Source organism: Thalassophryne amazonica, chromosome 10, assembly GCF_902500255.1.
Source record: "Thalassophryne amazonica chromosome 10, fThaAma1.1, whole genome shotgun sequence".
Classification (NCBI taxonomy): Eukaryota; Metazoa; Chordata; class Actinopteri; order Batrachoidiformes; family Batrachoididae; genus Thalassophryne; species Thalassophryne amazonica.
Genome location: NC_047112.1, coordinates 85,274,206 through 85,346,294, shown reverse-complemented (window position 1 = coordinate 85,346,294; position 72,089 = coordinate 85,274,206). Strand labels below are relative to the sequence as shown.

At 43.4% G+C, this 72,089-nt stretch overlaps 1 long non-coding RNA gene across 1 annotated transcript; it reads right to left on the bottom strand.

Moving 5' to 3' along the window:
* Positions 1–33,739: 33,739 nt before the first annotated feature.
* On the bottom strand, positions 33,740–56,976 carry LOC117519572. The gene is made up of 4 exons (XR_004563352.1): positions 56,965–56,976; positions 56,884–56,889; positions 48,372–48,380; positions 33,740–33,861 (listed from the first exon to the last, which is right to left on the bottom strand). It is a non-coding gene; the product is annotated as an uncharacterized LOC117519572 (long non-coding RNA).
* Positions 56,977–72,089: the final 15,113 nt, after the last annotated feature.

The following is a 72,089-nucleotide window of genomic DNA, read 5'->3' as shown; positions in this document are numbered from 1 at the left end:
TGGCTCTCAAAATGCCTGTATTGATGTTTAAAGGTTAAGACCATTATTGCTGGTGAAAGTAGCTCAGTTAAATTTGTCATGAAAATTCAGTAAGGTATATCTTCTATTATACATTCCAAATCTAAGGTGGAACTCTCCTAGTGTATACTAAGGTACACCTAAACATCTTATGCATAAAAAAGAAAGAGATTAGAGCCACTTAGGTGCCTGGTCTTGAGAACCAAGAATGGTAGGTTGAAAAGCTTTTTTTTTTATCCCATGGGAACTCTCCCTACCCACCTAAGCGGCTCAAGAATATGGACAGCATGTACATAAGTGACATTTACACAATCAGGGCAGTAAACAACATGTACAAGAAATATAGTTACTACATAATATTGTAGGAGTTAGCTCCTGAATCCTAAGTGTTCATACAGGAGAAGATTGTAGTATACATCTACCTAGTTTGTAGACTTGTTGTAAAAGTAAACTATAGCCAGTAGGCTAAGATATTGTAGAAACAGAAGCTATGATGTAATATGTTTTAGATTTCTATCTAAAGTTCATCCTGCTAGCTAGGTTATGGATTGCTACTATAGGAAGACAAATTCCATACTCTACACGTTTTCTAATGGAAACCCCAAACATACTATCTATTGAAATACAGTATATTAAAGAGCACTTTAAACTGAAGAACCATTAAAAATCTACACCATGTAAAATAAATGTGCAAATCCCGAAGGCAGGCTAATGAGCTACCATTAATTTAGCCGTTAACTAGCCTAGCGCACCTTGCTAACCAACAAAGCTGTGCAAAGCCGGTAACTGGTGTATAAAGCACAATAGCGTCACTTCACTCTACAATAACGGTCGTAACAACAAATACATATAACAGCAGATACAAACAAAAGTGTGCATTAACGCTAGCTTCCCAAACAGAACTGACTATGTTGTTAGCTATGACAAACGGTGCTGGAGCCGGCTTGATAAGCTAACTTTTTTTTTTCCAGAAACCATGTAATTGGACATCAACATTGTTCAAATCAGACAACCTTAAAGATTTAACCCTTGACCAAAAGTGCACTGACCTTTACACATTTCTCATCAGTGACTTAAGGGAAAACTATACATTCTTGGATTCTGTATGAGTATATGTGTAATGTGCACCACACTTTTCAAAAACACTGAGGCATTTTTACCACTGACTCCAGTGGTAAGCTTCGATGGCCTACATCAAGGCACCACAGGAAGAAGACAAAGTTGCACTTTCTTGACTGGCCTCTTGAGGCTCGCTCCAAAAGTGAACAGATTCTCACAGAAGCCCATGTTAAAATGTCCAACATTAGAGCAGAAATAAACATACTTACAGTCTGGTACAAAATAAATGGTTTTGGTCTTTATGGATAGCTTCACCCTCCATGACATCTGCAGAAATGGGGAGAGTATTTTTTTCTAACTTCTTAGTTTAAGGTGTTTGAAGCAATACAATTATGCATAAGTACAGCTGTGGCCTGCTTTGAGTGACAGCTTGTGTGTTGTTGCTGTTGCTGAGACTAGCTGTTGTGGAGGACCATGTCTGTCTTTTAAACATTCTTTTTTACCAAATATCTGTGTCAATATGATGTCCTGTGTGATTAATTCTCTCTGCGGATCATCTAAGACAGTGATTTTCAACCTTTTTTGAGCCGCGGCACCCTTTTTATATTTACAAAATCCACCAACCAAAATAATATTATAATTCTATTACCTCTGGTTTTGTGCAAAACCCAATTATTGCAATAGAAAATCGATACAGAAAATACCGCATTTCGAAAATCCTCAAGCATTTTGCACTCTGATCTCAAGTAGGGCTGTCACGATTAGGAATTTCTGGAGACGATTAATTGTCAGACAAATAATTGTGATTGACGAATATATTGTATATTTTTTTTTTCTTTTTTCCCCCCTTCTTTATATTCTACTATTGTAGTATAATTACACAACTCTGGAAGAACGTTTGGCTTCTGTGAGTGGAGAAACTGGGAATGGTGCAACATTTTTATTTTTATCTTCATTTTACATACAGTCCCAACTTTTTCTGAATTGTGGTTGTTTCTGTTGCATTTCTGAAACTGTTTCTCCTCATCAGTCACGTTTTGTGCTTAAACACTGCATTAAGCCCATATTGAACAAATAAATACCTTTGGAAAGTAACAACTGTTAAAGTTCAGAGTTCTCACCTGCTTTTTGTGATCTGTGCATCTGAACATCACCACAGCTTCTATATGTCAGGGTTTTTTTTTTGTGGCTCAGTTCATTCATATATTCTCATTTTTTAAATATGTTTTTAAAGCTATTTGACCGTTTATTTCATCTCATGATCTCATAAATTCAGCATACGATGCGCACATGGTGTGAACAGGACAGTAATGGCAGAATCACACCTTTAGAGAAAGTTCAGAGAGAAGTAAAAGCTTCATGTTTTGGTTTTGTTTTGTTAGCATGTTCACTCGGGTTAAAATCCTCTCTCTGCTCCGCGCTCACTGCGCACTGATGGTTCTCAGACTGTAACGTGTCGCGCCTGCATTCAGGAATCTCCCTCACGCACCCCCTCCCTCCCAGTCTGCAGCCTGTCGACTCCACGTGCGCACGCGCGCACACACACACACACACACACACACACCGACAGCTCCGCATTTTAGACAGCTTTTGAAGAAGACGGCCACTGTTTTAATCGGCCGTCTTATCCAAACGGCAGGACGGATCGCTCTTTAGCCTCCATGTTATTGTCCCGCCTTAAGATGAGAGCGAGGCTGCAGCACAATGATGTCAGATTCTGAGTCGTTTTATGCTTTGTGGATAAAATAAATAATTCACGGTAATCGCGAATATGAAAAATAATCGCCAATATGAAAAATAATCGCGAATATGAAAAATAATCGTGATTGACGAATATTGTAATAATTGTGACAGCCCTAATCTCAAGTGTTTTTTTTAGACGTGTCGACACTTTTATTCACAATAATCTGCCACTCTAATATTCACGGAGCGCAGAGGCTGCCTTCAGCAAACCCAGTTGTGATCGAGAAGGCCCAAGTCTGACCACGGTGACATCAACGGAGGTCAGGCCGCCTTCCCCGCACACCTCCACAGCCAACGCGGTTTCTCCTTCCCCAGAGGAGCCATGCTCCGTGAACAGCTGAGATTCACGCTGTAGTCAGCAACCCGTAACCATGGAGACACACAACGCTATGTGAAGTATGTCTATTATACTACAGTACAGTGCTTTGCTGCCATCTACTGGAATAAAAGAGCATTACATCATCTGCCACACTATTACAGCACATACACCCGATAATGGTGATATTTGCTAATTACCCACAGCACCCCTGACGATCGATCATGGCACCCTAGGGTGCCGCGGCACCCCGGTTGAGAATCACTGATCTAAGACATCTGTGCTGCAGTATATGTGTCAAGTGAAATTTTTGTCTTATTTAATGTTGTATGCTAATGGAATTAGCACTTTTAGCAGCTATTGGAAGTTTGATCTGTTAGGTCCAGTAATGCATGGTTACTGAGAAAATAAGTGGGTCATAATTTTTTAGCCTACACCAAAGTAAGCCGTCATGAGAACCACTGTGCACTCCCCAAAAATATGACTGCAGCAACACCTGAACCAAGGTTAGCTTGTTAGCTTAACTTGTTGTTAACTCATAGATTGGGGGGGGACATGTTTGAGCTTCATTTGTCCAACCCAGATCATGCATGTGTCACTCACGCTCCACCTCTTTACCCAAATATGGGTTGTTTGTGACATAGGTTGAGTAAGTGCTGCCAACATGGCGACGCCCGGAGCAGCAATTTTTGGCTTCAAAACTGCTGTTTCGGGTTTCTATAGAAAACCTTTAGGTCACGTCATGCAGGCTTTGTCCATTATATATACAGTCCATGTTTTGGCCCCCACCAAAAGTTGCTGGACATGTGGCAAGGCATACCCAAGTGAAATGTTTCAGTCTCCCTTAGATATCACTTAGAAAGCCTTCAGCTTTCAGGCTCCTCTCCTGTGGAACCAGCTCCCAATTCCGATTAGGGACACAGACACCCTCTCTACTTTTAAGATTAAGGTTAAAACTTTCCTTTTTGAAAAAGCTTATAGTTAGGACTGGATCAGGTGACCCTGAACCATCCCTTAGTTATGCTGCTAAAGACTTAGACTGCTGGGGGGTTCCCATGATGCACCCAATGTTTCTTTTTATTCACCTCTTTTTGCTCTGTATGCACCACTCTGCTTTTAATCATTGGTGATTGATCTCTGCTCTCTTCCACAGCATGTCTTTTTCCTGATTCTCTCCCTCAGCCCCAACCAGTCCCAGCAGAAGACTGCCCCTCCCTGAGCCTGGTTCTGCTGGAGGTTTCTTCCTGTTAAAAGGGAGTTTTTCCTTCCCATTGTCGCCAAGTGCTTGCTCATAGGGGGTCGTTTTGACCGTTGGAGTTTTTCTGTAATTATTGTATGGCTTTTGTCTTACAATATAAAGCGCCTTGAGGCAACTGTTTGTTGTGATTTGGCGCTATATAAATAAAATTGATTTGATTTGATAACACAAGATCACTGTCAACCCTTTTTTCCCTGTGAAAATGTCATGGGATCTTAATATTGATCCTCTACCAGGAAGTACAGTCATAGAGATGAACAACATAAAACAAGAAGTGGAGAAAGAAACCAGGATTGTGACCCACCACAATTTTTGGTCACAACATCAATACACTATCAGGTTAGCCAAAGGGGCATTACCCCCTAGCCAAGCTAGTGGGAATATATTTAACTTTGCTGCATACCCCCCCCCCCCCCCCCCCCCCCCCTAGTCAATTGAATGGGAAAGTGTGTCCAAATTTGGACTGGTACTATACTTCTCCTGTACCATTTCACAGTGTTTTACTAGGACTATGACATATTATTTTAACGTGTGTCCAACCTTGTCTTCAGCACCATCACTAATAGACCCTAGTGCCTGTAAAGGACCACAGACTGTATATATACTGGGCAAGAAGTGGGTTATGACTTTGCATTTAAACCGTCAAGGGTAGGTGCACCAAGCTTGTGGCATCATATTCAAGAAGACATGAGGCGGTAATTGCAAAAAAAGTGGATCAACAAAGTATTGAGGAAAGGGTGTGAATACTTATGTACATGTGATTTCTTAGATTTTTATTTTTAATAAATTTGCAAAAATGAAAAAAAAACTTTTTTCATGTTGTCATTATGGGGTGTTGTGAGTAGAATTTTGAGGGGAAAAATTTTTATTTACTCTATTTTGGAATAAGGCTGAAACATAATAAAATGTGGAAAAAGTGAAGCGCTGTGAATACTTTCTGGATGCACCATCCTTTGTTCACACACGGGTGGACATGTAGCGCCATTAAGGACCAAAAAGCAACAGCTCCTACATCTGGACAGATGAGCAGCAGATGATAGAAATGAAACACCCCTGCATGCACTACTGCTCTGCACATGTGTAAAAATACAGTGCATTCAGGTTGAGAGCGTAAAGGTGATCTAAGGCCAAAAGCAGTAACGTCAGATTTGAGGAAAGACGTGTGAAAGGAAATTGAGAACACCAGACAGAAAACAAATGTCAAGTCATGCATGTAAAAAGGGAAGAATGTGTCTGATTTTGCATATGAGAAACTGTTCACTGTGCACAGTGAGGAAAAGCATGTTTCAGGTTTTTGCTGTTACCACCTTTGTTTTATGATCTCCAGTCTTTAACTGGACTCAAAGGAGCAATCTCAACAGGGAGAGCCTTTCGAGAGAGAGGAGATAATACCGCCTGGTTCTGTAAAAACACAGAACCAGGCGATTATGGTGACACCTGCACGGCCTCTTTTCATAAATATCTGCAAACATGAGTTTGCATTTGGCCTCAAAATCATCTCACACCAATCAAAGGCTTTTTCATTTTCTATGAATCGTTTCTGGTATGAGCTGTGCAAAGACCACATTTTACACCAACTGCAGCGACAGCTGTGCAAAATGTCAAAACGTTTATCCCGTCAGCTGGGTGATGAACATGCAGTGCCTGGTGTACTGAGAGCTGACCAGTTTAATGCTGCAAATTCTGCAAGAAGATTTACGGACTGCTCACAGCAACGCAAACTCCGTCACAATACGACACGTCAGAACCCTAAGCAGAGCTAAGCTGCCTGCATTTCTGGGATATTTTGAACCAAATTTAGTGCAAATTCTCGCTGACAAGATGTTTGTTCAGTCTATTTTTGCTGACACTGAGGGACTGATGTTTATTTACGTCACACTGTATAATCCTGTGCTTGAGGGTCCTTTGGTGTGGCCAGACTTTCAGAGCCGTAATTGTTGTTTTAAAAGCTCCTCTTTAACAAGCTGTTACAAAAGCTGCTACAGATATAATACTCAATTCTCTGTCATTTGAGTCACATCAATCAAAAGTATTTACAGTCAGGTCCATAAATAGTTGGAAAGTGGCAATTTGTGTAATTTTGTTTTTGTACACCAACACAATGGAGCATAAATGATACAATCAAAATATGGTTGTAGTGTATTTTTATTTAAATTTAATTCAATTCAATTTATTTTATTTACGATGCATCCAGAAAGTGTTTACAGCGCTTCACTTTTGCCATATTTTGTTATGTTACAGCCTTATTCCAAAATGAATGAAATTCATTTTTTTCCTCAAAAGTCTACACACAGTACCCCATAATGACAATGTGGAAAAATGTTTTTTTTTTTTAGATTTTTGGAAGTAAGTGTGTGTGCGTATACAGTGAGGAAAATAAGTATTTGAACACTCTGTGGTTTTGCAAGTTCTCCCACTTAGAAATCACGGAGGGGTCTGAAATTTTCATCTTAGGTGCATGTCCACTGTGAGAGACATAATCTAAAAAAAAAGAAATTCCAGAAATCACAATGTATGATTTTTTTAATAATTTATTTGTATGTTACTGCTGCAAATAAGTATTTGAACACCTGTGAAAATCAATGTTAATATTTGGTACAGTAGCATTTGTTTGCAATTACAGAGGTCAAACATTTCCTGTAGTTCTTGACCACGTTTTCACACACTGCAGCATGGATTTTGGTCCACTCCTCCATACAGATCTTCTCCAAATCTTTCAGGTTTGGCGTTTCAGTTCTCTCCAAAGATATTTTTTTATTGAGTTCAGGTCTGGAGACTGGCCAGGCCACTCCAGGACCTTGAAATGCTTCTTACGGAGCCCCTCCTTAGTTGCCCTGGCTGTGTGTTTGGGGTCATTGTCATGCTGGAAGACCCAGCCATGACCCATCTTCAATGCTCTACTGAGGGAAGGAGGTTCTTTGCCAAAATCTCGCAATACATGACCCCATCCATCCTCCCTTCAATACGGTGCAGTCGTCCTGTCCCCTTTGCAGAAGAGCACCCACAGAGTATGATGTTTCCACCCCCATGCTTCAGAGTTGGGATGGTTTTCTTGGGGTTGTTCTCACCCTCTAAACATGGTAAGTGGAGTTGATTCCAAAAAGCTCTAAGACATGTGCTGGCTTGAGCAGGGGGACCTTGCTGCCCTGCAGGATTTTAAACCATGACAGCATCATGTGTTACTAATGTAATCTTTGTGACTGTGGTCCCAGCTCTCTTCAGGTCATTGATCACGTCCTCCTGTGTAGTTCTGAGCTTTCTCAGAATCATCCTTACCCCACAAAGTGAGATCTTGCATGGAATCCCAGACCGAGGGAGATTGACAGTCATCTTGTGTTTCTTCCACTTTCTAATAAATAATCACAACAGTTGTTGTCTTCTACCAAGCTGCTTGCCTGATGTCCTGTAGTCCATCCCAGCCTTGTGCAGGTCTACAGTTTTGTCCCTGGTGTCCTTAGACAGCTCTGTGATCTTGGCTATGGTGGACAGGTTGGAGTGTGATTGACTGAGTGTGTGAACAGGTGTCTTTTATACAGGTAACAAGTTCAAACAGGTGCAATTAATACAGGTAAAGAGTGCAGAATAAGAGGGCTTCTTAAAGAAGAACTAACAGGTCTGTGAGAGCCAGAATTCTTGCTGGTTGGTAGATGTTCAAATACTTATTTGCAGCAGTAACATACAAATAAATTATTAAAAAAAATCATACATTGTGCTTTTCGGATTTTTTCTTTTTTTTGATTATGTCTCTCATAGTGGAAATGCACCTAAGATGAAAATTTCGGACCCCTCCATTCTGTCTAAGTGGGAAAACTTGCAAAACCGCAGAGTGTTCAAATACTTATTTTCCTCACTGTATGTATATATATATATATATATATATATTAGGGGTGTCGGAAGAAATTGATTCACGTCCGAATCTCGATTCTTATTTATTACGATTCTGAATCGATCCAAAATGTCCAAGAATCGATTTTTTAAAAGCATTTTTTAAACATAACCTGCGTGTACTGTTTGTCAGGCAACGGCTTCCGTACTACAGCGTCCCCGCGAGGGTGGGTGGTCCGGCGTGCTTCAAACACTCGTACGCTGCAGAGTTCAGTGGCTGTAGCTTAGCATGGCGGACGAAGAGCTAATTCAGCCAGCACCGTCTTTCCTGAAGGCAAATGTTTGGGCGCATTTTGGATTTTATTATTTGCTGCATAAGAAGGAGCTTGACATGACTTATGTAGTGTGCAGAATCGGCAAAATGAAAGTCAAGTACTTCAGAAACACTTCAAATCCACAAGCCCACATGCTACGCCATCACCCGGAGCTAAAAGAGGGGAGCAGTGGTCTCTGCCGACTACTGACCAGCGCTTTGCTAAACTGCCAGCCAACTCCGAACGAGCAAAGCAGATAAGTAAACTTACATCTAGAATCACTTGATTAATCTTGTAAAGCTGCATTTTCTTAAACGTAAACATTTTTTAAGTAATATAACTATTTCTCAGAGCTCTTTGAATCGAAAATCAATTCTGAATCGAATCGTCACCCAAAGAATCGGAATCGAATTAAATTGTGAGTTGTTGTACGATTCACATCCCTAATATATATAAACTAAGAAATCACATGTACATAAGTATTCACAGCCTTTGCCATGAAGCTCAAAAATTCAGGTGCATCCTGTTTCCACTGATTGTCCTTGAGATGTTTCTATAGCTTAACTGGAGTCCATCTGGCGTAAATTCAGTTGCTTGGACATGATTTGAAAAGACACACACCTGTCTATATATATAGAGTATATATAGAGCTTTTCATCAGCTACGACTCGTCCTCACCTCTTAAAGCGCGGTGAAAACAGCACACCTGCACTGAGCTTTACAAAGTCATTTTTATGCTTTATTTTCCTCCTTTATTTAGAATTCTGAGCTGAGCTGCTCTGTATCGTCTCGTTAAAAACAGCTGATCCTCCGCGACACGTCAACAACTAACACTATTTTCCACTCAAATGCACCTAAACTCTCTTTCTGAGGACCACATGATGTGAAAACTCAACAAAACTTTCTTACCTGTAAATCTGGTCATGTTTTCTGCATAAATAAATGTTATCCATTCTTTGTGCTCAAACGCCAAAGCAGGGGCGAATCTAGATGGAATGGGGGCGTGGGGGAGGGATGTGCCCCCCTCCCCCACAACACCCCTAGATTAAAGGCCCAGTTTTGAAGCCGTTTTTTTACTACAACTATTAATACTACTTAAAATAACAATAATTTTGACAAGTAAAATGTTTATAGAGAATTTAAATGTTAGAAAAATGTTAGAATTTAATAGTTACATTTATAAACAATGTAGGTTAGAAATTGCAAGTTTTACTGTTACAGTGCTGTCAACAGTTAAATCTGAGGTCAAGGAGATTATTTGACTTTTTATAAAACAAGTATTTATTTTCATTGAAGTCAAGAAAGGGTGACTATAAAGTGAGTTTTGGCAAAACAGGTATCATTGTCATGTTGAGGTGGCAGAGGGTTGTTGTCGGCAGCTGGGAAAAGTAACTAAAAAAGTAACTAGTAATCTAACTTAGTTACTTTTACAATTGAGTAATCAGTAAAGTAACTAAGTTACTTTTTCAAGGAGTAATCAGTAATCAGTAATTGGATTACTTTTTCAAAGTAACTGTGGCAACACTGCATACATGTTTCATCACATGACTTCTGTTGTTCTGTTCTCTTATAAAGTTATTCAATCCAATAAACCAAAAATATTTTGCTGATCAAAATATGCTTTAGATCACCTATCTAGGCTTCTTGGTTGTTTTTGGACCATGTTGTCCTTGATCTTGAGCTTTGAAATAAGTACTCCAAAATCTAATCACCTCTACATCTCTATCCAAGTAATTATTTCATGAAGGTTGATCAATGTAGGTTTGTTTTTTGTTGCGATATACAATAAAAGTGTTTTGGACCACATTTTCCTTGACCTGTGACTTTTGACCAAACTTCTCCAAAATCTAATCACCTCAATCTAAAATGCAAAACTTCACCTTACTGTTGCTTCACCTCAGGGAGCTTTGGTGGCCATTGTCCACTCGTTAGAGGTAGAGGTTCTTATTTAATGTGGGTAGCCAATGAAAGTCCAAAGCTTGTTTCCAGAAGGGCCCTTGGCACATGTCTCTCACTCCTCCCTAGCACTCCTGTTGGGAGCGTGGCTGTAATAGATAATCGAACCCGGATCGCTGGCATCTCAGTCCAACGTGTAAACCATTACGCCACCACCTCACAGTTTGGCACATATCTGCTCACTCACTAGAAAACCTCTCACTTGAGCTTCAAGGCAATTTTTTATGCGCATAACACACCCCTGACTATTCAAATGAGTTTATCCAACCATTTTTTGACCATGATCCTAGTTTATGCTCTGATTTTGCATCATGCAAATCGTGTGCTCATACATGTCCATATAGGTTTGCACCATGAGTTTCAGACTATGCGCTACACATCATCAAGATAGACAGAATGCTATAGGCGGAACGCTCAGTCTGTGTCGGCTGCACCAGATACTTTGAAGAAATACTGCATGCTCAGAATGCAAGTTTGGAATACTTGACTTATCTTGTCGCAATATAGCTTCAAATAAACTGAACCTCCAAAAAAGAGTCCCCAGATGAAAATGGGAGATATGAGCTGAACGAGTCCAGATGTAAACTACATTCCAGTCAGCACAGCACATCGTCCAAATACAATCCCAAAATGAGACGTGCACAAAGTATATCCAAAGTAGATTAGTTTGCTACACAATTAAGATGACTGAGATAGTCCAAACAGCCATATACAGCTCTGTTCGGTTAAGCCTTTTAGGCTTTATTATGGGTCAAACAAAAATACCGGAGAGTTTGGTGGAGTGTCGTCATTCATCACGCACAGGATCATGTTCGCCACTGCAGTCGCAGCGCCCTAATTTACTCCTAAAACCTTTATTTGTTTATAATAATCCCTCCATGTGATATATTCAGGTGGCCGGACCTTTCAGTTACGTGTCTTTTGGGCTAAATGGAGTAATTTGTTATGTTTTAATAAAGCAGGTGTTTTTCTTGGGTTAGATTGTCAGGGAGCAAATTGCTTTCTAATCACATGACGCATGGAAAATCCAGATGACGGCACACAGAGTGCAGCGCTGTGTATCACTGGTGACCCAGTGTGCCGTATGCAACCCCCCCCCCCCCCCCCCGCTTCACCAATCCAACACCATGTGCACATATTAACACAAAAATATTTTCATTGCAAAGCCAAACATGTCACTTCGTTTGCCTCACTTTACCCCCAATCACAGTCACGTCTGATGGCAAATTGAACTGCACGCCCAGAGGTCCACGCCGTTTGTGTGGAGTCAAATGTAGAAGTGCGCCATGCCAAAGTAAAGCCAGCTGATGACGTGAAAATTGAACAGTTTGTGCCCGTTGTGTGGAACAATGTGCCACAAAAGTGTGTGTTGCATACTGTGGCAGCACAAACAGTAAAAGCAGTGTCCAGGAAAGAGGCGGGCAGGAGGGGGCCAGTGCGGCCGTTCACACCCGCAGTGTGTGTGCGTGTGTGTGTGTGGCTGTGGGCCTAGAACAGCCAGTGGGACATTTCCATAACAGGAAAGGTCAGTGTTGTGACTCCACAGACACTCAGACAATCCATTCTGGGAGCACTGCGCGCTCTCTGCCTCTCTACCTGTCTGCTGCACTCCAACTGCTGCTCTGTAGGCCACCTATGCTGCATCACATAATCATATGTCACTTCTACAGGGAAAGAGTAAGAGTCAGAGAGATGACTGAAAAATATTGAAAATCTTCTAACTATATAAATACATATACATACTCTAAGGGCCCTATCTTCCTGGCATTACTATGGGTGTAACAATTAACTAATATGAATTGAAAAATCATTTTTAAAGTAATACATATGACCACATGGATACACAGACCCCTGATTGCACGAATGTACGCTGAACTGATTGATGGCTTTTTTTTTTTTTTGCATTATAGCATTAATCTTGTAAACGTTCCAACGTCAGCAAAAGACTATTGCAATGTTTGTTACAGGAACTATAACTACTTTTTGCGGTAAGAACAAAATCAGTGTCAAATAGTGGTAGGTGGTGTAATAAATAAATGTACCCACTTGAACTTCACAATTTTTCAGTTTCTTCATACTATCATCCTAGTTCAGACCAGGAGAGTTGTGCTATGCTAACAACAGCTGGTTTCTTCTATGTTATGAGTTTTGCTCCTATATGTGGTGCTCCCCCCCAGTGGTGAGCAAAAGGCAAGCAGATACCAAAGCACGCAGCAGCACAGTAGTAAAAACCAGAAGAACGGTCTTGGTGTTTTATGAATTATATATGTGAAGGTAAGCAGTGCCATGGTTTGGTTTATTTATCCTTTAAAATGAGTGTCTGCATTAAGCAAAAAGCCAAACTCCATCATATTGCACAGAATTGAATTGTATGGAATCACATCATTCCATAATAATTGTGTCATAGTACATGTATCTAGATAAAGTACGTGTGTCAAAATCCAACCCGTTGTCTGCATTGTGCACTCACAGAAATAGTTAACCCTAACTTTTAAGATTTATGTAATTTTATTACATGACAAATTCCCATTTACTTTTTTTTTTTTTTTAGATAATTTTAATATAAACCTACCAAATAAACCTTACATGATGCATATTCATTACTGTAATAAATCCTATTCATTTGAAATGCATAATCCTCAGCTTTATGTATTTAGTATTAATAAAATATAATTACTCTAAATCAATAATAATGACAGTATTTATTTAAAATACTATCAGTTATCAAGTTGTTCACCAAATGAATATGGATACACCCTGAAGAAAACCATACACCCTGAGGCTGAAGGTTTGTATTAAAATTATCTAAAAAAGTAAATGGCAATTTGTCATGTAATAAAAATACATAAATCTTAAAGGCTAGGGTTAAATATTTCTGTGAATATGATGCTTGAGTAAAGGATCAAGTAAGGGATTGCTTGTTGAGGTGAAATGCAGTGTGGGCCTTGTGTGTCCAGTGACTGCTACAGTAACCATGAAGGCCCAACAGGAACCCTGAACATGAGACAGCTAACGGGGCTCTGGTGAAACAAGAAGTCCTCAACGACGGCTCAGGCAGAGGAGGTGATGGCTTGTACTCCAACGGCTGTGAAGGCTGGATATAGATTTTCTACGTGTCCACCATACCGTCTATAGGAATTAATCAAGAGACAATCCTCCTCAATCCACAATCCATTGTGGGTTGGCCACAATGATGAGATACAGTATGTATTGTATTATAAGGCAGCGATGCACACCCCTACTAAATTCCAACCAGCACAGTTTTCATTTTAACGCACAGAGCCCACTTTCTTTCCCACTGCAAATGCAAATGTATGAATTTGTGTGAGCCTGTGGGCATGTTGATCTTAAAATCAGGTGTGGCAAGTGCAGTGTTTTCTGCTCCACTCCACCATGAAGCTCTTATGGGAGCACTGTTTCTTCAATCACAACTACAGAAACCTATAACTCCTTCAGAGTTGTCAAATGTCACAGGTGTTCTACTGGCTGGCTTCTTTCACTCATCTCCTTCTTGCATGATCACTCAGTTTTAAGACTGCCTACTCCCAACAGACTTACCGTACAGCATCATACTGTCTGTATTTCTTAATACAGTCTACGAAACATTCAATGACTTTAGAACATTCGTATCCATCCCCTGACTAGAGAAAACTGGCTGTGAAAGTGATAATTTGTTGACAATAATCCTAACATTTAGCTTGTTTGATTACTTATAGTGTCTGAAAATGGAGGGAAAGTGTGTAAAAATGGTTGTCAGTCCTGAATGTTTGAGATATTTTTGTTAAACCCCTTGAATTAAGATAAAAGTTTGCAAGCACATCGTGAGTTTCATTTCACCTCCATGGCGGTGGCATACAGGGGCAATATTAGCAAAAATGTATCACCGTCCAACTACTTATAGACTTGACTGTCACTCAGTTAACTCCTGTTGCCACATATATGAATCTTGACCACATACTGTCAACCACCATGATTTTGCTTGACAGCATCAAGACTCTATTGAGATTCTTGCAAGACTCTGTCGGTACAGTCTTGTATAGTCTTTTTGCATGATTTGACACAAATATCCAAAAGGGCCCATGATTGCTTTCAAGATCATAGCAAAACAAAGCAAGAGGATTTATAAATGTTCTATGACAGTTTAAAACCATTGTGGCAGCATGTTGGGCCATCAGGACTTATCAAGAGTCTCCAAGAGTTCCCAAGACTATACCCAGGAGCCGATTTGATAGTCACAGTGGCATCATGGTAAAAAACAAAAGCTCCATGTTCTGTTTGATTTATATCCAGTTATTTTTGTGTTTAGTTAAGCCCCTTTCACACCGGGCCAACGCAGAGTTGCGTAATGCACCGTACCTACTATGCTGAGCTTATGCAGCCCTACGCCGAGTTTATGCAGTCCTACGTGGCAATACGCTGAGGGATGCAAAGGGGTCCACAAAATGGATGCAAAAAATTAAAGATGTTTAATTTTTTCTTGGATTTTCAGCATAGAGTACCAGACACTGTGTTCCACGCAAATCTACACAACTCTCCGCTACTGTATGTAAGTCTATGCAACACTGTGCTACTGTACACCATGCCTCCACAATTGTACACAACCCTACGCCAGTCCATTGAAAAATCCTTTTAGGCTTTTTATCAGTACATACCTGCATTGCTAAATTTTATTCATCCCGCTGCTTTTTGCTGGCAGTGAAGCTTCAAAACCACAGAGGAACTTACCGCCTCAAGTTTTCTCACAATTGTGGCGTGTTTAAATAAAGTCCATTAACTCCTGGAAAAAATGTATTGTGACTTTTTCCAAGGTATCAAATTAAGCTGAGTGTCCAGGCAGTCTGCAAAAACAGCGTCATGGTGCCAAGCTTCTCCTGCACGTAACTTACGCAGCCACTCCTGCCTACTATACGGAGCACAATCCAACTCTATCCGGGCCTGGTGTGAAAGGGGCTTTAGCGTGATTTTGATGAGCCAAATGAACATAAAAACTAAACCTGAAAGTATGTCATCATAAATCTATTAGAATGTAAAACTAAGTGAATGTAAATTTAACTAAACAGAAAATTAAATGAATGTAGTAGACATAAATTCATATAAAACTAAATAAAAAAAAAATAAATCTAAAACAAACTGAATCTAGAGTTGAGTGAACACAAAAGAACAAACTGAATATAAAGATGAAAGTGAGATGAATTTAATACATGTTTAACTGATATACCCGATCCCTGTCATAGGCCTCACTCAGTATTTTCCCATGAGACCACACTGCTCTCAGGACTGAAACTGAAATAATATTGACACTGGAAAGGCTAAAAGACACAACACAGTTAATAGATATAATTATCTGATATAATTATCTCCAATGATAACAACAGATAATTCCCCTCTGTCTGAGCGTGTGTTTGTTGTGTCTGAAACGATCCTCCCTGGAAAAACAGGCGGCGTCTCATCCCCGCAACCACCAAAGCTTCGGTGAATGTGATACAGTCGGGTTCGAGCCTGTTTGGACCAGGTACAGCTGAAGTCTACAGCAGTGTGGGCGAATTCACCTTTGGTACGAACATCTGTCGACTGCAACTATGAAGCACTCACACTGTCTCTGGAATAAAGCCTCAGAGAAAATACAAGAAAGCCACAGCAGAGAGCCAAAGGAGGCACAGCGTGCTGCACGGCAAGACTAATAACTTTTAGTTAAAGTCATCAATTTAGGAATTCATTATGACAGTGCTGCTGTCCAAAGAGTGATTTCTCTGTCTGATCCGGCAGACCCAAGTCCATTTACCTAATTAAAAACCAAACTGAATGTCTCTGTGGCTCGTGTGTTTACCGCTGTATCACAGAGGACATAAAACCCGAGCCGCGGCACAAATGCAAATATGAGACAGCACCAAAGCAAAAGTAGAGGCAGAGGACAAAGAAAGGAGAAATGTCCCGCCAGGAGCAAGGGTGACCAAATCAAACAAATATCCCAAATTCAATGCTATTTCAAAGGAGGACCGATAACATTTTGTGCCTTATCTTCCACCCGCACACAAACAAGAACGCAGTGCAACACAAGCTGCATTTGTAGCTTCCATCTGACACAGTCGTGGTTTTCACAAGTACCCATGTTGTTAAACTGCAAGTAGGTTTGTGCTCAGCTGTACGTCCATAGATGTGTCGTGAGATAGGACCAGGCCTGGTTTCTCACTGAATAGTAATAAACCACCAAAGGTGACTGTTAACATTCAAAAATTCATTGATTCAGCAAGAACACAGGTGTCTCAGTTTGGAACCAACCAACTGGCTTGGTTGGACAACCCAGCTTGAGTCAACTGTTCCTTCAAAATGTGGTGGTCAACATTGCCATAGGCCTTTCATAGATCAATGAGCAGCACAGGTTTTGTTGTTGTTGTCATCCAGTTATCTGGGTTATATCATTCACAACCTTTCAGGATATAGTGATGGTGCTATGATGTTTCCTGGAGCCAGACTGTTATGAAGAAAGAACATCATTATAACAATATGGTTTTATTGTTTTTGTTTTGTGTGTGTGTGTGTGTATTCTATTGTTTGTTCTGTTGTGTTGAGATATTTTAGTTTGCTGATTAATCTGTATTGTCTGTGCTTGTTTTTTCTTTTTTGGAAGTTGTTAGGAGTGTGTGTGTATATATATATATATATATAAAATGGTAAAAGGGGTCGGTGTTTATAAGCTTTTGCGTCTGCCTACACCCTTTTGGCTGCACAAAAATGGGAAATTATTTCCGAGTTTTTTTGTTTTTGTTTCACGAGATTTTTGTTCAGTATGTGTGCGTGCACAATAAATTTAAAGATATTTTCATTACAGATAATGATTACACTGGTCAACACAATATTTTTTGGAGTTTTTCAACAGATTGCGGTTGAAGATGAGTGTGTGTGTGTGTGTGTGTGTGTGTGTGTGTGTGTGTGTGTGTGTGTGTGTGTGTGTGTGTGTGTGTGTGTGTGTGTGTGTAAAACTTTAGAGGACTGCCTTGTTTCAGTGAAAAGCTGCATGTCTAGCAACTTCTTGCTTTTGAATTCATACAAGACTGAAATGATGGTCCTTGGTCCTGTGAGACATAGACAACAGCTAACACTTAACTTAGACTCGGGTGTTATACATCACAGTGATAAAGTGAGGAACCTTGTGTGATTTTCAATCCCACACTGTCCGTTGAAGATATATTAGAGAAATCACTAACATTGCTTTCTTACGTCTTCATAATATACTAAGGATTCATCCCATCCTGTCTATGGCTGACCCAGACACTGCTCCATGCATTTGTCTCTTCTAGACTGGACTATTGCAACGTCCTATCTTCAGGCTTACCACAGTCCAGCATTACAAGTCACCAACAGGTTCAAAATACTGCTGCTGCAGCTTTGACAAGAAGCATAAAGTTTTACCCCAATTTTGGCCTCTCAAATTCAAAATTCTAATTCAAAATTCAAATTTATTAATTTATATAGCACCAATTCATGATGAAATCATCTCAAGGCGCTTCACACAACATAAAACAAACAAACAAAAAAACTGAATTAAAAATTTAAAACACAATTAAAAAGACAACCATAAAAGAATACAAGAATAAAAACACATCATAACACTAATGATAAAACAGGGAAAACAAATGAGTCTTTAAACGTGACTTAAAAGTCTCCACAGTATCCGACTGCCGAATGAGTGCCGGGAGATCGTTCCACAGAGCTGGGGCACGATAGGAGAAAGCTCTGTGACCGGCAGACTTTTTATTCACCCTGGGAACACGCAGAAGTCCTGCACCCTGAGAACGCAGGGCCCGAAGCCAGTGGAAGCCAGTGCAGGGACGCCAAAATGGGCGTAATGCGGTCAAACTTTCTGCTTTGTGTCAAAAGTCTGGCAGCAGCATTTTGAACCAATTGAAGACCCCTAATCCTGGACTGCGGCAAGCCAGAAAATAGAGCATTACAATAGTCCAATCTAGAAGAGCCAAATGCATGAATCAAAGTCTCAGCATCAGCCATAGACAGGATGGGACGAATCTTCGCTATACTTCGTAAATGGAAGAAAGCAGTCCTCATAATGGGCCTCATGCGCACCTGCCCATTTCTAGTGTACGCCTGACGTGATCTTGATAAATGGGGCGGATGGAAACGATCGTAATTATAATAAACACGCCCATAAATATTCAGACTCCGCTTCAGACACACCCTCATTTTACGACATGGAAGTCGGGAAGACGGCAATGAAAAAGAACTCCACCAATCACGACGCGTGCCAATAGAGCATCAAAAGCAGCCGTCGTATCAATTGTTTTGTAGTATATAATCAATAAAGTGTTACAGTGGTCCCTCATTAATCGCTAGAGTTACGTTCTAAAAAATAGCCCGTAATACGCGAAACCGCGACGTAGTCAGCGTTATTTTTTACAATTATTATAGACGTTTTAAGGCTGTAAAACCCCTCACTACACAGTTTATACACTTTCTCAATCAGGCATGAACATTTTCTCACTTTTCTCTCAAACACTCTCAAAGTTCAAACCTTAGTAGGAAAATAATACCAAACTGTTTTCAGGCCCAAACATTTGTTTGAGAAATAAAAATAGAACGTTTTCCTATAAATAATTATGATGGCATTTAGAACTAACAAATTAATTTTAACGATCAACGAACGAGGTCAGACACATAAGAAATTATTAATAGTGACTCACCAGTATGTCACAGATCGGGCCTGTGCGTCCTGACGCCGCGCCTTTTTCCACTCACATCTCGCTGCAGCAGGTGTTTGTTTCCGTGTGACAAACACAGTTATGAGTAGTTGTTGGCGCGCTTTTCTCTTCTGGGCAACAAGATTCTTATAAACAGATACGCAGAACACAGAACACTGTAAAAAAAAAAAAGGCATGCAAAATTGGACTAAATACTCCGCGAGACTCCGAGGCCACGACAGGTGAACGGCGTTATAGCGAGGGACCACTGTATTCTCTTTTCACATGTCAATAATTCTTGACGTGGATATTTGCTTGCTCAATTAATAAGACACGCCTAATCTGTCAGATTTCTTTATTTTTTAAATGTATTTCTGTATTTATTTTATTGTGACAACCGAATGGAGAGGACAAAACCTGGCTGCAGTACGGGCAAATTAAGGGAATGACGAAACTACAGCTGTTATTATCAATTTCATAGTCTAAAACGATCACACCACATGAAGTTAAGCTCAGCGCTGCTCTGGCTCCAGGCTCGAAGTCTGGAGAAAAAGGCGTGCAGCGCTTTCCTTCCCGTCAGCACTGTGGCCACGGATCGTGCTCCATAACAATCCCGCAAAGGCGGGATTTGTATTGATTATTATGTAGTATAATCAGGAAAGTGTTATTTATGTAACATATGCATTGATTTGTATAATGGCACTGTTTATCATGTTGATCATCTTCATTTTTATGTGGATTCCAGCGCTGGTTCATTTTGGTGTATAATTTATGCCACCTTTCGACCTGGTGTATATTTTCAGTGCAGCGTAGGCCAACGACCACATTGATAAATGCCAAGTAGCGCAGCCGTTTTGGCGTACACCCCATATACGCTCAAATATCGCCGTACGCACTTGTGGCGTAAAATTACGGCGTAAACTTGAAATACACCAAAGTTGCCGTGACATGTATCAAGCAGTGCGCACCTGCCCATTTCTGGCGTACGCCTGACGTGATCTTGATAAATGCGGCGGGTGGAAATGACTGTAATTATAATAAACACGCCCATAAATATTCAGACTCCGCTTCAGACACACCCTCGTTTTACGACATGGAAGCCAGGAAGACGGCAATGAAAAAGAACTCCACCAATCAGGATGCGTGCCAATAGAGCGCCGAAAATGGCCGTCGTATCAATTGTTTTGTAGTATATAATCAATAAAGTGTTACAGTGGTCCCTCGTTTATCGCGGGAGTTACGTTCTAATACGCGAAACTGCGACGTAGTCAGCGTTATTTTTTACAATTATTATAGACGTTTCAAAGCTGCAAAACCCCTGTAAACCCACATTATACACTTTCACAATCAGGCACGAACATTTTCTCACTTTTCTCTCGTGTGTAAACACTCTCAAAGTTCAAACCTTAGTAGGAAAATAATACCAAACTGTTTTCAGGCCCAAACAAACATTTGTTTGAGAAATAAAAATAGAATGTTTTCCTATAAATAATTATGATGGCATTTAGAACTAACGAATTTAATTATAACGATCAACGAACGAGGTTGGACACATAAGAAATTATTAATAGTGACTGACCAGTATTCCACAGATCGGGCCTGCGTCCTGGCACCGCGTCCTTTCCACTCACATCTCGCTGCAGCAGGTACTGTTTCCATGTGAGAAATACAGTTATGAGTAGGCCTAGTTGTTGGCGCTCTTTCTTCGTCTGGGTGAGAGAATTCTTATAAACAGACACGCAGAACACAGAACACTGTAAAAAAAATAATAGCATGCAAAATTGGACTAAATACTCTGCGGGAGTTATAGCGAGGGACCACTGTATTCTCTTTTCACATGTCAATAATTCTTGACATGTGGATATTTGCTCGCTCAATTAATAAGACACGCCTAATTTGTCAGATTTCTTTATTTTTAAAATGTACCTCTTTATTTATTGTATTGTGACAAACGAATGGAGACGACGAAACCTGATTGCAGCACGGGTGAATTAAGGGAATGACATCAGTACAGTTGTAATTATCAATTTCAGTCTAAAACGATCACACCACATAAAGTTAAGCTCAGCGCTGCTCTGGCTCCAGGCTCAAAGTCTGGAGAAAAAGGTGAGCAGCGCTTTCTTTGCAGTCAGTGCTGTGGCCACGGATCGTGCTCCATAACAATCCCGCAACAGCAGGATTTGTATTGATTATTATGTAGTATAATCAGGAAAGTGTTATTTATGTAACATATGCATTGATTTGTATAATGGCACTGTTTATCATGTTGATCATCTTAATTTCTATGTGGATTCCAGCGCTGGTTCATTTTGGTGTATAATTTACGCCACCTCTCGACCTGGTGTATATTTTCAGCGCAGTGTACACCAACAACCATATTGATAAATGCCAAGTAGCGCAGCCGTTTTGGCATACACCCCATATACGCTCAAATATCGCCGTACGCAACGTTGATACATGAGGCCCAATGTCTCTAATGTGGAGATCAAAGGACAACGTAGGATCAAAAATTACTCCAAGGTTCCTCACTTTGTCATTGTGATGTATAACACACGAACCTAAGCTAAGTGCTAGCTGATCAAATTGATGCCTATACCTCGCTGGACCAAGAACCATAACTTCAGTTTTATCAGAATTTAAAAGTAGGAAGTTACTAGACATCCAACTTCTTACTGATGCAAGGCAATCTTCCAAAGATTTTATGTGAATGAGATTACCAGCAGTTATTGGCATGTACAATTGAGTGTCATCAGCATAGCAATGAAAGGGAATCCCAAAGTGCCGCAGTATATTCCCAAGGGGTGCTACATAAATGAAAAAAGCAGGGGGCCTAAAACTTCATGTCCCTACGATCAGAGGAGGTGCCATTACACAATACACAGTAAGAACGACTGGACAGATATGACGTCAACCATGCAAGAGCAGTTCCAGTAATCCCAAAGTGACTCTCCAGCCTATTGAGTAAAATATGATGATTCACAGTATCAAACGCAGCACTAAGATCCAGCAGCACCAAGACTGTAGTGGTATCTGAGTCCATTGATCGCAAAAGGTCATTCACTACTTTAGTAAGTGCTGTCTCTGTGGAGTGATATTTTAGAAAAGCAGACTGCAGTGGCTCAAAAAGATTATTCTCAGTGAGGTAGTCCACGAGCTGTCGCGAAACCACTATTTCCAGGATTTTAGAACAAAATGATAGATTTGATATCGGTCTATAATTTTTCAATACACTAGGGTTGAGATTGGATTTCTTAAGTAATGGTTTAATCACTGCAGACTTGAAACATTTAGGAGCAGATCCAGAAGTTAATGAGAGATTTATAATTTCCAGCCCAGTTGGCCCAAGAGTGGGCCACAGGTCCTTAAACAGTTTTGTTGGTATAGGATCAAATAAACAGGTTGTGCTTTTAGTAGATGTCACGAGCTTCGTCAGCGCGCCTAGCGAGATACCATCAAAATCTGTAAATCTGGGTAACACCTCAGTGGGCACATCCACCTCCATAGCAGTATGTGGTGGCTGGACCAAAGCCTGCTGAGATATGTTCAACCTAATATCCTCAATTTTCTTCTTAAAATAGTCCAAGAAGTCCTGTGCTGAAAAGGGAGAGTGAATAACAGGTGGCTGTCCATGAATGAGAAATGCTACAGTTTCAAACAAAAACTTTGAGTTATGCTTGTTTTGATTGATCAAATCAGAATAATAGGCACGCTTTGTAGCCAGTAGTGCCTGCTTATAATCTAAGACAGCATCACGCCATGCAAGGTGGAACACCTCTAATTTAGAACTACGCCATTTCCGTTCCAAACCTCGAGCCTTCTGCCAAAGGTCACGCAAGTAACCATTGAACCAAAGCAACTGTGCTTTGGGAAGGCGTGACCTTAAAAGAGGAGGCGCAACCTTATTCAGTGTAGCCTTGAGCGCTGAATTCAAGCCATCTGCAAGACTATCCACTGATTGAATATTCTCCAACCCTGAAGCCAAAATTTCCGGCAGTCTGGCTTCAAGTTCAGTCATAGTTGAAGGATTAATGTGTCGCCACAGAGATAGACAAGGCTTTCGGTCCACTAAACGCGGCATGACGACGTGATGTTCAGATTGCCTGCTGCGTGTCCACATAAACTGATTCTCTGGTCCAGCTGGACCTGTCAGTGTACGCTCTCCAGCCCTTTTCGCAAGCGATGTATGTTTTTATGTTTTCTATGTGTGTACAGCAAGCGAGCACACATGCGTGTGTCCGTCAACACACGGTGCGTGTTCTGCAGCTCTGATGTCCAGGTCCAGAGATGTCAACAACTGCCACGCCCCCGTCCGTTCAGCGCACAGACCAAAGTGTCCCTCTGTGATCAGATGAGATGCCCCTCGCCTGTGTGTGTGTGTGTGGGGGGGCACATGCATGCACGTGTTCGGGGGGTTCGGGGGAGCGCACGACACACACACATGTTGTGGGGGGAGCTGATGGCACACCACATCTCGGCAACTCCACAGTCGTGTGGAATTTAGTCAAATTTCACTGCCAGCTTGACAGTGATTGTCTGCAGTCTCATGTCGTGCCAAGAGCGCGACTGGCCACACATTTTCTAAGTGCCATGCGAGCGGTGCTAAGTGTTCGTGCGTGTCACCTGGAATTTGGCCCGCACCTGCCGCGAGAGGATGCAATGGGTTCGCACAGCACACACTTTGTCTTTCAGGCGCTTGTGTGCGCAAATAGTTGTAGCAACAGGTGTACGAGGCGTTGGCGACAGGGACGACATTACACGGTTTGCACACAATTCCTGCGTCATGTGCACTAAGTGTGTACTTCGTCCAAACTTCGCACTATGTGTGAAGGGGCCCTTACCACTGTCGCCTGTGTGCTTGCTCTAGGGTTTGGCAAGGTTAGACCTTATACACGTGTGAAGCACCTTGAAGCAGCATTGTTGTGATTTGGTATTATATAGATAAAACAAATTGATTTAAGTTGAATGTTTAGCTCTTCTAAAGTTAACAACTTGTGGAAACAAGATAAAACAAGTTCAATCAACTGTAATTTTGAACATATAGAATATTTACTGATTCAAATGTTGATTATTCTCTTTTTAAGAGGCTCCTGTATCAGTGTTATGGAGCAACACTGTCGGCTGCAGAGCCTGATAAAATATCCCAGAACAAAGTGGGCAGTGATGAGAAAGAAATGGAGAAACATTAACAAATGAACTAAAAAGAGATGTGAAATGGGGAGGAGGAAGGATGAGAGGCTTCAATCTGACAGTGTAGCAAGAGCTGGAGGAGGAAAAGAGAGACAAGCTTTTGCAATGAGGTGCGGGAAGAGGGCGAACAGGGAGATGATGCAGCAGTAAGTTGAGGAGCAGAGGGGAATGATCTGAGTGTGTTTACATTCCAGGAAGAGACCAAAATCAATGCCTGATGACTCACCTGCTGTAAGACTGCATCATTATGAGATCATCAGCTGAAAGTCAACATGCTGACACACAGAGAAAGTTGATTTAAAGGTTCTGTTCACCTTTTACAAGCCTAGTCATATTGTTCTGAATTTAAGATGGCCCTGGTTATAAGAGGACTCACCTTTTTCAACAAAGAAAATGTTTTTAATTTGTGAATAATACTAATAAAAGCACATTTTATGCCCCCATTTCTTATTTCAACCACGTATCAACACAGTCAGTTGTCATTCTCTTAGTGATGACATTTAGGACCATGGTAAGCTTTTCTGACTTCACCATCTTCAAAAATTACAATGTGTTCCAGTGTTTTTCATGGCTGCTTGACAGTTGTTTGATGAGTTTGCTGCATTTGTCACCATGACCTTGCGTTGTTTTCCTGGCAACAAAGCACTGGGGGAGCACTGGGGATACGTCATCCTAGCATTTTCATTTTTAAAAAGCACAGTGACAATAATACACAGCTAAGAACAAACTTACAATGCATATGGCGATAGAAAACACAACACTGAGCAGCACTGCGTTTAGATGTGGTCACTTCTGTCTTGTGGAAGACATTTTTTACATGGGTATGTGGCGTCACCCATGGTTGCGGATGTATTGGCATATAAAAGTAAGTAAAGTCCCTTAGACTTCTCCCTTGTTTCACTTGGGGTCACCACAGTAGATCTGAGTTGGATCTGCATGTTGATTTGGCACAAGTTTTACACTTGATGGCCTTCGTGACGCAACTCCACATTGCATATAGAATGGGCAGGGGTGGCCTTGAACTGGGAATCTTCCACACTGGAAACAAGTACACTTAACTAGTTGCTAGCAACCTACTTTATAATCAGTAATCATCAACATGTTGGTGGTACAATTGTATCTGAGGTCTAGCTGAGAGCTTCATAGGGCTAGCAAGGTGTATTTTTGAAATGTACAGATCAGTATAAAAAATGTATCCAAACTAGCTAACATGCAGTTTTGTTTTTGCTTTGTTTGTTTTTTAAGATAGATAGATGTATTTTTTGTAACATACAGCTATAGCAACCCTGTATCAATCTTAGATGCTAACTTGGATCCGTTTATTTATTGCTGACAACAATTCATAGATTATCCTATGCAAGTGATTCAAAAAACTTTAACATATTGAACAAACAATAGAATTAATCGAAAATCAGGAAATAAAAATAGCACAGGTATACCATAAAATGTATGGGAAGCCCCTCTGGTAAGGTAGCCAAAGTGGAACTATATATATATATATATATATATATATATATATATATATATATATATATATATATAAACTGTTATCCAAACCAGCCAACATATGGCTGGATTTTTTCTTTCTTTTTCATCTAGCACATGTAAGAGAGGTGTGACAGAGAAAGATGTGGAGGACAGGGTGAGATGGAGATGGATGAAGACTGAAGAACAAGATTGAACAATGAACAAAAAGGCTGATATTGTCTTTTCATTAGTGGTTTCCAGTATGAATACCACCAGAATACCAAAACAGTCCTAAGAAAAAGTTAATGTTATCACCAGCAGTATATGTTGCAAGTAATAATAAAATGCAATAATTTGATAATGACTACACTATGCAGTTATAAGGTTTAGAAATATGTGGTTTGAGTTCATTAGAGCATGTTGATATGTCCCATGTCCCACTGATATCAATGTATTTCCTTTTCAGAAATGTGTGGAAAAATGGGTTTCTGTCATACAAAACAATCTCTAAAGCTCAGAGGCTTGATTGGTAAGACTGTTTTAATATGACTAAGGTTGGAAAAAAAAGAAAGAAATGTGCACTTGTCCTTTAAGCACTTGGGCATCATCAAACCAGGAACTGAAAGTAAAAGAACCTCATAAAATGAACCACAAACTGCATTTAAGGCAATAAGATGAATTATTCATCCTTCTAATCTGGATTTCTGCTGACCTGCTGGAGTTGGAGCTCAGCACAGAGCTGGCAGAGTGCTTCATCAGCGGCCCAAACAACACTTTAGCGTCGTGGGACGAGCATCAGGTTACGGAGGAGAGAACCAACATGCTGGAGCTACGATAGTGAGACAGATAAAGTAGAAAAAGAAACCCAGATAGAAGCAGGGAACAGGCATAAAACTACAGGTTAACAAATATAGAAACAAGCAGTTCAACACAGTGATTATGTTGATCGCAGGACCGACCATTTTTACCAAGCACCAAAGAATTCAACAAGCCTATTCTTATTTATTTACCTCACCTTCACATTCCTCTTTTTTGTTCCATAACATGAGAGATGAGAGCAACAACCGCTGAGCTTCCTTCTGCAAACACAGAATTCCACTTTGCAGCGTTGGTCCTGGCTGGATCCGCTCTGGTGTCACTGGGCTGAAAACCCAAAGTGTAACCCATCCGGAACTAAAGCAAACACCAGATTACCACAGGGGGCACATAAACTAGTGTCAGACATCCTCCAGGGACCACAAACCGATGTGTGCGTGTGGAAAGTATTTCACATCTTTTCATGCCAAGTGCATTTTTCATTGCACTTTGCAGAGGCTGAGGCACTGTGCAGTGAGAAGGTCCATAAACTCCACCAGCCATCTGTGCAATTATAGTTACAATATGTTTATTTAGTCACTCTCTCTCCTGAGAGATTTCAATGCTGATTGATCTGAACAATGCTGAGGTTCAGAAAAAGCAATAATGGAAATTCTGTAACATTTTACAATCAGAGATGAATAGTAACACATTACGTAATAAGGATTATGTAATCAGATTACAAAACGCAACTATAATCAAAGTAGATTACAATAAAAGCAGCTGCAGAGTCTGATAAAATATCCCAGAACGAAGTGGGCAGTGATGAGAAAGAAAGGGAGAAACATCAACAAATGAACTGAAAAGAGATGTGAAATGGAGTTGCAGTTACATTGTTATTAATTAATTGCAGTTACATTGTTAAGAATTATTTGTTTGCTTTCACCCTGTCAGGCATGGTACAAACCGGGTGGACACAAATGCAAAGACTCTCACTTGCAGAATGGGGTAAGAAAAACGGTCTCATATAATAAATCAAGCAGGGATTCGGTACACAGGTGGTCCACCAGTGAAGCAAAGGTACAAATAGGAGTAAGGCTGAGGCTTGGTCGAACAAACAGGCTGAGGTCAAAATACACGGCGTGGTGGCAATCAAAGGCAAAGACAAAAACGTGGTCGAGGACAAAACAAGGTCTAATACCGGCAGGCTGAATACAAGACAAAATGAGGCAATGTGTGAGGGTTGGAAAGTGAAATACATTCAACAAACTGGCAGTGAGCTGTGAGACTGTGAGCGCATAAATAACTGGTGGTGTAATTAGTATAACAAGATGCTGGAAGGGGGGCATGACTAGTGAACAAAGATTATGCATGGTGAAAGATAGTGAAGGCAGGAAAACACAGGGTGGAGTGATGAAAGAAAAAGTGATGTGAGCAGGTGCAAGAGCGGAAGTGGATGAAAACACAGAGCAGAAAGAGTTATAGTGAGAGACAAAGACACAAGTGCTGGTGCAATCAAAGAAGATGACTCAATAATAGAAACCATGGACAGAATACAATAGAACTATGACCAACAATGAACTAAGCATGAACATATGAACTGAAAAGTGAAGCATCAAAATAAAAACAAAACTAGAATAGAAACTAATCATGGCTGAAGGAAGAAATGAAAGATAACCAGGTGGCAAAACAAACTATTGGTTAAACAGCACATAAGCAAAACCAGTGACTACAGAATAGTGCAATAAATAAAAAGAACTAACTCATGAGCAATAAGTGACAAACGGAACATAATCAGAAGAAACACCTGAAGATAAATAATAACCAAAATCTGTGACTAAGGCATAATACGATTAATGTGATAAATAGAATAAGACTAAGACTAAAGCAACATAAGGGACCAAGAGTAAAAGCAGACAATGAATAATAAAGCAAAACTATATATGTGAGCAGCAAATAATACACAGATGATAAATGAAACAAAGCCAATAATAACCTGAGCACGGTAACCTGACATGACATGAAAAAACCAAGACTGAAGTTCAAAGCACGGAGGAAATGAGTCCAGACTAAAGACAGATGACCCTAAAGGGCCGAACCATGACACACCCAATATATAGCACCCCTTGGGTAATACTGCGACATTATGGGATTACTTTTTGCTGCTACGCTGATTATACATGCCAATAACTGCTGGTAATCTCACACAGATCAAGATTTTAGAGGATTGCTTTGCTTCAGTGAAAAGCTGGATGTCAAGCAGTTTCATACTTTTAAATGGGCAGCATGGTGGCTTAGTGATTAGCAATGCTGCCTCACAGCAAGAATATCATGGGATCAATTCCCACCTGTGGCCTTTCTGTGTGGAGTATGCATGTTCTCCCCGTGTTTGCATGAGTTCCCTTCGGGTGCTCCGGCTTCTTCGCACAACTAAAGACATGCAGGTTAGATGAACTGTAAACTTTTGAAAAATTGTACAAGTCTCCCTTTTAAAACAAATCTCGATCTCGATGGGACTAACCTGGTTAAATGCAAAAAATTTAATTCGGAGAATTTGGAGAATCTGACACATGACAGTCCTTAGTCCAGTGACTAAGGACTAAGACATAGGCACCAGTTTGACCAGCTAATGCTTAACCTGGACTCATGCATCATACATCACAAAAAAAAAAAAAAAAAAAAAAAAGTGAGAGTGGGCTGGCATTTCATGCTAAATAGCCAAAAAAGATTCCAATTTAGCCACCCCCTTAAAATAAAGCTCATTTACCATTTGTAAAAATCAAGCTCAACAGCAAAGTCAAAGGCTAGATGCCGTTCTAACTTCCATAGATATGCAGTCCACAAGCTCATGGCCTATAAATGTGACAAACCAGCATGTGAAGCTCAGGGTTGCCCACAAATGTGATCCAGATTACGTACAGTGTCAGTGTGCAGTGTTATGACATAATAATGAACTGGGCACCTACAGGAAACCTTCCAATAATCTTACAGTGTGTACAACAAAGTTACAGGCTCCATAGAAATGTTGGCACTTACTAAAGTATGTCAAAGGTGGTGACCAGTTGGGGGGAGAGGTGGGGGGGGGGGGGGGGGGGAATGAATGGAGTTAAATAAGACCATGGCCTGATGATGGATGCGTGAGAAGTGGACTTCAGCCTTTGACTTTGCACTTGACCTTTAAATACAGCAAATAAGCAATTAAAGGTCAAGGTGGGGGGGGGGGGGGGCAAAATGGAGTCTTTGTGGGCTAAAAGTTAGACTATTTTAATAACGACCTACATAGAAAAAAAGAGAATAGTTGAACAAATGTAAATAAATTGTTTCAATTGGTAACATCGAAATGAATTAAGTTAGAGTTGATCTAACTTACTAACTTAAGTTCAAACAACTTAATTGTTTCAGGTGTTACCAATTGAAAGAACTATTTAAGGTGATTCTGTTTTTACTGTATTAAGTCTTAAAGATAAGGTTTTGTTCCAAACATTCAAGCATCTGCCTTTTGTCTCTGTGCTGATGATGATGTTTTCTAAATTTGACCTTCATTTTGACCCCAGAGGTGAAGGTCATGTAGTCAGAGGATTTTTTTTTTCCCTTTGGGTACACAATATCAATTAGGCCACAAGTTATGGCTGCAAAAGGGAATTTTTGGAACTCAAAGTCAAAGATCACATTTGCATTTTGGAGTCGTGAACCTACAGTATAAACCTCTGTGCTTTATGTTGGTGAATTCAGTTTTTCTTTTTTTTTTTTTTTTTTTTTTGATATGTTGGTGGAAAGAAAAATAAACAGAACAATTCTGATGTTGTTTTTGCCCCTATGGTGGTAAAATTCCAACTTACAGAGTAAGTTGAAATAAATAAAGTGAAGTCATCAACCCCTCTACAGGACAGTGGTCTTTAACTCTGACACATATGCAAACCAAAAGAGAAACCATAACCCCCACATTTAGGAGGGGCTACAAACGCTGCACGGAGAATTACGTTTCAGTTCAGTAATGATTTATTTTCAAGAAATAATGATTTTCCAGGAAAGACAACTGCTTCAATTTTCTCATAACGTCCTGAAATAAAGTGCACTGAACTGTCTGTGAGACTCTTTGAAAGTGATGCGCAGCTGACTGTGAATGAGTAGGCGAGAGACAGATGGGCCAAAAGTCCAGCAGCAGGAGAATTACCCCGATACATACTGTCAGTATTCAACAGCCCCTTTCAGAGTAAAAGGTTTCAGATCTGCATAGTCAGAATCCTCCTTTAATCACACATATAAACACTTACACCCAGACCAACATTTCAAATGCAAAGTCTTGATTTGATATCGAATTTTAAAATTCAATTTTGAATTTTAACACATTTAAGAAATGTATGTTTGATTATTTTGTGTGTGTGTGTATGTGTGTGTGTGTGTAAGCCTTAAGCAAAATTGACAGCAATCACTTCAACTCTGTTCACGCTAAGGACAGGGGGTGTGGTTTCAGATGCAGACGTGTGTGCTGGGAATCGTCCGCTGGCATCAGAGTCCGTTTCCCATCAGTCAGGTGATCAGCTCTGCTGACGGATCTCCCGATGGTCACATGGTGCACTGCTGATTGGCCGGCTCCTCCCCTTCACTTTCATTTCAGACATCGTTCTGTTCTTCTTCACTGACTGCTAATAATGTACTCCTGCCTCGGGAGTGGATTTCACCCTGGCTTCTTAAGCCTAATAGGGGAAAAGCCCCCTTTCCCTCCCCTTTATCCTTTTATCTCCTTCTCCTCTTCCAAGGGGACTTAATCCGCCGTGTGTCCCATTTGATTATTTAAATCATTCAGTGCAATGCAGCCGCATGCACGCAGACAGAAAGAGAAAACAGCAGATACCGTAGATAGACTGGGGATGGGGGCGGTGGGGGTGCACGGATGTTGATGGAGTGATGGCAGCAAATGCCTGGCAGCAAAGTTGTCAGGAAACCCCACACTCATCTCTCTCATCCTCCTCCACTCTGGCAGCCCTAATCACATAACCCGGGTATATAACGAGCTGTCATGGTAGGTCAACTGGAAATAGATGGCGTTCTTGACCTGAAGTAGAATCCAGCAGTAGCCGGGATCGTGTGTCCCAAGCCGCCATTATGACAAAGCAAATCTGCCCACAGTGCTGAGCTAACCTCGGCCTCACCGTGAATTAGCAGGAACAGAGAAACACCGCTCATTTGATTCAAACTGTCGACACAATCTAGGATGAGCCTGTCAATGATGTGGATATAACAAGTTGCCAGAAGCTCACAATCAAAGCTTCTTGTATCCTGAATTGCACTTTTGCTCTTCAGAAATAAAAAGTGAAACAGAGCCGTATTTCCTAAAAGCATCAAGTTGTATAGGCTGGAACTGACCTACTTTTATGTTTCTGTTATTTTTAATTTCTGTGTTCTTGCTTCTTATGTGAAACACTTTGTGATTTTTATCTGGAAAGGTTGCTATATAAATAAATTTTACTTACTTACTTACACAAGAACACAGCCCTCAGACTTTCACATCATAAGGTGAGAACATTAAAGACATAAATGGAATACCGGCTATACTAAAATATGAAATGGAGCAAAATGGGGACTGATAATTCCAAAATGGGGTAATGAAATAAAGCAAAATGGAACCTGATAATTTCAAAATGAGGTAAAATGTAACAAAATGGAGTAAAATGGGGTGTGCCGATTTACCCAGACTTACTCCAACTGACAAATATGAATAAATTAAGTACTTTTATTTATTGTTTGGTGGGTTTTTTGTGGCATTTTGGAAATAGTAAAATGCGCTCCTTTCCCAAAACGGTACATATATAAAACAACTTACATCTGATGTTCCAAAGATGAAACTTGAGCCACTGACCCAACAATGGCATCGTTTGACATTTCACTCCATTTTGCTCCATTTCGTTACATTTTACCCCCATTTCATAATTATCAGGCTCCATTTCACCCATTTAAATGATCCGTTAGGACAATTAACCACACAACAAGCCATATTATTACAGATATTTGTTATATCATTACAGATATTTTTGTAATAATTTGGCCACAAAGGAGTAATTTGGTCATGCTAATGTTAGCTGTTACCATCATGCTATGTGACGCTAGCATCATTTTCAAGACATGTGAATGACTAAATCCACTAAGGCGCGGTCGCCTTATAGCTTTGGCCAGGTTGTCAGCCATAGTTTGAAAATAAACTTAAAACTTATACATAAATAATAAATAAATAAACTGCTTCATCTTGGCAGCTTTAGAGGTGCATGCTGCCTCCTACTGTATTAGTGTGTGGAATAATAGCATTTATTATTCTAAGTCAATACAATACAGAACATGTATCAATAAAATGAAAAATACAATAATCAAAATGTACAATCAATATCGTGACAGTATTAGAAACCAGCACGTTTGATAATTTTAGCACATTCATACAGCAATTTTAACAGACTGAACAAAAGCACCCTGAGTGCTGTATTTTATTTGTTGCCTAAAATCACTGCAGTGATGCACTGATTCCACAAGGTCCTTTTTTTTTTTTTTTTTTTTTTTTTTTTTTTACAAAGATGCTTAAAGTTAACAGGGACCATCTCTCCACAAATTTTTGTCAAAATCAATTTTTAAGCTGTTATGCATTTTGTCACACAAGCAAAGAGACAAAATCAACCACACTGCCTCCATGCACTGCCATTTGGTAATAGTAATAATCATAGATTAATGAATAAATACCTTTTGTCTGCTGGTGAATCTTGCAACTGCACAACAGGTACACTGCATTTGATTTGGACGTTTGTACTCAAACCAACAGTTGAAGCTACATAACTTAAATATATACATATTTGTCATGCTTTCAGTGGCCGATTGTTCAAGGTCACCACAGTAGAGCTGGTGAATTTGTGAAGGAATTGTCAAACTATTGACATTTCAAGCATTTCATGAGTAGGGCTTCATCACAAATGCAACAAGACGATACAGTCCTCAGTCAAGGGGAGGAGGAGGAGGAGTAACAGGAAGACAGGGGACGGGAAGGAGTAGTAGCCAGTAAGCCAGTAGCAAGCAGTATTTCTGGTATTTATATTTGTGTTTACATTTTGCATATTGTTTTTTTTTTTACTTCTACTTTTGATACTCTGTGTGCTTCTCACCCTGTGTGCTGCTATACAATGCTGCTGGAACCACATTTTCCCTGATGGAGTTTTCCCAAGGAATGAATAAAGTTCTGTCTAATCTCATCTACAGGTTTATACCATAACAGAGTCTTGATGGCGTTGTGCTATATCATGGTGATTCTTGATGCACTTGTGATGAATTGTCTTCTGCATCATAATAAGGTCATGGTGTTGTCATAGAGTAGTCTGGACAGGATGCAATCAAGATTCATCATGAGAACTTTGATGTGCATTTGTGGAGAGTTGTGCTCAAACATTGGGAACCATTGGAACATTTCTTAAGAGGGTTGGTGCAGGGGGCATACACTAGTAAAAATAGCCACCACAGATAAAAGAAGACAGAAACAACTCAGGAAAACAATGGTTTGTATTTAGGAACCCTTTATAGCATATTCCAACAGTGATAAGCATCCACGAACATCAAATTTTTTGTGTTTTCAATCACTAACAGCTGCTCCAGGAAGTTGCTCAGTGGCAGAAACCATTGACTCATTATCATCAGGGGTTGCTTTACTTTGTTTCAGGGGTATGAGGAAATTTACCACGACATGAAGCAAAACTACTAGTACATATTCAGAATCAACCAGTGACCACAAAGTCACTTTCAGGTTTTGGCTCTGCAAGCGACAAGTTAAGTTCCATGTCAGCTTGATTGTCATTAACCGGGACCTGACTTGGGTTTTTCAATTCTATGAACTAATATGAACATTGACCAATTCCTCAATCCGATTGATCTAACTCATGCAACAAATACACATTTATATTTATTTCAATAGATAGCACACAGTGTTGTCAGGCGTACCAAAAAAGTACATCTAAAATACATGACATAATTGTTTTTTCCTGCTATGTGAAGATAAGGACGGCTGCGTTCCTCACAGAAGGAATGTGTGGCAACATTCACTGAGACCACATATTTCATCGGTGCTGTTTTAAGTATTTGTTTCTGCGTTTGAGGGAAAGCCCTCACAGTAAAAGTCATGCAAATGTTGAGGGGAAACAGAGAGAGAAAGCCCCTCCTCTGCTGCTGCGGCGCCTCACTGAACACTGAGGGGAACCAGAGCTTATCGACTCTGCTGTGGGAGGCACAGCAATGTCAGGAACTACTCACTGAGGAATTCCTGACCTTTGTGTTCACGTTTACTCAGGCATGTGTGTATCGGTGAGTGTCAATGTGTAGTGTGGGAGTGCAACGAGAACGGGAGGTAATGAAACAGATTGTGACAAAAATGGACCATCAGAACAAGGTCAGTCAGATATTGCAGACCTTCTCCCTTCTGACCAGCTCATTGTTTCAAATAGAACAGAATAGGATTGCTTCATGCATGCTGGTTAATATTAGTGAGCAAATCCCCTTTGCAAATTTCCGGATTAAGGATATCTCTAAAAACAGATGACAAAAAAGACTGCCATAAGATAAAGTACCAATTTCTAAAAATTCCAGAATCGATGGTGTTTCCCCAGATTTGACTGATTTTGGAGAAGGAATCATCAGGTGATGTCTGGGAAAATGCACTGGTGCCACATATCACTGCATCCACGACACTATGGAACCACCTTTGTTCCTGGATGGCAGCCATCCAAGCAGACAATTCATCCATCTTGAACTCTCAGAAATAACCATCTATTTGATGTCGCCAGTTGAAATATGGGCATGATCCCTGTTGTCTTCTCCAGATCCTGGAGAAGATCACAGGATGCTGGAATATGCCCAGAGAAATGCATCGCATGTCCAAAATGTCATAACTGACATTTGCAAGTGATACTCCTCATCCTAGTGTCCTTAAGGAACCGTTTTTTTTTGTTGTTTTTTTTTACAAAAAGTCATTCCAGCGGTACCCAAGGATCCTCAGAAGAGGCCTAGTACCAAAGGTATGTGGTTGTTGTTTAAAGTCACTATTTAGCCTAGACGTTTCACCACTGTGTATTATGTTTATATTGCAAAGATTCATCCTATTCTCTCAATAGCTGATGCAGAGACTCTGATTTGTGCCTTTGACTCCTCTAGATTGGATTTTCTCAGGCTTATCACAGTGCAGCATTAGAGGTCTCCAGCTGGTTCAACATGCTGCTGCTAGAACTTTGACTACAGCAGTCATTCATTCATTTAATGGATGGATGAATGAATATTTATTCAAGAATTTTTCCAGATGGACCTAATATTAAATACATCACATCATTAATTTTGGTCACAAGCGGATCCAGGTATAACAACCACTCAGTACAATTGGAAGAACAAGGACTCTAAAGACTTGGATCTTGGACCTCCTGCAGAGATATCAGCATCATCAAACACCTGTCTAGCGACCTTATGACTCCATAAGCTGTTGCCAAATTATTCTTATCCTCACAGGCCAAGCTCCCAGAGATGTGACAGTTTCTGCCAACAACTTTGACACTTTCACGATATACATAGACACTGCTAATGCCTAAGTCCCTCAAAGTCAGAGATAGCCTGGATCTTAGTCTTGATCCAGGAAAGTCACACTCAACTTCTCAAGTGTTGCTATCGGAGCATCAACTGATTCCACAAAGATCACAGCATCATCCACAAAGTCAAGGTCAGTGACCCTTTCCTCAATGAAAGAGGCATCCAAGTCACTGGATGACATAATCCTACCCAACACCCAGACTGTGCAAGCACTGGACAGACTAAGAGCTAGAACAAATCCTTGAAATATACCAGAAGTTACTGGGAAGACATCAGAGACGTTGCCCCCTCTAAAGCGCACGCACAATGTCTATGTATTTGTGTATGCCTTCAAATTCTCAGAATGTCCCACAGTGCAGTCCGCACAACTAAGTAAAATTAAGTCAACATTAACTGCAAAAAAGACAACGGAAGAATGGACACAGTCTTTCAAATTTGGGCTTCTCATTCAATTGGGGGATTGTAAGAATAAAACTATGTTCCTCTTGTGTCTCCCATTACTTTGCTCAGGGTCCCCATAGAATAGCCATGTTGATTTTTCATGAGTTTTGGCTCTGAGGCCTGTCTTGATGTAACTCCAAATATATGTGGATAATGGTGCTTGGGGAGCTTTCTAGAGGGGAGCTTCTGTTTGGGGGTACTCACCATGCTGCCCTTTGGGGATACCAAGATGAGTAATGTATGTGTTCAAAACAATCACTCAATTTTAAATTAACACAACAGTAAATGGTGGTAAATCAACTCTATAGCTGTGTTAAATAGAGGGTTAAGTCAGTTTAGTTAACACTAATACAATTCATTTAATTTAATAAGAGGACAGTCAGGATTATGAGTGAAGATATCAGACGGAAAGCACATGTATAATGGTTTGGAGATAAGAGCATGAGACAAGATTGAGACAATGTGGAAATGTGCCGAAGCAGCCAGGGTATATAGGGAGAAGGATGTTGAAGCTGGAGGCACCAGGTGGATGGTGTGGCAGAGGAAGATACAGAGGACAGGGTAAGATGGAGACAGATGACCTGCTCTGGTGACACCTAACTGGAGGAGGCAAAAAGTAATAACAATTAGAGCACCGCCTAGTTGTTATTAGGTTGTTATAAACCTCCACCAACATTAGTTTCCAACTCCACAAATTTTTACCTTCGAAAAAAATTTCAAGGCCAAAGTCCTGTTAGAAGTGGCTTTTTATAAACTAAATTAGATGTGATCAAATGTCAGGAGTATGTATTTAGTTCATGCACTTGAATCAAAGTTTGTTTTTTTGTGGTGTTGTCAGGTTTTTTCCCCATTTTTTTCGGTTTCTGAATTCTTTTTCTGATAATTTCCACAGATTATTGGTTATCTCTGCTATGCACAATTTGCCATTGCTTTCTGGCACTTGGTTTCCGACATGATAACTGTAAGATAGACAAACAGGCATAAAATTGGAACCGCCATCCCATTTTGATGGTGTAGGTAAATCCATACCAGAAAAATGAGAGTGGCTGAGACAGTTTTGATTGAGATATAATGCAAAATGTCCACCAAATGGGCATTTCAATATTAAATTCATGTTGTGTGGGCCGCTGAAGAGGAGGTACTGCTGGCCCACCACCACCAGAGGGCACCCTGCCTGGAGTGCGGGCTCCAGGCACCAGAGGGCGCTGCCATCTCACAGGAGCAGCCGGGGTGACAGCTGTCACCCACGACAGCTGTTACCAATCATCTGATCCGCAGCGGTATATCTGCAAGACGTCATCTCCACTTCTCTGCCGAGATATCGCTCTACCAAGGAGGTAACGATCTCAGCTGACTGTGTTGATTCTCTGACAGGAATATCTATTGCTTGTGTGTGTTGGACAGCAGATATTCTGTTTCTTTTTTCGACGAGAGGTGGAGGTGGCATTCCCACCATACGTGTTGCTGGGTGCACACGCACCCACATCTAACTGTTTTTGTTCCTCGCCAGCAGTACCAGATCCGACAAGCGGAGGCAGTGGCCACCTGGGTGTTCGGGACTTGGCGGCTCCAGTATTCCCGGGGTTCGGTGGCGGAGGAAATCGTGTGGTTCCGGTTCTGCTTTGGACGGACGTCTCTTATCTTCGAGCCTGCCCACACGTCACCCTTGTAATTGACTGACTGTTAAATTTCACATTCGCCGTGTTTGGTTGTGCTTTTTCACAACAGTAAAGTGTTATTTGACTTCCTTCATTGTCCGTTCATTTGCGCCTCTGTTGTGGGTCCGTGTTCCTACACTTTCACAACAGGATATCTCGGCCACCGTGACGGACCCCGAGGGGCGTCAACCGGCTGTTGAACGGCCAATGGAAGAACCGGGCGCACAGGCGTCTGCAGGAGGAATGATCGGTGAGTTGCAGCGAATCCTCACCGCCTTTACGGCTCGGTTGGATCTAATGACCGAGCAGAACGTCCTCCTTAACCGCACGGTGGAGGCTCTCGCCGCTCAGGTGGAAGCGCGCCCTCAGGGCGCTGCTGCGGCTCTCCCTCCTGTCGATCCTGTGCGCAACGTTGACATTCCACAGGTCGTTCAACGACCCCTCCCACCTTCCCCTGAAGCATACATAAGCCCTCCAGAGCCGTACGGGGGTTGTGTGGAGACATGCGCGGACTTTCTTATGCAGTGTTCGCTCGTCTTCGCACAACGTCCCGTCATGTACGCGACTGATGCTAGTAAGGTATCTTATGTGATTAATCTGCTTCGCGGTAAGGCACGCGCTTGGGCTACAGCGCTCTGGGAGCAAAATTCACGGCTCCTTCAGACATATGATGGGTTTGTGAGGGAGTTCAGAACAGTGTTCGATCACCCAAATAGAGGAGAGACCGCTTCAGCCGTGCTGCTGTCAATGAGACAGGGGCGCCGGAGCGCAGCTGCTTATGCAGTCGACTTCCGCATCGCGGCGGCGAGGTCCGGCTGGAATAGCACTGCCCTCCGTGCCGCCTTCGTAAACGGACTGTCGTTGGTCCTGAAGGAGCTCCTGGTGGCTAAGGACGAACCGCGGGATTTAGACGGGCTTATTGATCTGGTTATACGATTAGACAATCGGTTAGAAGAACGCCGTCGGGAACGAGACGAAGGGCGTGGCCGGGCACGCGCCGTCCCTCTCCCTCCCGGTTCCAACCGAGCTCCGCCCTCCCCACGCTCCACGGCCTCTACGCTCCGTGTGGTTACAGCTCCCCCTGCTGATGAAGCTATGGACACGAGCAGGGCCACATTTAAACCACCGGATAGACAGAGGAGGCTGGTCCGCGGAGCGTGCTTTGTTTGTGGCTCGATAGAGCATCAAGTGAGGGACTGCCCCGAGCGGTTAAACAACCAACGCCCGCCCCTAGAAACTGGGCTAGGGGTGGGCCAAGACATTCACGTGGGACACACCCATATTGCCACACGACTCCCGGTTACAATCCTTTATGAGGATTTAACCCTTCAGGCCCCAGCACTGGTGGACACGGGCTCAGAAGGGAATTTGCTAGACAGCAAATGGGCCAGGGAGGCAGGGCTCCCTCTGGTGGCACTTACTTCACCTGTGCAAGTACGGGCACTAGATGGCTCCCTACTCCCTTTAATCACACATAAGACACCTCCAGTAACTCTGGTGGTGTCAGGGAACCACCGGGAGGAGATCGAGTTTTTTGTGACTCCTGCCACCTCCCGCGTGATTCTAGGGTTCCCCTGGATGTTAAAACACAATCCCCGGATCGATTGGCCGTCCGGGGTAGTGGTTCAGTGGAGCGAGACCTGCCATCGGGTATGTTTAGGTTCCTCGGTTCCTCCCGGTTCCCAGGCTAAGGAGGAGGTCAGAGTCCCGCCCAATCTCGGGACAGTGCCGGTGGAGTACCATGACCTTGTGGACGTGTTCAGCAAGGATCTGGCGCTCACCCTTCCCCCGCACCGCCCGTACGATTGTGCCATTGATTTGGTTCCAGGCGTTGAGTTTCCGTCCAGCAGGCTGTACAACCTCTCACGACCTGAGCGCGAATCAATGGAGACCTACATCCGGGACTCTCTAGCTGCTGGGTTGATCTGGAATTCCACCTCCCCGATGGGTGCAGGTTTCTTTTTTGTGGGGAAAAAGGATGGCGGACTACGTCCATACATTGATTACAGGGGGCTGAACGAAATCACGGTTCGTAACCGATACCCATTGCCCTTGTTGGATTCAGTATTCACGCCACTGCATGGAGTCCAAATGTTCACTAAACTAGATCTTAGAAATGCGTATCACCTGGTTCGGATCCGGAAGGGAGACGAGTGGAAGACGGCATTTAACACCCCCTTAGGTCATTTTGAGTACCTGGTCATGCCGTTCGGTCTTACAAACGCCCCCGCGACGTTCCAAGCATTGGTTAATGATGTCTTGCGGGATTTCCTGCACCGATTCGTCTTCGTATATCTGGACGATATACTCATCTTTTCTCCGGATCCTGAGACTCATGTCCGGCATGTACGTCAGGTCCTGCAGCGGTTGTTGGAGAACCGGCTGTTTGTGAAGGGCGAGAAGTGCGAGTTCCACCGCACTTCTTTGTCCTTCCTGGGGTTTATCATCTCCCCCAACTCCGTCGCTCCTGATCCGGCCAAGGTTGCGGCGGTGAGAGACTGGCCCCAACCCACCAGCCGTAGGAAGCTGCAACAGTTCCTCGGCTTTGCTAATTTCTACAGGAGGTTCATTACGGGCTACAGTCAGGTAGTTAGCCCCCTGACAGCCCTGACCTCACCAAAAGTCCCCTTCACCTGGTCGGATCGGTGCGATGCCGCGTTCAAGGAGATGAAACGGCGCTTTTCGTCTGCACCCGTTCTGGTGCAGCCCGATCCTAGTCGCCAGTTAGTGGTTGAAGTGGACGCCTCGGACTCAGGGATAGGAGCTGTGCTTTCCCAGAGCGGGAAGACCGATAAGGTCCTTCACCCGTGTGCCTATTTTTCCCGCAGGTTGACCCCGGCCGAACAGAACTATGACGTCGGCAATCAAAAACTCCTTGCGGTGAAAGAGGCTCTTGAAGAGTGGAGACATCTGTTGGAGGGAACGTCCGTGCCATTCACGGTTTTCACTGACCACCGGAACCTGGAGTATATCAGGACCGCCAAGCGGCTGAACCCCAGGCAAGCCCGCTGGTCACTGTTCTTCGGCCGTTTTGACTTCCGGATCACCTACCGTCCCGGGACCAAAAACCAGAGATCGGATGCCTTGTCCCGGGTACATGAAGATGAAGTCAAAGCGGAGTTGTCGGATCCACCGGAACCCATCATCCCGGAGTCCACTATCGTGGCCACCCTCACCTGGGACGTAGAGAGAACCGTCCGGGAGGCCCTGGCACGAAGCCCGGACCCCAGAACTGGGCCGAAGAACAGACTCTACGTCCCACCAGAGGCTAGGGCTGCAATCCTGGACTTCTGTCACGGCTCCAAGCTCTCCTGTCATCCAGGGGTGCGAAGAACCGTGGCAGTTGTCCGGCAGCGCTTCTGGTGGGCGTCCCTAGAGGCCGACGTCCGGTATTATATCCAGGCCTGCACCACCTGCGCCAGGGGCAAGGCTGATCATCGCAGGGCTTCGGGACTGCTCCAGCCGCTGCCCGTGCCTCATCGCCCCTGGTCCCACATCGGCCTGGATTTTGTCACGGGCCTCCCGCCGTCCCAGGGCAACACCACCATCCTCACGATAGTGGACCGATTCTCCAAGGCGGCCCACTTCGTGGCCCTCCCGAAGCTCCCGACGGCCCAGGACACAGCGGACCTCCTGGTCCACCACGTCGTCCGGCTGCATGGGATTCCAACAGACATTGTCTCCGATCGCGGTCCCCAGTTCTCCTCGCAAGTCTGGAGGAGCTTCTGCCGGGAACTGGGGGCCACGGTGAGTCTCTCATCCGGGTATCATCCCCAGACCAACGGGCAAGCAGAACGGGCCAATCAGGAGGTGGAACAGGCCCTGCGTTGCGTGACGGCCGCGCACCCGGCGGCCTGGAGTACTCATTTGGCCTGGATCGAGTACGCCCATAACAGCCAGGTGTCGTCAGCCACTGGCCTCTCCCCTTTTGAGGTGTGTCTGGGGTACCAGCCTCCTTTGTTTCCGGTGGTTGAGGGAGAGGTCGGTGTGCCCTCGGTCCAGGCCCACCTGCGGAAGTGCCGTCGGGTGTGGCGTGCCGCCCGTTCTGCTTTGCTGAGGGCCCGGATGAGGACGAAGGCCCATGCAGATCGTCGGCGGACCCCGGCCCCTACGTATCGGCCAGGGCAGGAAGTGTGGTTGTCAACTAAGGACATTCCCCTCCAAGTGGTCTCCCCTAAATTGCAGGATCGGTATATCGGTCCATTTAGGATCCTCAACGTCATCAGTCCAGCCGCAGTGAGGCTTCAGCTTCCGGCCTCACTGCGGATCCATCCCGTTTTCCATGTGTCCCGACTTAAGCCACATCACACTTCACCCCTCTGTACTCCGGGTCCGGCACCACCTCCTGCCCGGATCATCGATGGCGAGCCGGCTTGGACTGTGCGCCGGCTTTTGGATGTCCGAAGGATGGGCCGGGGCTTCCAGTATTTGGTGGACTGGGAGGGGTACGGCCCCGAAGAACGCTCCTGGGTGAAGAGGAGCTTCATCCTGGACCCGGCCCTCCTGGCCGATTTCTACCGCCGCCACCCGGACAAGCCTGGTCAGGCGCCAGGAGGCGCCCGTTGAGGGGGGGGGTCCTGTTGTGTGGGCCGCTGAAGAGGAGGTACTGCTGGCCCACCACCACCAGAGGGCACCCTGCCTGGAGTGCGGGCTCCAGGCACCAGAGGGCGCTGCCATCTCACAGGAGCAGCCGGGGTGACAGCTGTCACCCACGACAGCTGTTACCAATCAACTGATCCGCAGCGGTATATCTGCAAGACGTCATCTCCACTTCTCTGCCGAGATATCACTCTACCAAGGAGGTAACGATCTCAGCTGACTGTGTTGATTCTCTGACAGGAATATCTATTGCTTGTGTGTGTTGGACAGCAGATATTCTGTTTCTTTTTTCGACGAGAGGTGGAGGTGGCATTCCCACCATACGTGTTGCTGGGTGCACACGCACCCACATCTAACTGTTTTTGTTCCTCGCCAGCAGTACCAGATCCGACAAGCGGAGGCAGTGGCCACCTGGGTGTTCGGGACTTGGCGGCTCCAGTATTCCCGGGGTTCGGTGGCGGAGGAAATCGTGTGGTTCCGGTTCTGCTTTGGACGGACGTCTCTTATCTTCGAGCCTGCCCACACGTCACCCTTGTAATTGACTGACTGTTAAATTTCACATTCGCCGTGTTTGGTTGTGCTTTTTCACAACAGTAAAGTGTTATTTGACTTCCTTCATTGTCCGTTCATTTGCGCCCCTGTTGTGGGTCCGTGTTCCTACACTTTCACAACAATTCATATGTCCACAATCCGGATCAGATCCAGAAAAAAACTTTGTCAGGTGATAGTGAGAGTCTGCACCTCACTTTCAAATATGAGAGTGATTGAGGCACGTTTGAGTAAGATTTAATGTAAAATACACATTAAGTGAGGTTTTCAATGTTAAATTTAAATGACCACAAAATCTGTAATCTGTATCAGAGCCAGATCAAACTTTATCAGTCAGTAAAGGACACCATCCTACATAACACTCTCAAATATGAAAGAAATTCTATGTTTCTTTATTCTGCACATTTCAGTATGGCCTTATGTTGTGGCCAGCCTGAGGCACACCTGTGATATTAATCATGCTTTCAAATCAGCATCTTGATATGCCACACCTGTGAGGTGGGATGGATTATCTCAGCAAAGGAGAAGTGCTCACTGAAACAGATTTGGACAGATTTGTGATCAATATTTGAGAGAAATGGGCATTTTTGTTGTGTGGGCCGCCAGAAGAGGAGGTACTGCTGGCCCATGCAGACCGCCGGCGTTCCCCGGCCCCTGCTTACTAGCCCGGGCAGGAGGTATGTCTATCAACGAAGGACATCCCCTTACAAGTGGATTCCCCTAAGCTGAAGGAACGTTACATTGGACCATTCCAGATCCTCAAAGTCCTCAGTCCGGCCGCAGTGAAGCTGAAGCTACCAGCTTCACTGCGGATCCACCCGGTCTTTCATGTCTCACGTGTCAAGCCATACGACACCTCCACCCTCTGCACTCCTGGACCGGCGCCGCCTCCTGCCCGGATCATCGACGGGGAGCCTGCATGGACAGTGCGCAGGCTCCTGGACGTCCGTCGTAAGGGCCGGGGGTTTCAGTATTTGGTGGACTGGGAGGGGTATGGACCAGAGGAATGCTCCTGGGTGAAGAGGAGCTTCATCCTGGACCCGGCCCTCCTGGCCGACTTCTACCACCGTCACCCGAACAAGCCTGGTCGGGCGCCAGGAGGCGCCCGTTGAGGGGGGGGGGTCCTGTTGTGTGGGCCGCCAGAAGAGGAGGTACTGCTGGCCCACCACCAGAGGGCGCCCTGCCTGAAGTGCGGGCTTCAGGCACGAGAGGGCGCTGCCGCCACGGACACAGCCGGGGGTGACAGCTGTCACTCATCAACTCATGACAGCTGTCACCCATCTCCACTTCATCAATCCACTCCATAAAAGCCGGACGTCATCTCCACCTTGCTGCCGACATATCATCTACCTGTGAAGGTACTTTTCTCTGCTGACTTAAATCATTGAGTAATAACCTGAACTTCTTTGCAGCCGTATTCCTGTGGCGTTTCATTATCTGTGGATTGGCGCAAAGTGTGATCAGCGACGGCTTCGCTTCACACTCCAACCAGATAAGTGATTTAACAGGAGCTGCACGAGTGTGTGATTAGAGGTGGAGGTGACTTTCCACCTTCTGACTGTTTTTGTTACTGGGTGTGCACACACCCACATCTCACTGTTTGTGCTCCTCGCCAGCAGTACCAGATCCGACAGTCGGGGACGGTGATCACCTGGGAATTCGGGACTTGGCGGCTCCAGTATTCACGAGGTTCGGTGGCGGTGGAAATCGTGTGGTTACGGCTCTTCTTGGAACAGACGTCTTCTATCCTCGAGCCTGCCCACATGTCACCTTTGTGTATTGACTGCTATCAGATTCTGTGATTGTCTGTATAATCGTTGTGCACATTCACAACATTAAATTGTTACCTTTTGGCTCATCTATTGACCGTTCATTTGCGCCCCCTGTTGTGGGTCCGTGTCACTACACTTTCCCCAACAATTTTGTTCTTTTGTGTATATAGAATATGTCTTAGATCTTTGAGTTCAGCTCATGAAAAAGGGGAACAAAAACAAATGTGTTGCATTTATATTTTTGTTCAGTATATATATATATATATATATATATATATATATATATATATATATATATATATATATATATATATATATATATATATATATAATATCCAATCAGTATTCACATATGTCTCCATTCACATATGCAAGTTTGGCACTTGTAGTTGTATTATATATGTATGCCACCAGTCAAATATTTGGACACACGTCTCCATTCAAGTGAATGGGAAAGTGTGTCTAAACATTTGATTGGTAGTGTTCCATCTCTGAATATGCTGTAAATATACCATAAATTGCACATGCCTGTTATGCAGAGAATAAATTGGACCCCAAAATGCAGACAACCACCCACTAAGTGAAAAAAGTGACTTTGTTTACCCAAACAAAAAGAGTCTAAATGCAAAAGCAAGAGATCTGCCCCCCCCCACACACACACACACATCTTCAACCGCTTAGTCCAATTAAGGGTCGCGGTGGGCTGGAGCCTATCCCAGCAGTCATAGAGCTTTAGGCGGGGTACACCCAGGACAGGACGCCAGTCTATGACAAACAGACAAACAAACACATTTACACCCACTCGCACACCTACGGACAATTTAAAGATTCCAATCCACCTAACCCGCATGTCTGTGGATGTGGGAGGAAACCGGAGCACCCGGAGGAAACCCACACAAACACAGGGAGAACATGCAAACTCCACACAGAAAGACCACATTCAGGAATTGAACCCATGACCATCTCTCTGTGAGGCAACAGTGCTAACCACCAAGCCATCGTGCTGCCAAGATCTGTCCCAAAAGTCCAAATTATACCTCAGGTGTAGGCGGAACGAGTGGCGAGGCTGAGCATGGTCGGCACAGGAGGTGCATGACTGAATTAGAAGAGTGGGAGAATGAACAGGTCTTGTAAACTGCTCAGGAGTGGATAACTAATTACAGGTGTGAGAAGTCAAACGTTAGCCACAACCAACCTAAGAAGACAAACAGAAAAAGGTCAAATCTACACAAAGCCTGCATTCATCTATGAACCAACCCACCAACTATTCTGACCTGCATGAAAATCCTTTGCCAAATTACACACACAATCAAGTGAGGCCACATGTACTGTATGTGAAGCACAAGAAAATGCTTATGATTAGACACAGCATGCATCTGATCCTCCGTGTCAGCCGGTGAACTATGGCAAATGTGGATTCTCGTTCAAAAAATGTCAAAAACAAAATCAGCTGAGCAGCTCTACAAAGGTGATGATGCGATGTGGTCTCACACATTCTAACTCTTGCCCTGACAATATGCTTTGTTCCTGTGAGAAAACAGCTGCTCTCCATCAGGTCTCCTTTTCAGACACATTGACCTCCACACATGCACTCCCCTGAGATTCCTTCCTTACACTGATCTCTGCTTTCCTTTGTCTGGATGCTGAAATTTCAGATGCACGTGCTTTGCATCGATAGTACTCATGACCCTGAGGGATTGCGGCAAGGTCAAAGTTCAGGGAGATACTTCTGCTCTTGACAACCTGACACCCCGAAGACATGACAGCTGAGAGGTGTGTTTGTTCTCGTAGCTTATTCTGGTGCACACTGGCATGCTCAGAATAAATGCACCACAATGTGAGAGCTTGTTTGTTACACCTATATACAGTATAGTGCATACAGGGGTATTGGTTTCAGTCCTGTGTATGCCGGGCTGTCCAGAGAGTTTTGATCCGAGTGGGAACAACTCTAGTGGAATGATTGCAGGTCAGCCAAGGACAAAGATATTTCATTTTTAGAAAAATTGGATAATTTAAGGTCAAAAATTCAAGGTCAAAGGCTAAAGTCAAAATTTTGGTCCAATGCTTGTACTATGCATTGGTGCTATTTAGAATGGCTATTTTGAAAATCTGCTTAAAGATACAACTGTGGATGATCAGTGGGGAGTGTTGGTGTTGGTTGGTGGCATGCATGAGGGATCCATCCATCCATCCACCTGAGATGCATCCATGACTGGGGCAGGTGGGATCTACATTGGAGCTGTTTGAGAATCGGAATGTGCTGAACCAACAAGGGGTCCAAAAAAGCCCTGACTGACTCCCCGTTCTAATCCATTTTTAATGGAACTCTGTTCTTCACATCTTGGGTGTTTTTTGAGCTATTGGTCATTGTGATCACTGCACTCTACATGTATATGGTTGCTTAGCTGCAACATTTCTTTCTCTGCATATGTGAGAAATTTGTATTTTGTTGCTGTTAACCCCTTAACACCTATTGTTGCATATATGCTACAATATGTGACTCAAATATGCAACATACCAAATTGACCAGTATGCCTGTTGTCGCAAATTTGCAACATACCATTATTATTATTATAACATTATAACATAAATTATTACCAAAATACCAAAATTACTATTTGTTTTTTTGTGCAAAAGTGAAATGAATAATCTCGATATTATTTACCATCTACTTAAAGGCAAAAACACACACAAAACATTTTTTTATATATCCAGCTATATAAATTTAGGCGTTAAGGGGTTAATATGGCAAAAGCAGATGGTTACCCCACTGAGCCTGGTCTGCTCAACATTTCTTCCTATAATCAAAAATGACTGAGGGTTTTTTTCCTTACCACTGTTGCCAGTGTGTTTGTTCAGGGGATGGGTAAGATTTAAACCTTATTTCAAAAATTAGTTAAAGGTAAAACTATGGTGTTTAGTAGTTAGCACTGCTGCCACAGTGAGAAGATCCCGGAATCAAATCCAGCCTGGTCCTTTCTGAGTGACATTTGCATGTTCTCCCTGTGGATCTCCCGCCCCCGCAAACACATACACACTTCCAAAGACATGTAATTTTACCGTAGGTGTGAGTGACAGTGTGAGTGACAGTGTGAGTGAGTTTGTCCATCTGCATGTATTGGACCTGTTCCACCTCAAACCCTAAACAGGACAAAGTGGGATCAGAAAAACAATGAATGAATGAATTAAACTATTTTTACTGTGAAATCACAACATGAAAGCATTTGGTAACTTTGTCTTGGTCATATGACCTTTTTGTCCTTGGATTAACCTGAAACCTCAAACTGTAGGTCATAACATCTTAACTCAAACAGAAGCCAGTGCGGGTTAAATATAGCAGAAGGATTTATATGCTAAGGCTCCAAACAGACTTAATCAACTATCAAGGCCATATGGCCCCATATACAGAGTGACCCCCCCCCCCCCCCCCAAAAAAAAAACAGAACTAGAATTTGCTGTTGTTATTATCGTTCCAATAGTCTTCCCCAACATGTCCTGGTCAACCAAGGACAAGACATTTTGCCTGGAGGCCTATTTTGCCAACAAATCAAACCATTTGGAGCATAAATTTGAAATAACATGACTTTTATGCAAAGCGACCAAGATAACTGAAACTTTGTGGAATTATCGTACACAGACTGACGTTTTTATTGCAAGTTTTATGGGATCTGGGTTTTTTTTTGGGAGGGGGGTGGTCTCTGTGGATTATAGTAAGACTCAATCACAAAAAAATTAATGAGCATTAATTTGTGTCAAATATGTGCGGTAGGAGCGTTGGCTGCTGTACATTAAATAGTCTTATTGCTAGATTTCGTGTGAATGTCTATTGCATCGTGAGGATGGAGATGGACCAGAAAAGCATCATTTTATGATGAGTGACAGTTTGACAAACATGAGCGAGCTGCTTATCCTCGGAGACTCCATCGTCTTCACATTTTGCTTCACGTGACGTGTTTCTGTCAGTTTGACACACACACACACACACACACACACACACACACACACACACACACACACACACACACACACACACACACACACACACACACACACACACACACACACACACACACACACAAAGAAGCCTTGCTGTCAGCCAGTGAAGGACACAGACAGACTATTCTCTCCCTGGGCACAATTCTGTAAACTGCAGACACAAGCTACCCACTGTTCATGAAACGCCATCTTATCACAAAAAGTACATCTACAGCCAGGTCCATAAGTGTTTGGACAGTGACAGGATTTTTGCAGTTTCGTCTCTTTACACCATCACAGTCGCGTTGAAATGGTACAATCAAGACGTGTTTGTTGTGTAGACTTTCAACAATAATTCAAGGGCTTCACAAAAGTTGATAAGGTCTAAGTATTTCAGCTAAATACAAAGGCACTGAACCAGAGAACAAAACATTACAATAGCCAATTCTGGGACAAACAAAGGCATTAATCAATGTTTCTGCATCTGTCATTTACAGAATATACCAAATCTTTGCAATATTATGTCGATGAAAGAAAGCAGACTTTGTATCCTCTCCAATGTGTAGTTCAAAGGGTAGTGTAGGATCAAAGATCACCACTATTTTTTCTAACTTTTATTAAGATGTTGAATGACACATACATCCGGGCTCAATGACAACTGGCCAAACTGTTGATTATGTTTTGTGGGACATTGACTATCATTTCTATCTTGTAGCTTAGCCATCGATTTAGCTCAGCTTTGCCAATAACACAAAACATCTGGAAGCTGATCCACATCAGGATTCTCCTGTTAACAGTGATCAGTCATTGTACGAGAAGCAGGTTTGTCAGTGAGACTCCTGCATGTAAATGGACTGCACTTATATAGCGCTTTTCCATCTGCATCAGATGCTTAAAGCGCTTTACAATAATGCCTCACATTCACCCCGATGTCAGGGTGCTGCCATACAAGGCGCTCACTACACACCGGGAGCAATAGGGGATTAAAGACCTTGCCCAAGGGCCCTTAGTGATTTTCCAGTCAAGCTGGGATTTGAACTGAGTATCTTCTGGTCTCAAGCCCAACGCCTTAACCACTAGACCATCACCTCCCCTAGCATGTAGCATCTTAGCTTAGCACGATGCCATGAAATGAACCACAAACACGGCCGGTTCCACACTTTCACAAGAGGCAACATGCTTTGTTTGAGTTCACAAAGGGGAAGGATAAAATCCTTGGTTAGATCCATTTTTTGAAGACCATTCTCACGCTGTGGTCGGCTTCACTTCTGCTCTGTCCCAGAGGGACTCCTTAAAAAAAAACCTCTCACTTTCCTCCCCAAAAATATTATCTCCGGAAAATCTGTCCACCTAAGCAATAGTCGTGTGACTGAATCATTGCAAAACACACATTTGAATGATTTTGATGTATTTACCGTCAAAGTGTACAAACACACACACACACACACACACACACACACACACACACACACACACACACACACACACACACACTGATTTCACACTGTAAAAAAAAACAAAAACATTTTCCCCCATTCATTTTAGGGGTGGAACCTGAAATTATGTCAACAAAATTCATATTCCTCACAGCGTGAAGTTTCTGAGTGTTTATCGTAGTCAGGTGGCATCAAGCTTAATTTCTCTGTGTATATGGCACCAAAAAAAAAAAAAAAAAATGCATCAATATTTTCATAATTCTTTATTTATTTAGAATAGTCAGCTCATTTCACATGTTATTTCTCAGTAACGAGTACAGCCCATACAATCCAGACCTTCCAGTTCTGCCCTTGCAGATCAAGTCCAGCCTTCCTCAGAGAACTAACTGCTTGTGTGTTCCCATGTTTGAAAAACCACAATTGCTCAATTCCTATTACACCTCTGGAAACATGTAAAACCGGGTTGGAAGACAATGGAGGCAAAGTGATCCACACCAGGTTTAAACTGCTCATATCTCTCGGATCAATCATTTTTGCCACCTTTTTATCCACTAGTCTGTCCCACGGACGGAAACTGTGGTGGCGAGACTGGCACTGACCCTCATGTCCAGCTTCCAAGTCACACATAGAGCATAATGAGGCTTTTCCTCTGAAGTCGCTCCCCAAAAGACTGCAGGAAATGGAATTTTCTGAAAGGATCAAAACAAGTCGAGAGTTGTAAATGGTTTGACTTTCCAACAAAGACAAAGTGCCAGATTCCAGTGCCTTAAGGGACACAACTATATCACAATGAATCCTCTGTCTAATACATGCACACACCCTCATGTGTTCACACACACACACACACAAACACACACAGAATGTTTATTAATAGCTGAGAGATGTTGGTAACGGCACAGTATTCCAGTGGTTTCCCAGTGGAATCTTTTTCATACCTGTTTGTCAGAGCTTAATGGGGTGCATGCCTCTGCATATCCTTCACTCCTTAAGTGTGCATGTGTGTGTGAGAGAGAGAAAAATAGGGTTGGTCTCCAGGCAAACTGGCTTTGCTTTTTGTTGCGGGCATGGCTCATGAGGGTAAAGGAGAAATGCACTTTCACATGCATGTTGGTGTGTGTCTGGAGTCTGCCTGTTAACCCTTTATGGCCTACAGGTGTTTTTGGAGTAATTTCCACCCAAGTGACATCCCCAAAAGTCAAGGCTTAGTAGTCATTTACTTTAAAATGACAAACGACGAAGTGCATGTGCTTGTAAAAATACTGTGTAATAACACAAGGTGTTAGTCCAAAGAAAGAAAGAAAAAAATAAAGAACCAAGCCCCATGGTTGCAACTCGCATATTACACTCCTTTTCAACAGGTTTACATAAATCTCAGAGGTTCCAAAACATGTCTTTAAAGTTTTTTTTTACTAAAAATCCACTCCCATTGTGGATTTTAGAGTAACTATAAAACCGTCTGTTTCAGCTTTTGTATGTGAGGAAGACTCAGTGGGCAGAACAAAGACCCAGCTGGAGGAGGTGTTATTTCCCTCGATGATGTCATCTATCATTGTATACCCGAATGTTTAAATGAATTAAAAGGATTAAGTAGTGTAAACTCAAAGTTTTAAGAAAACATTCTACTTACTTAAATATTTCAAGTTTGTGTAATATGGTCTTGGTTTTTGAGTAAATTAAACTCAGATTTTTGATTGATTTGAAGTAATTGTATATTAAGTAAGCAAAACTTCAAAGCGTAACTTAAGCAAAACCTCAAAGAATTAAGTAATCATATATGAAATTATTAGCGTTGACTTAACCCTCTGGGACCAACACCGTCGTATATGACGGCTAAGACCAAGCTTTACTAAATTATAAATAACTTTTTATTGATATGAGATAGAAATTTACTTTTTTTGCTGAAAAGTTAACTCCGCGGACTTTCGAGACAGCCATGAGCCATCTTTCTACTCCTCATAGAAGCTGTGTGATGACGTGTGCAATGTGAGTGTCCAATCGGAACTGGTTCACCGTCACATGGTTTTCCAAATGTTGTGTGGGCCGCTGAAGAGGAGGTACTGCTGGCTCACCACCACCGGATGGCGCCCTGCTTGGAGTGCGGGCTTCAAGCACAAGAGGGCGCCAGAACCACTGGGAGTGACAGCCGTCAATCATCCTCAACACCAGCTGTCACTCATCATCTCATCATCACCATCACCATAAAGGCCGGGTGGCGACTCCACCTCCTCGCCGAGAAATCTCCTACGATACAAGGTAATCTCTCTGCTGACTTATACGTCAAATAATAATCTGATCTGTTTTGCAGCTGTTTTTTCCTGGTGGTATTTCCTTGACTGGATTTTCGGAGCTGCACGTGTGTATGATTGGAGGTGGAGGCTCTCCCTCCACAAGAATCAATAATCAAGGTTGCTGGGTGTGAGGATTCACACTCACTACCTTCTGTTTTTTCTGCCAGCAGTACCAGGGCCGACAACGGAGGACAGAGACCACCTGGGGACTCGGGGCTTGGCGGCTTCAGTGTTCTTCAGGCCGTTGGTGGTAGAAGCGGTGTGGGTCCCGGCTCTTCGTTCATCTGAGGTCTCCTATCTTCGAGCCTGCCCGCAATCCTCTTGTGTGTGATTGGCAGTACCTTTGTTTATTTTACGTTGTGTTCTTGTGCAACATTAAATTGTTACTCCTTCCCTTATCCATTGTCCGTTCATTAGCGCCCCCTGTTGTGGGTCCGTGTTACGACACCTTCCCAACACCAAAATCCAATCGTAGGGCAGATTTACCTCACGTGAAAAGCCAAAGAACGTTTTAAGGAGTGATATGTTACTAGTTGGCCTGTTTGAATAGCCCCCTGGGTGCTCCAATGAGTACATACTATTCCAATGCGCCCTGCACCATTACACACAGCAAAAGTGAAAGCAGACGGAGAGCCTCTGATGACAATCTCATGTGCTCAAACAAAGAGTGTGTAACCATCAGGATTGCTACACTAGTTTGCATGTGAATGTTACTGGATAACTCTGTTGCTTTCTCGGCGTATGCCAGGCAAGTGAACTGTCCAAAAAAATGCCCTCGGACCCCAGAGGGTTAATGAACATTTTAGCAGCAGTGGTGGGCAAGTGGTTAGCGTACTTGGTTTCAATGCAGACGGACCCCCGGTTCAAACCCCATCCCTGCCACATTTCTCCATGTAATGTAGAGTTGCGTCAAGGAGGGCATCCGGTGTAAAATTTGTGCCAGCTCAAGATGTGAATATGCTGTGGAAAAACAAGGGAGCAGCTGAAGGGATTTACTTTTAATTAATGAACACTTTAATTTAATTGGAATCATGGGGTACTTGTACAAGTACCATATAAACAAATCTTTTAAGTTCTGGGAACAATTGACTTTTAAGTTTATGAACTCAAAAAGTTTGGAGCAGTTGATTGCCTCAATATTTTTGAGTTCTGCTAACTTGTTTGGGTTTACAGTGCAGGGAAAATCTCCACTTAGTCTATGTCAGGACACAGTTTCTGAAAGGTGAAGCAGGTAAAAGTGGGAGAGGACAGACTTTTCTCATTTTTGAGTAGGATTGTAGATAGACTAGGACCAGCTAATATTGTCAGAAAACCACAGTAAAGTGCATTCTGAATAATATTAATATATGTGACCTTTAACATTGTGATGTGTTGGACATACAAACTATAACACTATCTGCAGAAAGATTTGAAATCATTGTGCAAACTAAAGAAAAAAAAAAACATTCTCACATTTGGCACATTTGTTACACCCATTTTGGTGCAACATTGACATGGTATCCGTTACGCATCAAAATATATTTTATATAAATTAATAAATGACAAAATCAAAATATTTTCCACATTCTATTTTTAGCTTTACCTACACTGTTTGTTGCATGCAGGGGTGTGTCACTTGATGCGTATTTAAAGCATGACTAAAACATGCTTGTTGTTGTGTGTAAGCATAACATGATACAGTGTCTAGCCAATCAAATCCTCTGATAATGTGTCAAACAGTGCTCCATGTGTGTTCTGTTTTTATCTCGTGACGCGGGCAAACATCACACTATGTGACTTATTGCACAGTCACTGCAATGTGTTTGTCTCTGGAGATATCTTGCAGTCATCTTGTAATTTAATTAATCAATTAATTAATGTAATTTCATTTCTTTTACTTGTTGTTTTATTTGTTTTAATGTTGTAAAAAAAAAAACTAAACTAAATAATGACGTGTCTAATACCATTCATACAGCATTCAAACTACAAGCTACTCTTACTTTTAATTTTTTCCACACAAAAAATGAGGCAGATCGCCGCACAGATAACCCGTTCTCTAAGATCTGCTGTCCTGTTATGGGACTTGGAATAGTGACAGTCTCCATGCAGACAGGGAAGATATGAAACACACATTCTCCAAAGCCAGATGCTGTCAGAGAAAAGTGACCACAGATGTGGCTCCACAGATTAGAATACAGTACTCACTCTTTTGCTAGTGTTTTTAAGTTTCTTTCTTTGTGTATCTTGAATATCCTCGTGCCTGCATTCTTCTGGAGGTTCTGCTGTCCTCCCACCGTCAACATATGCACATTAGGCTCTTGCTTCTTTTAGTTCTGAAATTGCACCAGGAAGGGAATCCGGTGTAAAACTTCTGCAAAAATCAAGAAAACAATAACAACAAAAAGATCTGGCATACTGATTCATCTGACCACACAATACAGGTTTCCACTGTGTGATGGTCCAACCAGGATGCTTTGAAGCCCAGAGAAGCACACCAAAGCTATTTCTGGGCAAGGTTAACATACTGCATCATTTTTGCACAGTAAAGTTTTAAGTGGCATTTGTGAGTGTAACTCCATATTATAATGCTGGGCAAAAGTTTCCCATATTATTCCCTTGTCCATGTGGTTATATCAGCTATTGATGAATGACGGTTCTTGATACAGTGTCATCTAAGGGATTGGAGATCACAGATGTTTAGTTCAGGCTTGTACTCTTTCCCTTTACACAATGAAATTCCTTCAGTTTCCTTGAATCATTTAATGATATTATGTGCTGTAGAGTGAGCAATATGCAAATCCCTTGCCATCTTTCTTTGAGGAATATTGTTTTTAACTATGTCAATATTTTTTTCTTATAGAGTTGCTGACAAACTGCTTGTCCTCTGTCCATCTTTGCTCTTCAGAGTCAGCTTATTGTGCATACTGCTTTTGTATCAAATCATGATTACAATCACATGTGGACATCAGCTCTTTGAAATAACATCAATTTGCATTTTTTCTTACCTCATAATTAGCCATTAATTGATGCCATCTCAACTTTTGTTTTGGGATGTGTTGCAGTCCTTTAATGCAAGAATGGATGTAAATTAACAAATGAATTGAAGTCGACCACACAAAGCATGAAATATCTTTGGTTTGTACTGTCTGCAGTGAAACAGAATTCAAAGTAAAGAATCACTGCAGAGTTTTTTTTAATTTGCTTTTTCTGTTTTGGGGTTGTATTAATGGCATAATGACATAGGATCCACGGACCAGTATAACACTGAAAGACTTTAAAGCCCTTCCACAAACAACATCAACAGGACTTAAGAAAGCATTACTTTTGCTTACTGTAGCCAGGAGACTATTTTGTGTTTGTGCTGGGTTTTAGTCAAAATGACAGTGTCAACACATGTGTTTGAGTTCATTTTACTCCAGAGAAGGGAAATGTTTTGTTGACATGTTGCAGTCTTTTTGAGAAATAGTGATTACAGAGTGTCACAAAAACAATGTATAGGTCTTTTGGCCCGCTTGCCGGCTACTCTGGTTTAAAGGGATAATAAGACGTCCTCAGTGGTCTGATTGTGAACATGTGTGTATCTGCATGTACGCTTGTGTGTTGGGGAGGAACATCATTTCTTAGAACTACAGTTTCATGATAACCAATCTGTATTTTCTCTTCAGTTATAAATAGCTATCTGACAAGCCAACCAGATAAGCACAATACGACTTCTACTCATTTTGTTTTTAAACACCACTGTTGTTAAATCAAATTCAGTTTAATCATTTAACATTATTTCTGGCTTCTAACCATCATTGGCATGTGTGTATGTGAGCTAATATGGAAAACATGCTGAGCTCCAGCTGAACGTCTCCACGTTATCACCAAATTAGACTGACAAAGTGCAAGCTCAAGCTTTTCATTATGTGTGACAGTATATATTTTTAAACCCCAAAAAGCACATACTTGGGGGTACTTATTACTTTAATAGCACAACAGAGAGTCCAGTTTGGTTCCATCCCAAGGTTTCATCATGAAATTTTAACAGGAGGATGACATTAGGAAATAACAGCAGGCCATACAGCAGGTGATTTGAAAGCCTGCAGGGCCTAGTCTTAATGTGGGTGTGTAGTTTAGTGGGTACATTGAGGCAGAACAGCCACTATGGTTGTAGTGTAGAATGTGTGAAAGGAAGGGATTTTTTTTTCATATTGAGACTGTCCTGTACCCATCAGCTCACTCATAAAGCATTAACATAAGTAATCAAATAAGTGGAAAAAATCTATATCTGTCTAAGCATGTGCATATCGGTCCTTAGATTTCTGTTAACCTGAAATGAGACATCTGATTTCTATTAAGACAAAATCAATTCCTACTTCAAATGTATCATCTACTAAATCCAGTAAGTGTCTTATTCTTGGCTTTATTAACATAAAGTTGTTGTCCTCTTAGTCATTGCTCATAAATTATGTAATTTAGAAAATCATTTTGGTATGATCTGCTTATGTGAAACATGGTTAAAGCCAAATGTACAAATGCCTTTAAATCTTGTGCATGACACTACACAAATCAAGTAACCAACCAACCAACCAACCAACCAGCCAACCAGTTTACACAGGCATAAACGTAACCTCATTGATGGAGATAAGAAAGAACTTTTGTAACAGTTCTTAAAGTTTTTATTCCTCCCACACACAGCAGATTAACAGTGAATGAAGGGAGAAAGCAAAAAACCTTTTGGAGAGAATGCTTTCATCTTTCCTCCAGGCTGGCAGAGAGTGGCCTTATCTCTGAGGTTTGGCCTCGGTATCGAGAGTAACCCACAGTGCCTGAAAGAGAAACAAACACAGCTAAAAGTGACGATGCCGTCCAGTTTCTCCCTGTTAAACATTAGTCCCAGGAATCACACTCTATCTGTGTGTGTGTGTGTGTGTGTGTGTACACTCAAGTTCTGAAAAACAGGGAACTAAACAATGAATGTGTCTGAAGAGAGTTATGATGCACACGTGCAAGGAAAGAGGCCGGAACACCAAGAACACAGATGGGCTTATGGAGACAAAAAACAAAGACACAATGAATTTGATGTCTAGAAATTTACTTAGATGGACAGGAGAGCTCGCATTACCTCTGCCTTCCTCCACTGGTTGGTGAAGGCAATGAAAAAACACTGTGATAAGGTTATTCCTCTTGGGGATGCCACAAATGTTGCATGTATATGATGGAAAACACAGAAGTTAAAAAATATATTACCCTGCTAAGGGCCCTTTCACACATAGCACAAATAAGTAGGAATCAGGGTGAATCAGCCTGAATGAGCCTGAATGAGTGAACCACGAAAACATCGAGCTGACGTTGGGAGGGACACACGGTTGGGCAGGGTGATCCCGCTGCGATGGTTTTGTGCACTCGCGGTTTCATGCAGCGGGAACACAGTGCGAGCAGCTGGAGCGTGTGGAACCACATTGGTCAGCTGCTATGGACGGGATTTGAACCTGCAATTTACAAAAGCTGTGATTAACAGACAGAAACTTTACCACTGCACTGCCATCACTGTCCTGTAAGAGGAACGTAAAATGCCTAAAATCAACAAGGAGATACAGATATTTAAAAAAAAAAAGTCAGACAATGTAGACGAAGAGGAAGTCTTTAATTACGGCGAAAAAAGCGCCGTAAATGCCCCTGTTGTGGAGGGGAAAAAAATAATAAAACCACACACCATAAAAAACATCACATTTTATTGAATCCCTCTTATCGAGTGGACAATATAAGTATTAACCGTCTGTTCCTCTGTAGATGACCCATGGTCACAGACCTACAGTCATAAAATGACATGAATGAAGCAGTTCATCTACTGGCCCGGTGTGCTCACACGGGTCTGGCCCGACACGCATGTCCTGTGCATGGCGCGCTGCAGGACAGACACCATGTCATGTGGAACAGAGCTCACGTGGGTGACGTGACATTCAGATCGCCCACTGCGTGTCATGATCTGACGGTGCATTTTACCTGGGGCAGCCTATATGTATGTCCACGTGAGGACAGCAAGCAGACATACGGACATCACAGTGGACAGTTGTAAGGCCATGTCCATCAAAACATTCCCCAGCTGGGGCGTCCAGAACCAGCATGCTCGTCAGTTCAGCGCACACATCAACATGTCACTCTCTGTTATGTGATCATTAATTTTTAGTTATTTGTGATGTAATGGTGTATGCAGATAGTGTAGTACTTATTAATATACCTCTTAATATATGGTCTCTGTGTTTTTAATGTGACATGTCATGTGCACTGAGTCGTCATTTGTAGCTGTCAGTGAGTCTCTGGTCAGCAGCTGGGAGGCACCTCACTGTGCTGTGTGCGCTCTGATGTGGCTGGCCATTCCCCATCTGTACATCCGTATCATCAGTTCATCCAAGTGCGCAACAGACGCGCTATTCACATGCATGGCACGTGTGTGTGGGAGGAGCCGACACTCTGACAGTCCACATGTGCGTTGCTTTTTTGCAACGTCACACTCGTGGGGGCACTAAGACAAATTTCACATCCAGCTCGAAAGTGATTGTCTGCTCACTATTTTCATGCTGACAGTGTGAATGACCACACATTTTCTAAGTGCCCAGCGAGCGGTGTTGGATATTTGTGTGTGTCACATGGAGTTTGGCCGACACCTGCCGTGAGAGCGATCGAATGGACTCTCACAAGGTACACTCTGCCTTTCAGCTGCTGGTGAGCGCAAATACTGTAACTGTAGCGACAGCTGTATGAGGTGTTAGACGTTGCTCCGATTTTTCATGAATGACATGCAATTCCTCCTTTGTGCACGAGTCGGCTTCAATTGTGTCTCTGTCAATGAGTCTCTGGTCAGACCTGCCTGTCTGGCCACAATGTGATCATGTCTGTGCAGCATATGTATCAGCATTTTATGCAAGTGTGCCCCCCTGGCACGTCACATGTGTTGAGGAGAGTAGTGGGGAGCGCGAACCACACGTATGGCACGCGTTTCGGGAGGGGAGTGATACACGCGCACACATGTAATACACATGCAGACCACCTGTGTGACTTTTTGCAAAGCCACACTCGTGGGGCACTTAGACAAATTTCACATCCAGCACGACAGTGATTGTCTGCTGACTATTTTCGTGCTAATAGTGTGAATACATTTTCTAAGTGCCAAGCGGGCAGTGTTTGATGTGCATGTGTGTCACCTGGAATTTGGTCGACACCTGCCATGAGGGTGATCGAAGGTGCTCTCACAGGGCACACTCCATCTTTCAGCCGCTGGTGTGTGCAAATAGTTGTAGCAACAGGTGTAACGAGGTGTTGGAGGCAGCTATGATTTTACACATATTGCATTTGATCCCTGCTTCATGCGCAATTCATGTACAAATCGACCACATTCATACTATGTGTGAGGGGCCCTAAACCTGTACCGCCTTTCATATTTGACAAAACTGACAACATTGAATAGCTGCTGAAATTCAAGCATTATAATGTAGATTTATTCTTGAAACATGCTGCAAAATTACAGCTCAATTTAATGAAGATAAAATTTTTACCTGGGGGGGGTGTTCCATAACAAATATTTTATTTTTGACACCGTCTGCAGGAGGAAGTGCGTGTGCATATGCATGAGGTTTTGAAATTACCAGAACTTACATTTGACCTCATGTGATGCGTGTATCCAGAGCGTGCACGCTAATATCCATACAATGTCTTGTAAGTAAGTCCCTTCGGCTGCTTCCTTGTTTGCACTCGGGGTCACCACAGCAAATCCAAGGTGGATCTGCATGTTGAATTGGCACAGGTTTTACGCTGGATGCCCTTCCTGACGCAACTCCACATTACATGGAGAAATGTGGCAGGGGTGGGATTTGAACCCGGCACCTTCTGCACTGAAACTAAGCGCATTAACCACTTGGCCACCAAGTGCCCACGATGTTGTTGGGAAGGTGTCGTAGCACGGACCCACAACAGGGGGCGCAAATGAACGGACAATGAGTAACCCAAAAGGTAACAATTTAATGTTGTGATAATACACAACGAAATGTACAGTAATTTGCACAGTCAATAAACACCAGGTGACGTGTGGGCAGGCTCGAAGATAGAAGACCCCCGACGAGAGAGAAGCCGCGTCCCACACGGCTTCCACCACCAACGGCCTGAAGAACACCGGAGCCGCCAAGTCCCGAGTCCCCAGGTGGCCTCTGTCTTCGGCTGTCGACCCTGGTACTGCTGGCAGAAAGCAGAGATATGATGTGTGAGTGTGAGTCCGCACACTCAGTAATCCACAGTCCAAACACAGTTAGGATGGAGCACCTCCACCTCCAAATCACACACACTCGTGCAGCTCCTGGTCAACCACTTATCTGAGATGGGGTGTGAGGCGAAGCCGTCGCTGTCACACCAAACGCCAATCCTCCAGATAAGGCAACACTCCAGGAAAACGGCTGCAATAGAAGTTCAGGTTATTACACACACAGTGTCAGTCAGCAGAGAAATTACCTTGGTACTGGTAGTCGATTTCCCGGCGAGGAGGTGGAGTTGCAGTCTGGCTTTTATGGTGGTGATGATGATGAACGAGTGACAGCTGGTGCAGGGGATAAATGACAGCTGTCACTTCTTCTAGGTCTGGCGCCCTCTCGTGCTTGGAGCCCGCACTCCAAGCAGGGCGCCCTCTGGTGGTGGTGGGCCAGCAGTACCTCCTCTTCAGCAGCCCACACAACAGGACCCCCCCCCCCTCAACAGGCGCCTCCTGGCGTCCGACCAGGCTTGTCCGGATGTCTTGCGTAGAAATCGGCCAGGAGGGCCGGGTCCAGGATGAAGCTCCTCTTCACCCAGGAGCGTTCTTCAGGTCCATACCCCTCCCAGTCCACCAGATATTGGAAACCCCGGCCCTTACGATGGACATCCAGGAGCCTGCGGACTGTCCAGGCAGGCTCCCCGTCAATGAGCCGGGCAGGAGGCGGCGTAGGTCCCGGAGTACAGAGGGGTGAGGTGTGGTGTGGCTTGAGACGGGAAACATGAAAGACAGGGTGAATCCGCAGTGAAGCCGGGAGTTGAAGCTTCACTGCGGCCGGGTTGATGATCTTGAGGATCTTAAAGGGTCCAATGAATCTGTCTTTCAACTTTGGGGAGTCGACACACAAAGGGATGTCCTTGGTCGAGAGCCACACCTCCTGCCCGGGCTGGTACGTGGGGGCCGGGGAACGCCGGCGGTCCGCATGGGCCTTGGCCCTCGTCTGGGCCTTTAACAGGGCAGAGCAGGCGGCCCGCCACACCCGGCCGCACCTCCTGAGGTGGGCCTGGACCGAGGGCACACCGACCTCTCCCTCCACCAGCGGGAACAATGGGGGCTGGTACCCCAAACATGCCTCAAAAGGGGAGAGGCCGGTAGCAGACGAAACTTGGCTGTTGTGGGCATACTCGATCCAGGCCAGATGGTGACTCCAGGCCGCCGGATGCGCGGAGGTGACACATCGAAGGGCCTGCTCCAACTCCTGGTTGGCCCGCTCTGCCTGGCCGTTTGTCTGGGGGTGGTACCCGGACGAGAGACTCACGGTGGCCCCCAGCTCCTTGCAGAAACTCTTCCACACCTGTGAAGAGAACTGGGGACCACGATCTGAAACGATGTCCGATGGTATCCCATGCAGCCGCATGACGTGGTGGACCAGGAGGTCTGCCGTCTCCTGGGACGTCGGGAGCTTCGGGAGGGCCACGAAGTGGGCCGCCTTGGAGAACCGGTCCACTATCGTGAGAATTACGGTGTTGCCCTGGGACGGCGGGAGGCCCGTGATGAAATCCAGGCCGATGTGAGACCAGGGGCGATGAGGCACTGGCAGGGGTTGGAGGAGTCCCGTCGTCCTCCGATGGTCTGCCTTGCCCCTGGCGCAGATGGTACAGGCCTGGACGTAGTCCCGGACGTCGGTTTCCAGGGACGCCCACCAGAAGCGCTGCTGGACTACTGCCACGGTCCTACGCACTCCGGGATGACAGGAGAGCTTGGACCCGTGACAGAAGTCCAATACAGCAGCTCTTGCTTCTGGTGGGACGTACAGTCTGTTCTTGGGGCCAGTCCCCGGGTCCGGGCTCCTTGTCAGGGCCTCCCGGACGGTCTTCTCCACGTCCCAGGTGAGGGTGGCCACGACAGTGGACTCGGGGATGATGGTCTCGGTGGGGTTCGACAGCCCCGCTTTGGCTTCTTCTTCGTGCACCCGGGACAATGCATCTGATTTTTGGTTCTTGGTCCCGGGGCGATACGTGATCTGGAAGTCAAAGCGCCCGAAGAACAGAGACCAGCGGGCTTGCCTGGGGTTCAGCCGCTTGGCGGTCCGGATGCACTCCAGGTTCCGATGGTCCGTGAAAACCGTGAAGGGCAACGATGCCCCCTCCAGCAGGTGTCTCCACTCTTCAAGAGCCTCCTTCACCGCAAGAAGTTCCCGATTGCCGACGTCATAGTTCCGTTCAGCTGGGGTCAACCTGCGGGAATAAAAGGCACAAGGATGGAGAACTTTATCAGCCTCCACGCTCTGGGACAGCACGGCTCCTATCTCTGAGTCAGAGGCGTCCACTTCTACTACGTACTGGCGATCAGGATCAGGCTGCACCAGAACTGGTGCAGTCAAGAACCGGCGTTTCAACTCCTGGAACGCGGCTTCGCACCGATCCGACCAGGCGAAGGGGACCTTGGTGGAGGTCAGGGCAGTCAGGCAGCTAACTACCTGACTGTAACATTTAATGAACCTCCTGTAGAAATTTGCAAAGCCGAGGAACTGCTGTAGTTTCCTGCGGCTTGTTGGTTGGGGCCAATCTCTCACTGCCGCAACCTTAGCCGGATCAGGGGCGACGGAGTTGGAGGAGATGATGAACTCCAGGAAGGACAAAGAAGTGCGGTGGAACTCGCACTTCTCGCCCTTCACAAACAGCCGGTTCTCCAACAACCGCTGTAGGACCTGACGTACATGCTGGACATGGGTCTCAGGGTCCAGGGAAAAGATGAGTATATCGTCCAGATATACGAAGACGATCCGATGCAGGAAGTCCCGCAAGACATCATTTACCAAAGCTTGGAACGTCGCGGGGGCGTTAGTGAGGCCGAACGGCATGACCAGGTACTCAAAATGACCTAACGGGGTGTTGAATGCCGTCTTCCATTCGTCTCCCTTCCGGATCCGAACCAGGTAGTACGCGTTTCTAAGATCCAATTTCGTAAAGATTTGGGCTCCATGCAGGGGCGTGAACACTGAATCCAACAGAGGTAACGGGTATCGGTTGCGAACCGTGATCTCGTTCAGCCCTCTGTAATCAATGCATGGACGGAGTCCGCCGTCCTTTTTCACCCACAAAAAAGAAACCAGCACCCATCGGGGAGGTGGAGTTCCGGATCAGCCCGGCAGCTAAGGAGTCCCGGATGTAGGTCTCCATTGATTCGCGTTCCGGACGTGAGAGGTTGTACAACCTACTGGACGGGTACTCAGCGCCCGGGACCAAATTGATGGCGCAATCGGTGCGGGGGAAGAGTGAGCGCCAGATCTTTGCTGAAAACGTCAGCAAGATCATGGTACTCCTTTGGCACCGCCGATAGATTGGGGGGAACTTTGACCTCCTCATTAGCCATAGTGCCGGGAGGAACCGAGGATCCTAAACACTCCCGGTGGCAGGTTTCGCTCCACTGCGTCACAACCCCGGATGGCCAATCTATCCGGGGATTGTGCTTCACCATCCATGGAAAGCCCAAAATCACTCGGGAGGTAGAAGGTGTTACATGGAACACGATCTCCTCCCTGTGATTCCCAGACACAACCAAAGTCACTGGTTGTGTCTGATGTGTGATTAATGGAAGCAGGGTGCCATCTAGTGCTCGCACCTGCAATGGTGCCGCAGAGCCACCAGGGGGAGCCCTACTTCCTTTGCCCATCTGCTGTCCAGCAAATTCCCTTCCGACCCCGTGTCTACCAGTGCTGGGGCGTGAAGGGTTAAATCCCCACAAAGGATTGTTACTGGGATTCGTGCAGATTTGCGGGGTTTTCCCGCGTGTGTGTTATGGCCCACCCTTAGCCCAGTTTCTAAGGATGGGCGTTGTAGTTTGACCGTTTTGGGGCAGTCCTTCTGCATGTGCTCACAAGAGCCGCAGACAAAACACTCCCCGCGGGCCAGCCTCCTTTGTCTGACATTTGTTTTCACTTTGGCCCTGCTCGTGTCCATAGCCTCCTCAGCAGGGGGAGCTATAGCCACACGGAGCTCTCTGGCAGTGAAGCGTGGGGACGACGTCACCTTGTCGGAACCGGAAGGGGGAGGGACGGCTCGTGCCCGGTCACGCCCCCTGGCCTGCTCCCGACGATGCTCGTTTAAACGGTTGTCTAAGCGTATAACTAAATCGACAAGCCCGTCAAAATCCCGCGGTTCCTCCTTAGCCAGTAGGTGCTCCTTAAGGACCGGGGACAGTCCATTTACAAAGGCGGTGCGGAGCACAACGTTATTCCAGCCGGACCTCGCTGCCGCGATGCGGAAGTCGACTGCATACTCGGCTGCGCTACGGCGCCCCTGTCTCATAGACAGCAGCACGTTTGAAGCGGTCTCGCCTCTGTTGGGATGATCAAACACTTGTTTGAACTCCCGTACAAACCCAGTATAAGACGTTAGGAGCCGTGAATTCTGCTCCCAAAGCGCCGTAGCCCAGGCGCGTGCCTCTCCTCGAAGCAGATTAATAACATAAGCTACCCGGCTAGCGTCTGATGCGTACATGACAGGGCGCTGTGAAAAGACGAGCGAACACTGCATGAGGAAGTCTGCGCACGTCTCAACACAGCCCCCGTACGGTTCCGGAGGGCTTATGTATGCTTCAGGGGACGGTGGGGGGGGTCGTTGAACGACCAGTGGAACGTCTGATACAGGCCCAGGACCAGCCAGAGGAGTGGCTGCAGCAGCGCCCTGATCGCGCGCTTCCACCCTGGCGGTGAGAGCCTCCACCCTCCGATTAAGGAGGACATTCTGCTCGGTCACTAAATCTAACCGAGCCGTGAAGGCGGTTAAGATCTGCTGCAGCTCCCTCAACACACCTCCCACTGACGCCTGCGCTTCTGGCTCTTCCATTGGCCGTTCAAGCTCGGGTTGACGCCCCTCGGGATCCATGACGATGGCCGAGAAATCCTGTTGGGAAGGTGTCGTAGCACGGACCCACAACAGGGGGCGCAAATGAACGGACAATGAGTAACCCAAAAGGTAACAATTTAATGTTGTGATAATACACAACGAAATGTACAGTACTTTGCACAGTCAATAAACACCAGGTGACGTGTGGGCAGGCTCGAAGATAGAAGACCCCCGACGAGAGAGAAGCCGCGTCCCACACGGCTTCCACCACCAACGGCCTGAAGAACACCGGAGCCGCCAAGTCCCGAGTCCCCAGGTGGCCTCTGTCTTCGGCTGTCGACCCTGGTACTGCTGGCAGAAAGCAGAGATATGATGTGTGAGTGTGAGTCCGCACACTCAGTAATCCACAGTCCAAACACAGTTAGGAGGGAGCACCTCCACCTCCAAATCACACACACTCGTGCAGCTCCTGGTCAACCACTTATCTGAGATGGGGTGTGAGGCAAAGCCGTCGCTGTCACACCAAACGCCAATCCTCCAGATAAGGCAACACTCCAGGAAAACGGCTGCAATAGAAGTTCAGGTTATTACACACACAGTGTCAGTCAGCAGAGAAATTACCTTGGTACTGGTAGTCTATTTCTCGGCGAGGAGGTGGAGTTGCAGTCCGGCTTTTATGGTGGTGATGATGATGAACGAGTGACAGCTGGTGCAGGGGATAAATGACAGCTGTCACTTCTTCTAGGTCTGGCGCCCTCTCGTGCTTGGAGCCCGCACTCCAAGCAGGGCGCCCTCTGGTGGTGGTGAGCCAGCAGTACCTCCTCTTCAGCGGCCCACACAACAGATGTCTTGTAAATCACTATAAAGAACAAAGCTGTTATCTGGTTACAAAAACAGCATTTTTAGATTTAGAAGTGTTTATTTCTCACTAACCTTTACAAAATATATGAGAAACATATCAGATTTATACAGGAATAAGCAGCATTGGAGTGTTTTCTGTCATCTTTGATTGAGCAGCCAGCTGACATCACTGTACATCTCTACTCTGATTGGCTGTCGTGGTGTGCATCCCACCATCCCTCGTGCAAGTTCTGGAAAGCCCTCATATGGTCTACTGTTGCTATGGTTGCTGTCATAGACTCTATGGGTCATTGCCAAATGTAGTTCATGGCTGTCTGTTTGCTTGAATTTTTTTCCCTTCACGGGAAATAGTTCTTATTTTTTCCAGATAACATGAATTTTGATCATACTGGCAATGTCACATTATGAATCTCCCATTTGTAAGGCTAATAAATGAAATTACAGTGGTGCCAAAGAAAATTCTTTTCATGACTGAATCTTGAAAAAATCCAAAGGCCGTACACTTTAAAAATTACCATTAATGAGCTGGTTTGAACCAAACGCAATACTGGTGAATAGCATTCAGTGGATGTGCTGTGTGACATAAGAACATGTACCTTTTGGATGTTATAATAGTGTCCGTTGATATAGGCTATATTTGACTAAAACGTCCTGTCACTTATGCCAAAGCTAACAAGCTAGGCTATGCTGTGCACATTGTTTAGCCTGTCTAGAGCTAGCTAACTGTTTCCAACATTATATCTCTTGACATGTTAGTCTGGCCAGCAAACACTGATGAAGCCGATGTCCGAGATGAACATTTATATGGTACATAACACAATATTAGCTTCCTCTGGTTGGCGCCAGGGAAACCACATTTTACTTTAATCGCCTGCTGCTAGTCAATTTTGTTCCACCATTCAAAGACGGATCATACATGGAAAAAAGGAAGCAAACTCAGCACCATGTTATTGTTGGCAAAAAAAAAAAAAATTGTAATAAAAGAAAAAAAATGGAACAACTGACCAGCGATTCCCTCTCACAATGATCCTGGAGGGGGCCTGGGAGTTAGGATCCCTTTATTCAGAGAGTAGCATCAACTGAGAACATGGCGCCATTTTGGGGCCAATTGTTCTGAACTACTGAATGAACCTTCTATGTTTTCAACATATTTTACTATCAGTTTACCACATACGGCAACACATCCAGGTACAGGTACTACCAAAATATATTAAAGAAATAGTTAAGCTATCAAATGTACATAAATTTACAATTTTGGATGATTTCTTTAATTAAAGTCTGATTTATGCTTCTGCAGCTCTGTAATTTGTGTCATGACGCCGACATGTGTGTGGCAGTTTTAAAGTTGCCCGTTGCTGGATTATGCTTTATTCTGGACTAATTTGTCCCTCAGCAAGGTTTTCTTTCTGCAATCATCACATCTAAATCAAAAGCTGTACAAGCTGTACAGTTTCCTCTTTTTCTGACTCCGTGTTGTAAATTTACAGACTTTTCTCATCCAGCATGTGCACTGCAAAAACTATTAAAATATGAGAGGAAAGAGTGAAAGCAGAAAAGTGTCAAATCTCAGCCTTTTGCACTTTCTGATTCAATCTTCTCCCTCCCAACTCTTCTGTACTACATGTTGAAACTGTCTGATAAGACCAATGATTAAGTTGTGCACATATGCTCGAGGTTTTTAATGGAAATACGAGGTCTGTGATAAAACTAACGTACCTTTTTATTTTTTTCAAAAACTATACGGATTTGAATCACGTGCGATTACATCAGACATCCTTGAACCCTCGTGCGCGTGCGTGAGTTTTTTCACGTCTGTCGGTTACGTCATTCGCCTGTGGGCTGGCTTTGAGTGAGGAGTGGTCTACCCCTCCCGTCGGAATCTCTTTGTCTGAGAACTTCCTGAGAGACTGACGCTGTGCTTGATCAAAATTTTTTCAAAAACTGTGAGGCACATCGAAGTGGACACCATTCGAGAAATTCAGCTGGTTTTCTGTGAAAATTTTAATGGCTGATGAGAGATTATGGACTGTTGCTGTCGCTTTAAGGACTGCCCACGGAGCGGGACATCGCAACACGCCCTGAGCTGCCGCTGTCTGCCTGTTTCGAGCTGAAAGCTTCCAAATTTAAGCCCCTGTTGACCCAGGACATCGTGACAGAACAGAGAACTTTCAGAAGAGGTCGGGATCAGCAGTTTATCCGGACATTCCAGTGTTAAAGGAGATTTTATTAATGAAAGAGGTGCGGACGGGTCCGCGCGTCGGGACGCAGCCGGCGCGGTGGCACAAAATCCATTACACAAAATCTGTTATATACACGGTGTTTATTACATGGAAAACTAGAAGCACTCAGAGAGCGCAATCCTTCACCAAGGCCATAGGGTCACTGACATCACATGGAATACCCTTTGGCAAAGAGACTTATTCCATGTCGTTTCATGTATAGACACAATTCAATTCAATTTTATTTATTTATATAGCGCCAAATCACAACAAACAGTTGCCCCAAGGCGCTTTATATTGTAAGGCAAGGCCATACAATAATTACGTAAAAACCCCAACGGTCAAAACGACCCCCTGTGAGCAAGCACTTGGCGACAGCGGGAAGGAAAAACTCCCTTTTAACAGGAAGAAACCTCCAGCAGAACCAGGCTCAGGGAGGGGCAGTCTTCTGCTGGGACTGGTTGGGGCTGAGGGAGAGAAACAAAAAATGTGAACTCTCAAAAACACAAAAAGCCTATCAGTAACTATGAAACAAGGTATAATCACAGTCTTACCAAAACCAAACAAAGATAGATTATTTATAGATAACTGGAGGCCTATCACACTTTTGTGTGTTGATTATAAGCTTTTAGCCCATGTTTATGCCAATAGGCTGAAAACAGGTCTAGGTAAAATAATTGACGAGACTCAATCAGCATTTATCAAAGGCAGACATATCCACAACCATACACGCTTGATTTTAGATATGCTTGACTATGATTACTTGATTTCCCAGAATAGCTTTATTTTATTTTTAGAGCTTTTGACACCCTCAAACATCCTTTTATGTTTAAAGCTTTAGAAATGTTTAGGTTTGGACCAAAATTGTGTAATATCATACAAATGCTTTACAAAAACATATGCAGTAGTGTATCTGTTAGTACTGGCTCTTCAGGACGGTTCCCAATTAACCAAGGTATTCGTCAAGGATGTCCAATTAGTTCTTTGTTATTTACTTTAGCAGTAGAGTTATTGGCAATATATGTGAAAAATAACCCAGACATCCAAGGCATCAAAATTCTGGAAAAGAAATTCATAATAAGTCAATTTGCAGATGATACAGCATTATTCTTAAAGAGTCAAGACATGATTCCAAAAGCTAATGACAAAATCAGTCTTTTTTTCAAAAGCTTCTGGCTTAACATGGAACCTCAAAAAATGTGAACTTCTTGCTATTCATAATAATAATGTAAATGTGATAGCTAATATCCCTGTTAAAGAAGAAATAAAATATCTTGGGCTTGTAATAACAAGAGACATGCATAGAGGAACTGAGTTAAATATTACTTCCAGAATGAAAGACGCAGAGAAATTACTTAATCACTGGTTAACAAGAGATTTATCACTATTTGGCCGTAAAACAGTAGGCTTATCAAGGCTTATTTCTCCATGTCATTCTCTGTACACCTCCTCTAAAATGATAAGGTCCTTTAATTCATTGTTGTTTAAGTTTATCTGGAAGAATAAAACACACTTTATTCAAAAGTCTCAGGTAGTTAAGCATTATGAAAATGGTGGGTTAAAAGCATTAGAATTTGAATAAATTATAGCAGCATTTAGATAGAAATCGCTACAAGACTGTATCACCCATCCTCATTCTATATGGTACTATATCCCCAATAAACTTTTTAACAAAGTTGGGGGTATTGAGTTCATGTTTAAGTGCAATTTTGAAGTCCCAAAAATTCCCATAAAAATGTCTGACTTCCATAAACAAGCTCTGCAAAATGGAAAGACGATGTTTACCCATAACTTCTCCCCTCACAATACTATATTATGGAACAACAGATTTATCACCACAAACAGAAAATCAATCTTCAAAGCCAACTGGTATGAAAAAGGTATCATTTTTGTACTGGACTTAACTGAATACTGAGGGCAATTTATTGTCTTTTGATGAGCTGACCATAAAATTTAATTTAACTATCACAAAAACAGAATGTGAAAAATTAGCTAAAGCAATCCCAGTTTCTCTACTTGGTATGATTCAGAATACTCTGCTTTTCTCTGTGTGTTCACCTTCCTTGCCATCCTTAAGGGTTGGCGATTTCGGTTTATTAGACAGAAGATGCAATAACAGAAATATCAGTTTGTTTTTTAAGCAGAAGCACATAGGTGGGTTTAACTCTTGCTCTGTCAAAAATAATATAGAGGCGACCTTGTTGAAACAGTCCTTTTCTTTTTACCTTTCCTGCCTTATAGCCCCAAAAGTAAAAGAAATCCACTTTAAGATTGCCTCTGCAGTTTACCCTGTTAATAATTTTTTTTCACCAGAGATTTAACTTTGAGGTGGAACTCTGTTCATTCTGTTCTCTAGCGATAGAAACTATTGATCATTTATTCTTTCACTGTCCTCAAACTAAATTGTTCTGGTCTGATGTCCACAGTTGGCTGTCTTTGAAAATCGACTGCATTCCCTCATTCACCTGTAACAACATAATTTATTTTATGGATAATTTAAACACTGATATTTCAGACTTGGCCAGCGTTGTTGTTATTCTGGGTAAATATCATATAAATGGAAGAGCTGCAGACCTTCTTTCTCTGCCTTCATCTGTGATTTTACCCACTACTTTAAATCTTTGAAATGTGTAGATAAATTGAATCAGTAAGTCCCTTCGGCTGCTCCCTTGTTTGCACTCAGGGTCGCCACAGCAAATCCAAGGTGGATCTGCATGTTGAATTGGCACAGGTTTTACACCGGATGCCCTTCCTGACACAACTCCACATTTGAACCCAGAACCTTCTGCACTGAAAGCAAGCACATTAACCACTTGGCCACCACCCCTGCTGTAGATAAATTGAATCAAAAGGCTAAAAATATGTATAACTCTGTATCAACATTATTGCTGTTCTAACGTATCTTGCATTGGCTTGAGTGTGCACTTACCTAAGGTTTTGAATACGTTTCTTTTTTTTATAATTTTGTATGCTTGTTTCATTCTGCCATTGTGGTCTTTGTTTTCAGTGTGGC